The following is a 72,089-nucleotide window of genomic DNA, read 5'->3' as shown; positions in this document are numbered from 1 at the left end:
AGGAGACGCTTTCTGTCTCCTAGAGATGAACGGACATTGGTGCGAAAAACTCAATCCCAGAACAACAGCAAAGGACCCTGTGAAGATGCTGGAGGAAGCAGGTACAAAGGTATCTATATCCACAGTAAAACGAGTCCTATATCGACGTAACCTGAAAGGCCGCTCAGCAAGGAAGAAGCCACTGCTCCAAAACCGCCATATAAAGCAAGACTACAGTTTGCAACTGCACATGGGGACAAAGATAGTACTTTTTGTAGAAATGTCCTCTGGTCTGATGAAATAAAAATAGAACTGTTTGGCCAAAATGACCACCGTTATGTTTGGAGGAAAAAGGCGAGGCTTGCAAGCCGAAGAATACCATCCCAATCATGAAGCACGGGGGTGGCAGCATCATGTTGTGGGGGTGCTTTGCTGCAGGAGGGACTGGTGCACTTCACAAAATAGATGGGAAAATTATGTGGATATATTGAAGCAACATCAAGACATCAGTCAGGAAGTTAAAGCTTTTGGCAGAGTATAAAGACTCCGGGAGTCTGCGAGTTTCAATACAATGTTTAAACATCCTCAACATAAGAGAAGTAACATTTTCTGAACATGCTTTGTAAAAGTATACCAAATCCATTAGGGCCAGTCGCTTTTCCGTTAGGGAAGGAACGCACTGCAAAGACAACTTCTTCTAAAGTTACACTATATATACACTTGGTGGTTCCAAACTTCTTCCATTTAATAATTAAGGAGGCCACTGTGTTCTTGGGGACCTTCAACGTTGCAGAAATGTTTTGGTACCCTTCCCCAGATCTGTGCCTCAACATAATCCTGTCTTGGAGCTCTACGAACAATTCCTTCAACCTCATGGCTTGTTTTTTTTTCTCTGACATGCACTGTCAACTTTCAGTACTTATATAGACAGGTGTGTGCCTTTCCAACCATGTCCAATCAATTGAATTTACCAAGTTGAAGAAACATGTCAAGGATGATAGAAACAGGATGCATCTGAGCTCAATTTCGAGTCTCATACCAAAGGGTCTGAATACTTATGTAAATAAGGTATATCGTTTTTAAAAATGTAATACATTTGCAAAAATGTCTAAAAACCTGTTTTCGCTTTTGTCATTATGGGGTAGTGTGTGTAGATTGATGAGGATTATTTATTTATTTAATCCATTTTAGGATAAGGCTGTAACATACCAACATTTCGAAAAAAGGGAAGGGCTCTCAATATTTTCCGAATGGTGAACTGTAAGTGCTGTTATTGTGAAGTGGAAACGTCTAGGAGCAACAACAACGGCTCAAGTAGTAGTAGCCCACACAAGCTCACAGAAAGGGACCGCCGAGTGTTGAAGCGCATAGCACGTTAAAATCGTCCAACTCCATGTTAATGCCCATGATTTTGGAATGAGATTTTCGACAAGCATGTGTCCACATACATTTGTATATACAGTATGTACAAATATCTAGGAATGCAGTGACAAGGCAGCAGGATAGATAATGAACATTAGCAGCAGCGTAGTGATGAGTCAAACAATGTTTGTGCAAAAAGGATCAATGAAGATAGTAGCTATTTGGTTAACTATTGAACTAACTATTTAGTAGTCTTATAGTTTGGGGGTAGAAGCTGTGGTAACAGAGAGAACAGTCTACGACTTGCGGTCGGATGCCAAAGCAGTTGCCATACCAAGCGGTGATGCACCCAGTCAAGATGCTCTCAAATGGTGCAGCTGTAGAACTTTTGCATCTTTTGAGGATCTGAGGATGTCATGGCCGCTAGCATTTCTTAATGACCAAGCTTCAAAACGAGGCCATATCAGGAAGTTCAGTCCCCCTTTAAAGTCTCCAGGCTAACAGCTGGGACTGCCCTGATTTTCTGGAATCTGTCTCCACTTTCCCCCTCCTATTGCCTCTGTGACATCGCTTGTGTAGAATCTCAAGTTGTGTTTTCTATATACAGTGCCTTGCGAAAGTATTCGGCCCCCTTGAACTTTGCGACCTTTTGCCACATTTCAGGCTTCAAACATAAAGATATAAAACTGTATTTTTTTGTGAAGAATCAACAACAAGTGGGACACAATCATGAAGTGGAACAACCTTTATTGGATATTTCAAACTTTTTTAACAAATCAAAAACTGAAAAATTGGGCGTGCAAAATTATTCAGCCCCTTTACTTTCAGTGCAGCAAACTCTCTCCAGAAGTTCAGTGAGGATCTCTGAATGATCCAATGTTGACCTAAATGACTAATGATGATAAATACAATCCACCTGTGTGTAATCAAGTCTCCGTATAAATGCACCTGCACTGTGATAGTCTCAGAGGTCCGTTAAAAGCGCAGAGAGCATCATGAAGAACAAGGAACACACCAGGCAGGTCCGAGATACTGTTGTGAAGAAGTTTAAAGCCGGATTTGGATACAAAAAGATTTCCCAAGCTTTAAACATCCCAAGGAGCACTGTGCAAGCGATAATATTGAAATGGAAGGAGTATCAGACCACTGCAAATCTACCAAGACCTGGCCGTCCCTCTAAACTTTCAGCTCATACAAGGAGAAGACTGATCAGAGATGCAGCCAAGAGGCACATGATCACTCTGGATGAACTGCAGAGATCTACAGCTGAGGTGGGAGACTCTGTCCATAGGACAACAATCAGTCGTATATTGCACAAATCTGGCCTTTATGGAAGAGTGGCAAGAAGAAAGCCATTTCTTAAAGTTATCCATAAAAAGTGTCGTTTAAAGTTTGCCACAAGCCACCTGGGAGACACACCAAACATGTGGAAGAAGGTGCTCTGGTCAGATGAAACCAAAATTGAACTTTTTGGCAACAATGCAAAACGTTATGTTTGGCGTAAAAGCAACACAGCTCATCACCCTGAACACACCATCCCCACTGTCAAACATGGTGGTGGCAGCATCATGGTTTGGGCCTGCTTTTCTTCAGCAGGGACAGGGAAGATGGTTAAAATTGATGGGAAGATGGATGGAGCCAAATACAGGACCATTCTGGAAGAAAACCTGATGGAGTCTGCAAAAGACCTGAGACTGGGACGGAGATTTGTCTTCCAACAAGACAATGATCCAAAACATAAAGCAAAATCTACAATGGAATGGTTCAAAAATAAACATATCCAGGTGTTAGAATGGCCAAGTCAAAGTCCAGACCTGAATCCAATCGAGAATCTGTGGAAAGAACTGAAAACTGCTGTTCACAAATGCTCTCGATCCAACCTCACTGAGCTCAAGCTGTTTTGCAAGGAGGAATGGGAAAAAATCTCAGTCTCTCGATGTGCAAAACTGATAGAGACATATCCCAAGCGACTTACAGCTGTAATCGCAGCAAAGTATTAACTTAAGGGAGATGAATCATTTTGCACGCCCAATTTTTCAGTTTTTAATTTGTTAAAAAAGTTTGAAATATCCAATAAATGTCGTTCCACTTCATGATTGTGTCCCACTTGTTGATTCTTCACAAAAAAATACAGTTTTATATCTTTGTTTGAAGCCTGAAATGTGGCAAAAGGTCGCAAAGTTCAAGGGGGCCGAATACTTTCGCAAGGCACTGTAGTTTGTCAACCGAATGCATTTTAGAATAAAGTTCAGTTTCTGAAGTTGAATGGTACACAACGCAGCATCAAGATGTATCAGAAGTTAAAATATGTCATCAAGTAGAAGCATATGATGTGTTTGCTGCTATTCAAAGTCACAGGCAAAGTACAATAATAGACATTTTAGTGGATTGTGTCCTTAATAGCACAAACAGTACACACACGCCACACGCACGCACGCGCACACACACACACACACAAATCTCTTTCAGGGAAATGTTTGTGGGCTGTATATGCATCCGAGGACATATGGCTGTGTTTCCAGCGGCGGTGAAGGTCCCCACAGACAGCCATCTGCTCCTCAGCCTCACCCAAGGCAATTCTCATTTACCAACAATTAGAGCTGACCCAGACGCCTCCCAACCAAAAATAAGGCCATTATGAAACGACAGACAGAACTTCAACATCTATACTGACACTTATGCATCCTCAATGGGATTGTGATGGGTCATCTAGACCCAGGCACGTGGACAGACAGAGCCCGGATGCTGGAGCACCTGCCCTTTTGATTGTTGGTGTTTTTTTAAACAAATGACTTTTTCTTGTTTTGTCTCTTTTCTCTCTTGTAACTTTAAATGCAACTAATTGCCTATCAAACTAGATAATTTCTCATAAATTTATGAATCTTGAAAAAAGTCCCCTTTCCCGCTTTTCGCCTGCACAACCTACCCATCGGCGCAAGGCCCGGGTGGAGAGTTTGAAATTAATATCGCCAGTTGGTTACTTTGGAGTTGCTAGCACGTGTTGTCTCACAGTCAGGAACAGGGAATGAGGCAACTGCAGTTCAACTGTCAGTAGCATAATAAATTAAAATCAAGTAAAGACTAGTTAGCTTGTTTTGACAGAATGGCCTCGCTAACTAGCTGATTAATTTAGCCTATATTAGCAATGACAATAGCCCACCCTAGAAGTGGTTTAAGTAAAGATATCCAACTCCCCTTCAACCCCCTTCACGCCTATGTTTAAAAAAAGTAGGGATAATATGGCTACAGGAACAGTAGAAAAGTATGAATGGAATTGTGGTTGATTTTTTTTTCTCTTATTTTGAGCACCTGTCCCACCAAAGGGCTGTACATGGCCCATGGCTCTGACTAGATCCGGGATCCAGGTCACCTAGATTACAAGATAATTTTCTACTGAATATTTACCTGTCAATCGGAGCTCTTTCTTTACCCTTATTTTACCAGGTAAGTGACTGAGAACATATTCTCTTTTTGAGCAACTCTCACAAACTCCAAAAAGTTAAACTAACCATGGGTGAAAAAAGTACTAAATCGTCATACTTGAGTAAAAGTAAAGATATCTTAATAGAAAATGACTCAAGTAAAAATGAAAGTCACCCAGTAAAATACTACTTGAGTAAAAGTCCAGAAGTATCTGGTTGTAAGTGAACTTAAGTGAAGTAGTGCAAAAATAACTAAATTGGTATACTAAAAACTTAAATGTAAATGCTATACATCAAATCCCTTATATTAAGCAAACCAGAAGGTGCAATCGTTTTATTGTTTTTTACAGACAACCAGGGGCATCATTTACAAAATGCAGTTTGTGTGTTTAGTGAGTTCGCCAGATACGAGTCAGTAGGGATGACAATGCGCTATATGGATAGGTGTGTGAATTGGATTATATTGCTGTCTTGCCTGAGCATTCAAAATGTAATGAGTACTTTTGGGTGTCAGGGACAACGTATGGGAGTAAAAAGTACATATTTTATTTAGGAATGTAGTACTTCAAATGTCCTTCAAAGTATTTTTACAAGTTACTTTACACTACTGCAACTAACACCAACAAAAAGTTCAGTAAAGGTGCAAGATTAAGCCAAGTCTGCAACAATGTGTGATATAAAACTCATTTCCGAAATGCAATGAAATAGATGGTAGACATGAATAAGATACTTTCTTCCTCATAAAAGGAACCGATGGCGACATTTGCTGTGCTACAAGCAGCACAGAGCTCTTTGGAAAGGTTAAGCCACTGCGGATGTCAGAGCTGCATTCCCATGAGAAAGGCTGTGCGATTGACATTTTATACCAAATGAACAGTTTAACACCGAAGGATCCATTCCAGCATGATCATTAAAGGTTACAATAAATGAACAGTTTAACACCAATGCTCCAGTCCAGTGTGCTCATAAAGGTTACTTCAGCTTCTACGGGATGTTGGCATGTTATCAGTATGTCAAGGCATGTAGAGTTATATGTGATTACAAATAAGTAATTAGCATACATATAGGCCATGTACAATGCCTTCAAAAAGTATTCACACCCCTTGACCTTCCACATTTTGTTGTGTTACAGCCAGTTCAAAATGGATTAAATTGAGTTTTGTTTGTCATTGGCCTACACACAATACCCCATAATGTCAAAGTGGAATAATGTTTTTAGACATTTTTACTAATGAATTAAAAGTTCAAAGTTGAAATGTCTTGAGTCAATAAGTACTCGACCCCTTTGTTATGGAAAGCCCAAAGGAGTAAATATATGCTTAACAAGTCACATAATAAGTTGCATGGACTCTGTGCGCATTAATAGTGTTTAAAAATGTTTTATGACCACAGCATTTCTGTACCCCACACATACAGATAATTGTAAGGTCCCTCAGTCGAGCAGTGCATTTCAAACACAGATTCAACCACAAAGACCAGGGAAGTTTTCCATGTTATGGGTATGCTTGTAATCGTTAAGGACTGGGGAGTTTTTCAGGATAAGAATAAACGGATTGGAGCTGAGCACAGGTAAAATCCTAAGAAAAACCTGGTTCAGTCTTCTTTCCACCAAACAATGGGAGATGAATTCACCTTTCAGCAGGACAATAACCTAAAAACCAAGACCAAATCTACGCTGGAGTGGCCGAGATACAGTTTTGACTTAAATCTACTTGAAGAAACCTGAAAATGGTTGTCTAGCAATGATCAACAACCAATTTTGAAAATAATAAATGGGAAAATACTGCACAATCCATGTGTGGAAAGCTCTTAGAGACTTACCCAAAAAGCTGTAATCGCTGCCAAAGGGTATTCTAATGTTTTGACGTAGGGCTGTGAAAGTTATGTAAATGAGACATTTCTGTATTTCTCATTTAAAATACATTTGCACAAATTTATAAAATCATGTTTTCACTTTGTCATTATAAGGTATTGTGTGTAGATGAGAGAGGAAAAAGCATAAATCTAATACATTTTGAATTCAGGCTGTAACAACAAAATGTGGAATACGTAAAGGGGTATGAATTCTTTCTGAAGACACTGTATAGGATGAAATAGCATTCAGATGAGTTCCACTGAAACACAATCTTTACTAGATAGTGTGAAGACAGACCTATGCTTATTTCTGGCCAGGGTGACTCATGGGGTGTGTCACAATTATCTCTTATTTTTCCTGAATTGTGCACTTGTTCACTTCCATTCATTGACTTAAAAGAAAATGACTAGTACTGTATATTGAAACTTCCTTTAGCACATGCCAACACAAATCCAAATGTTTAAAAATTTGAGGAGAGAAGTGAACGAGTGCACACTTCAGAAGAAAAGAGAGATTATTGGGACGCACCCAAGAAAGCATCTAATTATCATCCATTTTGTCCAAGATCGCTCATTTGAAAATAATCGGATATGTTAGGGAGCATGATAAGATACATAGGAATAAATAGGAAGTAATGGCAGGGATTTTTTTTCTCCTACTTTCCTGCTTTTGTGACTTTTCCGATTATATTCATAAAATAGTTTACAACGTAAAAATGAAAGGGTAATGGTGCACTCTTGTAGTCTATAGTAATGGTACCATCAGAGGGTTTTGTTACTATCCTATTACCACCCAGGTCCTGATTCTGCTTCCTTCTCTGGCACTACCATTAAACAAATGCCAGTCCATTTCCCTTCCTGTGCTTCCTTGAAAGATGTTGCTGATGATTATCTCTATCTCATGATGGGGGGGTGTAAGTCTGGGCAGACAACTAATGTGGCAGATAACAGAAATGCAAATAAGCTGAACAAGCATCTGCTGCCCAGAGAAAGGGAGATGTTTAATGCCAACTAGAGATTGGCATAAAAAGGTTCTGGGATGAGTATCAACCAAACTACTAACACAAACCTTATCCTCCAATGCCACCCACACACGGGTGCACACACACCAGTGGCGGCTGGTGAGAGGAGCTATAGGAGGACGGGTTCATTGTAATGGCTGGAATGGTATCATACATATGGAAACCACGTTTGACTCGGTTCCATTGATTCCATTCCAGGCATTACAATGAGTGTGTCCTCTTATAGCTCCTCTCACCAGCCTCCATTGACACAAACACACACACACACACACGTGAGGGAACGCACATGCACACACACACACCCACAGCCTCCCCCAGGCGGTTTGATTTTCAAAGGTCCACAGAGCAGGAGAAAATTTGCTAGGGTTAGAGGTGGAGGGAGGACGTTGATGTTCTGTCATAGGTCATCTCTCTGTTACACACCTGAAGGATGGAATTCAACAGGCATTTATTCAAAAAGGAAAGTTAGACTGCTTTGCCTCAGCACAAACTCAATTCCAAATCCAATTTTACTAATGCACCAAGCATAAACAGAGAGACACTATTTCAGTTTATTAAACAACATGTAAGAAGAAAGTCTAAATTGACGTCAACTCTATCTGGGTTAAAGGCCCATTGAGATGACTGCAGTCGGTATGATGAGAAACAAAGAGATGCACACAAAAGGAGCCCACACACACGCGCACGCACCTACGCAGGCAGACATGCACGCCAGACTCACACACACTTTTCATGTTCAAAAATTCCCACGGCTACATTTATTATCGTGTCAGCAACCCCTGAGCCCCAGATATGAAATGAAGATGCTGTCAGGATGTACAACTCTATTTAATTTATTGGGCCAAGACAAACTCGTGTGGCTCAGTTGGTAGAGTACTGCGCTTACAATGCCAGGGTTGTGGTGGGTTTGATTACCATGGGGGACCAGTATGAAAATATATGCACTCACTACTGTAAGTTGCTCTTGATAAGAGCATCTGCTAAATGACAACAGAAACTAAACAAATGAATACCGATGTGAGAATTCCAGGATACTCCATTCTACGCTTGATCAGTTTTCTTCATGTTCTGTGCACTTTTTGTCCATTATTCTTTTCCAGTGCTGTATCCATGTTATTGGTGACTTGCCATGTATTTAATGTAAATTATGTTGTAGTTTCCTCTTACCACAGATGGGTGCTGAATAGGCCATACATCACCACCATTGTTGTCAGCAGCATAACACCCTCCATCCCATTGCTGGCTTGCCTCTGAAGCTAAGCAGGGTTGGTCCTTGGATGTGATTGCCCTGTGTAGATTGCGGTCTTTCATATGGGACATTAAACGGGTGTCCTGACTCTCTGTGGTCGCTAAAGATCCCTTGGCACTCATAGGGGTGGGGGTGTTAACCCCGTTGTCCTTGCTAAATTCCTAATCTGGCCCTCATACCATCATGGCCACCTAGTCATCCCCAGCTTCCAATTGGCTGATTAATTCCCCCTCCAACTATTCCCCAAGTCGTTGCTGTAAATGAGAATGTATTCTCGGTCAACTTATCTGGTAAAATAAGGATTGAATAAAAATAGATCAAATGTGTGTCTGTCTGTACAGGAGACTCCACTTTTTGGTCATGGGACGAGGCTGGTTTCAGGCTGGCTTTTTTGGCCTATTTTCTTTTAAATCAGTGCTCTTGTCTTTTTGCCATGAACCTACAGACTTGTATTGCTTCAATAATACCAACAGGCATCAGATATCTGTTTAAAGTGCAGACGCACAACAAAACATTTGTAAATTACTACTGACAAATTGTTTTGTTGGAGAAAAATAGACCCGAAGGCATCAGATCCAAGTATCTATCTAACCATGACACGTTCCTTTTCTAGCAGCTTAGATATTTCTGAATGAGTAAATTAATTTGCAGTTTCATGTACATAAAATGGCCATGTTGTCTAGCACAATTTTACTCACAGAAATCTTTAAGATGAAGAATTTGCTAGTTATGTTATTCTGTGACGATGCTGCAGCCTCATAAGACAGATTCAAGTAACAGCTGCTGATGGACCAATGGATCCTCACGTACAGAACATGAATGAATAAGTAAAAAAACAAACCTCAAAATCTATTATGACAGTACTCTGTAATAACAATAATTCTGACTGACCTCTTTTCCATCACTTGGGTGTTTACTGAATCATAATGTTGTTGTTGCAAATGTCCTTTCAGTTAGATATGTTTTCCCAAGGATCCCATCTAATAATAGCGCAATCCTGGGGAAATTATGGAACCTTGCCCCTCTTTCCAAAAAAACTAAGAAATCACCCTTTGGACTCAATCACTATGCTGTGTAAAGAAATTAGGTAGTGCTGGAAGACTTTGTTGAAGGGTACTTGCCAGTAATAAACATTTTGCTATGCCTCAGGGTGTAATACATTTCCCATCCGAGTCCCCCTGGGCCTCTCCTCTCCCACCCTATTCAACGGCAGCCTGCCCTCCTGTCATTACTCAACACTCACCACTGTTTCTCGTGGAACGGTGCAAACCAGGGAAAAGGTTGACAGGGGCATTTCAGTCTGTGGTGCTGTGCCTGGTGAGAAATATTGATCAACTTGTTTGATTCCAGCATAAATGAATCAACATGACATCTGTCCGACAGGTGTGTCCCCGAGGGAGTAAGAAGATGACAGTGGAAGATCTGGTGGTGGGGGAAGGGAGGAGGCAGTCTGTAATGACTACTAGGTATTCTAATTGGTGCCTCTTTTTTGGTTTGTTTGTTTATTGGACAGAGAAAGTCGAAGAGACAGGAAAGTAAGGAAGAGCGATGGTGTGCTTGAAGGGTGTAGGCCAGATTCAAACCCACGCCTGTACTGGCATACATGTGTGCTCAGAAGGCAGCGGCAGTAACCACTGTAACCTCGATACCAAACACCCGTTTCTTTTCAGAAACATATACTAAGTCGTGAGCAACCTGAAATGGAGTCAGGATGGGTAGGAATATCATAGTGTTTGGATTCAAATACAATCTCCAACAGTGTCTCCAAGGGGGTATTAAGGTCTTTAAATTGTTGCACATAACACCATCACCACCTCTTGACCATCTTTTCCTTATCTGAACAGGTCTCAAAATCACAAGCCAGTGTAATTGCATGGTTGTCATGCCAGTAAAACAATCTCAATGTAATTGTCACAGTGAGAGAGGAAATCAGTGAGTAAGTGTGCGTGTGTGAGGATTTGTGTCCGTCTGTCTACGTGTGTGTCTGCTCCTGCGTGTGTGTGGTGTAGGAGGGTAAGGTTTGACTTGTTTTGATGACACTCCTCCCAGGACCTTTTTTTATGCCCGCCTCTGGCATAAAAAAAACATCTCCCTCTCCCTGATGCTTGTTCAACTCGTTGGCATTTCTGATAGTGGTCATGTATATAGTATATAGTGGTCACAAATATAACTAGGAGACCAAACCTATCAAATACCTCAGAGGCTTCAGTACTTCAGTGTGTTATCATATACACTATATCTACAAAAGTATGTGGACACCCCTTCAAATTAGTGGATTCTGCTTTTTCAGCCACATCCATTGCTGACAGGTGTATAAAATTGAGCACACAGCCACGCAATCTCCATAGACAAGCATTGGCAATAGGATGGCCTTAATGAAGAGGTCAGTGACTTTCAACGTGGCACCGTCATAGGATGCCACCTTTCCAACAAGTCAGTTCTTCAAATTTCGGTCCACTGGAAATGCTGTTATTGTGAAGTGGAAACGTCTAGGAGCAACAACGGATCAGCGGCGAAATGGTAGGCCATACAAGCTCACAGAACGGGACCGTTGAGTGCTGAAGTGAGTAGTGTGTAAGAATCGTCTGGTGTAAAGCTCGCCTCTGTTGGACTCAGAAGCAGTGGAAACGCGTTCTCTGGAGTGATGAATCACGCTTCACTATCTGGCAGTTCGACGGACGAATCTGGGTTTGGCGGATGCAAGGAGAACGCTACCTGCCCCAATGCATAGTGTCAACTGTTTGGTGGAGAAATAATTGTCTGGGGCTGTTCTTCATGGTTCGGGCTTGGCCCCTTAGTTCTTAACACTACAGCATACAATGATAACCTAGACCATTCTGTGCCTCCAACTTTGTGGCTACAGTTTGGGGAAGGCCCTTTCCTGTTTGAGCATGACAATACCCCGTGCACAAAGCAGTGAGTAAGTGTGCGTGTGTGAGGATTTGTGTGCGTCTGTCTACGTGTGTTTCTGCTCCTGCGTGTGTGTGGTGTAGGAGGATAAGGTTTGACTTGTTTTGATGACACTCCTCCCAGGACCTTACAGAAATACAGAAAGGGTTTGTCGAGATCGGTGTGGAAGAACTTGACTGGGGTGCACAGAGCCCTGACCTCAACCCCAATGAACAATTTTGGGATGAAATGGAACGCCCACTGCGTGCCAGGCCTAATTGCCCAACATCAGTGCCGGACCTCACTAATGCTTGTGGCTGAATGGAAGCAAGTCCCTGTAGCACTGTTCCAACATCTAGTGGAAAGCCTTCCCAGAAGAGTGGAGGCTGTTATAGCAGCAAAGGGGGGACTATTAATGCCCATGATTTTGGAATGAGATGTTCGACAAGAAGGTGTCCACATACTTTTGGTCATGTAGTGTATATCTACAGTTTGAATTTTTATTAATGCCTAACAATGCATGGCATATGAAGATGGCACTGCAGTGGATAGCAGCCGTCTTACGGGCTACTGACCAATTATTTTGTGTGTTTTATGTGGATCGTAACTTTTTTTTACATAATGTCTCTGCCATCATTTCCCATGAACGAAAAATGACCGAAAACAGCTTCTGAACATTAGAACAGCGATCACTAACCTCAATTTGGACAAAAATGTGTACTTCATTTAGTCGGCAGCTCTGGACTTTCCGGTTACTCTGGACCAGGCCATAATGCCCGGGACTTGAAAGAGGAAACAGAGGAGAAATAGTGGCAGGCGAGCCGGAACCCTGACAAGACTACGTCGGCGAGCAAATAGACCGCCATTGCCCTTTGTTCTATTGTCGAACATGCAATCAATGGAGAACAAACTTAATGAGCATCGTCAAGACTAGATGGCAGACTTGGGTAAGACGAAGGGAGGAGGCATGTTTCTCTTTGTTAATAAGAGCTGGTGCGCAATCTCTAACGTTAAGGAAGTCTTAAGTTTCAGCTCGCCTGAGTTATGATAAGCTGCAGACCAGAGTATTTACCAAGAGCGTTTATCTATACTTTTCATAGCTGTTTATTTACAGTGCAATCAGAAAGTATTCAGACCCCTTTGAATTTGTAACATTACAGCCTTATTCTAAAATAAAATAAAATAAAATCATTTTCCCCCTCATCAATCTACACACAATACCCCATAATGACAAAGTGAAAACATAAATACCTTATTTACAGAAGCATTCAGACCCTTTGCTATGAGACTCGAAATTGAGCTCAGGTCCATTCTGTTTCCATTGATCATCCTTGAGATGTTTCTACAACTTGGAGTCCACCTGTCATAAATTCAATTGATTGGACATGATTTGGAAAGGCTCACATCTGTCTATATAAGGTCCCACAGTTAACAGTGCATGTCAGAGCAAGAACCAAGCCATGTGGTTGAAGGAATTGTCTGTAGATCTCCGAGACAGGATTGTGTCGAGGAACAGATCTGGGGAAGGGTACCAAAACATTTCTGCAGCATTGAAGGTCCCCAAGAATATGGTGGCCTCCATCATTATTTAATGGAAGGAGTTTGGAACCACCAAGACTCTTCCTAGAGATGGCCGGCCGGCGAAACTGAGTAATCGGGGAGAAGGGCCTTGGTCATTCCTTTAACAATGTGAATGTGGCTAGCTGAGCTAGATAGCACAATGTTATCCACGGAAAGCTAGCGCTTTATTAGTCTTGGGAATAAACACAAACATGGCTCTCGACCGATAAGCAGTGAAGCTAGGACGGTTCATCTGGTCAACGTGGCGCAGTAGTGGGTTGAGCTAAACAAGAGCGTGAGCTAGAATTTCTACACTTCTAGGTAGAAAAGCTAGTCAGTAGGATAGCTAGCCTTGCAGCGAGCTAGCCAGGTTCGCTAAGCCTTACAGCTAAGCTAGCAAAGTCTCAGTAGCTAGCCATGTGACACTAGCTACCACAGTAGTCAAAGGGAAGAAAAAGCTCATTCTTACCCGCAGCTCACCTCATTCGACACTCATTCTGTCTCTGACAGACGTGTGTGATAGGTTCTTCGGGCTTCTGAGATTCCAGTGATATCGAAACGAATAACAACTCCGTTGACCTCAATGGTATGATTACAAAATATTGACAGCAGGTTCCGACAACAGTAGCCTACTTTAATAAGTAATATTTCTGACAAAATCCTATATGAATAATTCAAACCATGCCATCACCGCTTACAGGTTAAGTTTAGTGAAAGGGTTAGCTAAAATGCTACAGTTATACCCGACGCGACTCAAACAAACAACCTTTGGATTGCTAGACGGTCATGGTATACACTCACCTATACTCCCTGACCAACCTCCTGACTTTAGTTTATGTCTTAAGTCACCAGAACACTATTCCATTTGTAACATAACATCAAACTAAATGAAGGGACCCAAATTTATACAACATATTCTACGTCTGTTTAATGTTGTCAGGCTAGTTAAGAAAGTAATTATGCCAAACAATGATACAATCATTAAATCTATAGAAAATCTATTTAGACTTAAAAAATGACCTCACAATGCGTCTGTATGCATTACCACAGGAAAAAAATAAAATAAATTGGACTACTGTAAAAGAACACAAATAGTTTGGGTTAGGCTATTAAAGGTAGACTCAGCGATATGACTTAGATGTAAAATGTAAACAGCATAGTACAGTGGTCACCAACCGATCGATCAACAAACATTTCTGTAGAAAAGCCAACGATAAAGGCTTGCACTCTTTTTTTTCATATTGTGCGGTAGGTGCACTTGATTCTAAAGCCCTGCGCACCGGGTAGGCAAAGTGTTCCCATCTTTAACCATTTTATTTGTCTGAAAAGACAACTCCGCCTACCGGGCAGACTGGTAGATCTGTGGCTAAATCAAGTGTGTGTACTATGCTGGCCAATCGGATAGCTCAAATCACTGTGCCTACAACTTCCACAACCCTGACCACAGCAAGGTTTGATATTAGCCTATGTGAGATTTCATAACTTTTCAAAACATTACCAGACAGACTCAAAGAATACAGTAAATAGATTGTTTTTATGAGTGAGTTCATGTCAACATTTTTTTTCAATTTAACACTATTACAAAACATAAAATGGCTTGTCCCTACTTCCACTCATGCTGCAATAAATTAGCAGTAGCAGATCGTCATCTCTATTTTAATACCAAGGAATATTTCACTTTCTCTGGTCATAGGAACAAAATGAATTTGGGCATGAGGCAGATGCTGTGCGACTCGAGTTTCGCCATCAGGTGGAAGAAGGTGTCCACTCTCCCTGATCAGGCTCACCGGAGGAAAGAAAAGAGAGAGCAGGGACCATGACACGTGGACCCTCTACCACAGGTTGCCATGGCGCCGACAGAGATGGCCGCCTCGCTTCGTGTTCCTAGGAAACTATGCAGTTTTTTGTTTTTTTTACGTGTTATTTCTTACATTAGTACCCCAGGTCATCTTAGGTTTCATTACATACAGTCGAGAAGAACTACTGAATATAAGATCAGCGTCAACTCACCATCAGTACAACCAAGAATATGATTTTCGCGAAGCGGATCCTGTGTTCTGCCTTTCAACCAGGACAACGGAATGGATCCCAGCCGGCGACCCCAAAAAATGACTCCATAAAAGAGGGAAACGAGGCGGTCTTCTGGTCAGACTCCGGAGACGGGCACATCGTGCACCACTCCCTAGCATTCTTCTCGCCAATGTCCAGTCTCTTGACAACAAGGTTGATGAAATCCGAGCAAGGGAAGCATTCCAGAGGGACATCAGAGACTGTAACGTTCTTTGCTTCACGGAAACATGGCTCACTGGAGAGACGCTATCGGAGGCGGTGCACCCAGCGGGTTTCTCCACGCATCGCGCCGACAGAAACAAACATCTTTCTGGTAAGAAGAGGGGCGGGGGCGTATGCCTTATGGCTAACGAGACGTGGTGTGATCACAGAAACATACAGGAACTCAAATCCTTCTGTTCACCTGATTTAGGATTCCTCACAATCAAATGTCGACCGCATTATCTACCAAGAGAATTCTCTTTGATTATAATTACAGCCGTATATATTACCCCCCAAGCAGACACATCGATGGCTCTGAACGAACTTAATTTGACTCTTTGCAAACTGGAATCCATACATCCTGAGGCTGCATTCATTGTAGCTAGGGATTTTAACAAGGCTAATCTGAAAACAAGACTCCCTAAATTGTATCAGCATATCGATTGCGCAACCAGGGCTGGAAAAACCTTGGATCATTGTTATTCTAACTTCCGCGATGCATATAAGGCCCTGCCCCGCCCCCCTTTCGGAAAAGCTGACCACGACTCCATTTTGCTGATCCCTGCCTACAGACAGAAACTAAAACAAGAAGCTCCCACGCTGAGGTCTGTCCAACGCTGGTCCGACCAAGCTGATTCCACACTCCAAGACTGCTTCCATCACGTGGACTGGGATATGTTTCGTATTGCGTCAGATAACAACATTGACGAATACGCTGATTCGGTGTGCGAGTTCATTAGAACGTGCGTTGAAGATGTCGTTCCCATAGCAACGATTAAAACATTCCCTAACCAGAAACCGTGGATTGATGGCAGCATTCGCGTGAAACTGAAAGCGCGAACCACTGCTTTTAATCAGGGCAAGGTGACTGGTAACATGACCGAATACAAACAGTGCAGCTATTCCCTCCGCAAGGCTATCAAACAAGCTAAGCGTCAGTATAGAGACAAAGTAGAATCTCAATTCAACGGCTCAGACACAAGAGGTATGTGGCAGGGTCTACAGTCAATCACGGACTACAAGAAGAAAACCAGCCCAGTCACGGACCAGGATGTCTTGCTCCCAGGCAGACTAAATAACTTTTTTGCCCGCTTTGAGGACAATACAGTGCCACTGACACGGCCTGCAACGAAAGCATGCGTACTCTCCTTCACTGCAGCCGAGGTGAGTAAAACATTTAAACGTGTTAATCCTCGCAAGGCTGCAGGCCCAGACGGCATCCCCAGCCGCGCCCTCAGAGCATGCGCAGACCAGCTGGCCGGTGTGTTTACGGACATATTCAATCAATCCCTATACCAGTCTGCTGTTCCCACATGCTTCAAGAGGGCCACCATTGTTCCTGTTCCCAAGAAAGCTAAGGTAACTGAGCTAAACGACTACCGCCCCGTAGCACTCACTTCCGTCATCATGAAGTGCTTTGAGAGACTAGTCAAGGACCATATCACCTCCACCCTACCTGACACCCTAGACCCACTCCAATTTGCTTACCGCCCAAATAGGTCCACAGACGATGCAATCTCAACCACACTGCACACTGCCCTAACCCATCTGGACAAGAGGAATACCTATGTGAGAATGCTGTTCATCGACTACAGCTCGGCATTCAACACCATAGTACCCTCCAAGCTCGTCATCAAGCTCGAGACCCTGGGTCTCGACCCCGCCCTCTGCAACTGGGTACTGGACTTCCTGACGGGCCGCCCCCAGGTGGTGAGGGTAGGCAACAACATCTCCACCCCGCTGATCCTCAACACTGGGGCCCCACAAGGGTGCGTTCTGAGCCCTCTCCTGTACTCCCTGTTCACCCACGACTGTGTGGCCACGCACGCCTCCAACTCAATCATCAAGTTTGCGGACGACACAACAGTGGTAGGCTTGGTTACCAACAACGACGAGACGGCCTACAGGGAGGAGGTGAGGGCCCTCGGAGTGTGGTGTCAGGAAAATAACCTCACACTCAACGTCAACAAAACAAAGGAGATGATTGTGGACTTCAGGAAACAGCAGAGGGAACACCCCCCTATCCACATCGATGGAACAGTAGTGGTGAGGGTAGTAAGTTTTAAGTTCCTCGGCATACACATCACAGACAAACTGAATTGGTCCACTCACACAGACAGCATCGTGAAGAAGGCGCAGCAGCGCCTCTTCAACCTCAGGAGGCTGAAGAAATTCGGCTTGTCACCAAAAGCACTCACAAACTTCTACAGATGCACAATCGAGAGCATCCTGGCGGGCTGTATCACCGCCTGGTACGACAACTGCTCCGCCCACAACCGTAAGGCTTTCCAGAGGGTAGTGAGGTCTGTACAACGCATCACCGGGGGCAAACTACCTGCCCTCCAGGACACCTACACCACCCGATGTTACAGGAAGGCCATAAAGATCATCAAGGACAACAACCACCCGAGCCATTGCCTGTTCACCCCGCTATCATCCAGAAGGCGAGGTCAGTACACGTGCATCAAAGCTGGGACCGAGAGACTGAAAAACAGCTTCTATCTCAAGGCCATCAGACTGTTAAACAGCCACCACTAACATTGAGAGGCTGCTGCCAACACACTGACTCAACTCCAGCCACTTTAATAATGGGAATTGATGGGAAATGATGTAAAATATATCACTAGCCACTTTAAACAATGCTACCTAATATAATGTTTACTAACCCTACATTATTCATCTCATATGTATACGTATATACTGTACTCTATATCATCTACTGCATCCTTATGTAATACATGTATCACTGGCCACTAACTATGCCACTTTGTTTACATACTCATCTCATATGTATATACACTGTACTCGATACCATCTACTGTATCTTGCCTATGCTGCTCTGTACCATCACTCATCCATATATCTTTATGTAGATATTCTTTATCCCCTTACACTGTGTATAAGACAGTAGTTTTGGAATTGTTAGTTAGATTACTTGTTGGTTATTACTGCATTGTCGGAACTAGAAGCACAAGCATTTCGCTACACTCGCATTAACATCTGCTAACCATGTGTATGTGACAAATACAATTTTATTTTATTTGACTCGTTCCCTCCCTCTAATGAGACTAATACCTTGTTCAAAACAACTGGAAGCTCTGAAATGTCGGACTACTGACGTCAGTGAGTACAAGACAACTGGGAACTTGGGGAAAAAAATGAGATCCGACTGTGAAAAATCTTTTGAACGGTCATCCAACTCGGGATTCCAAGTCGTAAACTAGGGCATCTTTCCAGCGCTACAATTTTCTGACCTGAAGATCACTGACGTCATGATTTTTTTTATTTATTCCCAGTTGTTTTAAAAGCACCATAACCATCAGATGCAGGTTTCATCCGTCCAGTAAAATAAAAAGGCAAATTATTAGCAGATTATTTAAATGCATGCTCAGCTGTGCTGCCTGGCAAGTGATACACCAAATTATCTATTTTGTTATCAAAGCTTTTTAAAGTCTTTTTTAAAAAGATCTCGGCTTGCTTTTTGACTACGAAAGTGATCTTGACTCGGAAAAGGTTGGTGACCACTAGCATAAGGGGTCAATTTGAGGGTCAACTTCTGCTGTTTTGGTGCCCTGGCTACCATACTGTTAACAGCAAACCCGTGCACATGTGCAGACACTGTTTGTGACTGTGTGAGAGCCTTGCATGTTGCTCATCTCAATGCACGTATTCAAGAGGATCAAAACTGTAATGTATCATAGGTAAATTGATCTACAAATACCGAGTTGTTATTTATGATGCAAGGTTTTTTGCAGATCAGTCAGTTGGCAGTCGCCTGCACCATCGGCTGCAATGTTGAACGAGACCAATATCTGTGGTGCTGCCTGTGGCAACGTAATTTCACTGAGTCTACCTTTAAGCATTCAACAATTGCCAAAGGTTTGAACTCCTCATGCAATAGACCTACTAATATAAAACGTTATATAGCTTATCCTAATAATGTTAGCCTAGAGTTTTAAAAGTCCGATATGAAACGCTGCATAGGCTAACTGCATATTGATAAATAATCAACACATGTAGCCTTCACTGAGAGGCTTTGATTAATGTTATATCATCATATATTTATATATACACTGAACAAAAATAGACGCAACAATTTCAAAGATTTTACTGAGTTGCAGTTCATATAAGGAAATCAATCAATTGAAATACAGTTGAAGTCAGAAGTTTACATACACTTAGGTTGGAGTCATTAAAACTCGTTTTTCAACCACTCCACAAATTTCTTGTTAACAAACTATAGTTTTGGCAAGATGGTTAGGACATCTACTTTGTGCATGACACAAGTAATTTTTCCAACAATTGTTTACAGACAGATTATTTCACTTATAATTCACTGTATGAAAAATCCAGTGGGTCAGAAGTTTACATACACTAAGTTGACTGTGCCTTTAAACAGCTTGGAAAATTCCAGAAAATTATGTCATGACTTTAGAAGCTTCTGATAGGCTAATTGACATACTTTGAGTCAATTGGAGGTGTACTTTTGGATGTATTTCAAGGCCTACCTTCAAACTCAGTGCCTCTTTGCTTGACATCATGGGAAAATCAAAAGAAATCAGCCAAGGCCCCAGAAAAAAAATGTGGACCTCCACAAGTCTGGTACATCATTGGGAGCAATTTCCAAATGCCTAAAGGTACCACATTCATCTGTACAAACAATAGTACGCAAGTATAAGCACCATGGGACCACACAGCCGTCATACCGCTCAGGAAGGAGACGCATTCTGTCTCCTAGAGATGAAAGTGCAAATCAATCCCAGAACAACAGCAAAGGACCTTGTGAAGTTGCTGGAGGAAACCGGTACTAAAGTATCTATATCCACAGTAAAACGAGTCCTATATCGACATAACCTGAAAGGCCGCTCAGCAATGAAGAAGCCACCGCTCCAAAACCACCATAAAAAAGCCAGACTATGGTTTGCAACTGCACATGGGGACAAAGATGGTACTTTTTGGAGAAATGTCCTCTGGTCTGATGAAACAAAAATAGAACTGTTTGGCCATAATGACCATCGTTATGTTTGGAGGAAAAAGGGGGAGGCTTGCAAGCCGAAGAACACAATCCCAACCGTGAAGCACGGGGGTGGCAGCATCATGTTGTGGGGGTGCTTTGCTGCAGGAGGGACTGGTGCACTTCACAAAATAGATGGCATCATGAGGCAGGAAAATTATGTGGATATATTGAAGCAACATCTCAAGACATCAGTCAGGAAGTTAAAGCTTGGTCACAAATGGGTCTTCCAAATGGACAATGACCCCAAGTATACTTCCAAAGTTGTGGCAAAATGGCTTAAGGACAACAAAGTCAAGGTATTGGAGTTGCCATCACAAAGCCCTGACCTCAATCCTATAGAAAATGTGTGGGCAGAACTGAAAAAGCGTGTGCGAGCAAGGAGGCTTACAAACCTGGCTCAGTTACACCAGCTCTGGAAGAATGGGCCAAAATTCACCCAACTTATTGTGGGAAGCTTGTGGAAGGCTACCCGAAACATTTGACCCTAGTTAAACAATTTAAAGGCAATGCTACCAAATACTAATTGAGTGTATGTAAACGTCTGACCCACTGGGAATGTGATGAAAGATATAAAAGCTGAAATAAATCATTCTCTCTACTATTATTCTGACATTTCACATTCTTAAAATAAAGTGGTGATCCTAACTGACCTAAAACAGGGAATTTTTACTAGGATTAAATGTCAGGAATTGTGAAAAACTGAGATTAAATGTATTGGGCTAAGGTGTATGTAAACTTGCGACTTCAACTGTAAATTAATTTTGCTCTAATCTATGAATTTCACATGAATGGGCAGGGGTGCAGCCACAGTTGGGCCTGGGAGAGCAAAGGCCCACCCATTTGGCAGCCAGGCCCAGCAAATCAGAATGAGTCTTTCCCCACCAAAGGGCTTTATTACAGAGAGAAATTACTCCCCCCTCTGACGATCCCGCGGGTGAAGAAGCAGGATGGAGAGGCCCTGGGCTAGCGTGGTTACACGTAGTCTGTGGTTGTGAGGCCGGTTGGATGTACTGCCAAATTCTCTAAAACGGCATTGGAGGCAGTGTATACTAGAGAAAATAACATTAAATTATCTGGCAACAGCTCTGGTGGACATTCCTGTAGTCAGCATGCCAATTTCACACTCCCTCAAAACTTGAGACATCTGTGGGTTTGTGCTGTGTAAGACAAATGCACATTTTAAAGTGGCCTTTTTTGTCCCGAGCACCTGTGTATTAATCATGCTGTTTAATCAGCTTCCTGATATGCCAAACCTGTTAGGTGGATGGATTAACTTGGCATAGGAGAAGTGATCAGTAAAAGGGATATAAACAAATTTGTGCACAACATTTAAGAGACAAAAACTTTTTGTGAGTATGGAACATTTCTACTAACGAAACATGGGACCAACACTTTACATATTGGGTTTATATTTTAGTTCAGTGTATATATTAAATATTGCCCTATTCAAAATATGAAAGTGAAAGGCAGTGTATTTGTCGTGCTTCACGAATGATGCATATACTGTAGACTATGGCTGATCAAACCGACAGCATCATTGTGTACCATTTGCATCGCTACACAACTATACTGAACACATGTATCTACCATCTACCATACTATTCGATGCATATGTTGGATTTATACAATGTACTGTACAATATGTACCACACAGAACGCACTGCAACTGCCTCTGCAATGCAATGCTGCAAGGCAAATGCAGAGTTCCACTGGAAATCAATGTAGCCCTACTTCAGGTGTATCAAAACGCAATGCCACTGTTGGTCTGATAGGATGTCCCAAGGGGAAAATTGACTTAGACACATAGTCATGCTGTATACAAAGTAAACACTGTACAGTACACACTCAACATAATACACACATTGCACGTAACCCTTATCATCATACACTTCTCATATAGCCAGATCAGTGGAGGCTGGTGCCGTTTAAGATGAGGGAGGACAATGATTTTTTGATGAGCATGGCCATTTCTTTTACAGCATATTGGATGACTGTCATTAATATTCCATTAACCGAGCTCAAAGTAACATCGATAGGTTTAGGCTACTACATGATACTCAAATTTTCCCTATACCCATCACGAGGTTGCTACAACCTAGCCTATGAATGAAAGTTTACAACGTAGGTGCACAGGTAGAAATATTTTTTTTGTAATCAAGGTGACACACAGTGTCAATACCGCCTTGCACTCTTGCCTGCATCTAACTGATCTAGGGTGTAATAATTAGTCCAACAGTTGCAAAATATAGTTTCTATTGGACAAATTCAGGTATGTTTATCTCCGTTTCGTTTGCTTCCGTTTAAGAAACGTTTTTCAACATAATCAGTAGAATGAATACACCCCTGATTACAAGCGAACACAGTTCACTTTCATAGCAGCCACATACAAACAGCATGATCACTTTGCTTGTTGTAATTCCTAACCGGCACAGACAGCCTACATCGATGTCACAATATTAGCTAGCTAACATCATAGTGAGCATAGCTAATAGAACTAAAATATTAGTAAACTAACACATTAGCAGTACAGTGTACAGTCAGCAATCAGTTTAGCAGTTACACTGGCGGGCCCCGGTGGCAATAAATTAATAAAACCAAACGCTTACATTGACTTGGAAAAGTTCCATTGTTGGATAGCCATAGCCAGCTAGCTAACATAACGTCCCTCTCTGTTTGAGCCGGGTGTTTAAAGCAGGCTAAACTAGCCAATTGCATTCGCTAGCTACCGTCTCTTATGACCGATATAACTTCTGGACATCAGGACTGCGATTACTCACCACCTCCTGGCAGACGCAAACAATATACTGCTTTCTCGGGAACAGGAAGAGATCCCTGTGATTTACGTGAAGAGGAGGCGGCAAAAAAGGAGGATGGGCTGCCTTCTGAGAATTCGTAGGCGATCGAATGAACCCCCACTTACTTCCATTCTGCTAGCAAATGTGCAATATTTGGAGAACAAAATAGATGACCTACGCAGAAGATTAAACTACCAACGGGACATTCAAAACTATAATATCTTATGCTCAAGGAGTCGTGGCTGAACGATGACACTATCAACACACAGCGGGCTGGTTATACGCTGTACCTGCAGGATAGAACAGCGCCGTCTGGTAAGACAAGGGGCGGTGGAGTATGTATTTCTGTAAATAACAGCTGGTACACGATAACTAAGGAAGTCTCAAGCTATTGCTCGCCTGAGGTAGAGTATCTCATAATAAGCTATGGACCACACTATCAACCTAGAGAGTTTTCATCTGTATTTTTTTGTGGCTGTTTTACATACCACCCCTGTCAGAGGCTGGCACTAAGACAACATTGAATGAGCTGTATTCCGCCATAAGCAAACAAGAAAACGCTCACCCAGAGGTGGTGCTCCGGGGACTTTAAGGAAGGGAAACTTAAATCCATTTGACCAAATTTCTATCAGCATGTTAAATGTGCAACCAGAGGAGAAAAAAAAAACTCTGGACCACCTTTACTCCACACACAAAGACGCATACAAAGCTCTCCCCCGCCCTCCATTTGGCAAATCTGACCATAATTATATCCTCCTGATCCCTGCTTACAAGCAAAAATCAAAGCAGGGCGCACCAGTGACTAGATCAATAAAAAGTGGTCAGATGAAGCAGATGCTAAGCTACAGGACTGTTTGCTAGCACAGACTGGAATATGTTCCTGGATTCCTCCAATTTCATTGAGGAGTACACCACATCAGTCATTGGCTTCATCAATAAGTGCATCGATGATGTCGTCCCCACAGTGACCGTACGTACATACCCCAACCAGAAGCCATGGATTACAGGCAACATCCTCACTGAGTTAAAGGCCAGAGCTGCGCTTTCAAAGATCAGGACTCTAACCCGGAAGCTTATAAGAAATCCCGCTATGCCCTCCGATGAACCATCAAACAGGCAAAGCGTCAATACAGGACTAAGATTGAATCGTACTACACCGGCTCTGACGCTCGTCGGATGTGGCAGAGCTTGCAAACCATTACAGACCTCAAAGGGAAGCACAGCCGAGAGCTGCCCAGTGACACAAGCCTACCAGACGGGCTAAACTACTTCCATGCTCGCTTTGAGGCAAATAACACTGAAACGTCTATGAGAGCAACAGCTGTTCTAGAAGACTTTGTGATCACGCTCTCCGCAGCCGATGTGAGGAAGACCTTAAAACAAGTCAACATTCACAAGGCCGCAGGGTCAGATGGATTACCAGGATGTGTACTGCGAGCATGCGCTGACCAACTGGCAAGTGTCTTCACTGACATTTTCAACCTCTCCCTGTCCGAGTCTGTAATACCAACATGTTTCAAGCAGACCAACATAGTGCCTGTGCCCAAGAACACTAAGGTAACCTGCCAAAATGACTACTGACCCATAGCACTCACATCTGTAGCCATGAAGTGCTTTGAAAAGGCTGGTCATGGCTCACATCAACACCATTATCCCAGAAACCCTAGACTCACTCCCATTTGCATACCACCCCAACAGCTCCACAGATGATGCAATCTCTATTGCACTCCACACTGCCCTTTTCCACCTGGACACAATGAACACTTATGTGAGAATGCTATTCATTGACTACAGCTCAGTATTCAACACCATAGTGCCCTCGAAGCTCATCAATAAGCTAAGGACCCTGGGACTAAACACCTCCCTCTGCAACTGGATCCTGGACTTCCTGACAGGCTGCCCCCATCCGCCACGCTGATCCTCAACACAGGGGCCCCTCAGGGGTGCGTGCTCAGTCCCCTCCTGTACTCCCTCTTCACTCATGACTGCACGGCCAGGCACAATTCCAACAACATCATTAGGATTGCCGATGACACAACAGTGGTAGGCCTGATCACCGACAACGACGGGACAGCCTATAGGGAGGTCAGAGACCTGGTCGTGTGGTGCCAGGACAATAACCTCTCCCTCAACATGATCAAGACAAAGGAGATGATTGTGGACTACAGGAAAAAGAGGACTGAGCATGCACCCATTCTCATCGACGGGCTGCAGTAGAGAAGGTTGAGAGCTTCTAGTTCCTTGGTGTCCAAATCACTAACAAACTAAATCAAATCAAATCAAATGTATTTATATAGCCCTTCGTACATCAGCTGATATCTCAAAGTGCTGTACAGAAACCCAGCCTAAAACCCCAAACAGCAAGCAATGCAGGTGTAGAAACTAACATGGTCCAAGCACAACTAGACAGTTGTGAAGAGGGCACGACAAAACCTATTCCCCTTCAGGAGACTGAAAAGATTTGGCCTGGGTCCTCAGATCCTCAAACGGTTCTGCAGCTGCACAATCGAGAGTATCCTGACTGGTTGCATCACTGCCTGGTATGGCAACTGCTCGGCCTCCGACCGCAAGGCACTACAGAGGATAGTGTGAATAGCCCAGTACATCACTGGGGCCAAGCTTCCTGCCATTCAGGACCTATTTACCATGCGGTGTCAGAGGAAGGCCCTAAAAATTGTCAAAGACTCCAGCCACTCTAGTCATAGACTGTTCTCTCTGCTACCGCATATTAAGCGGTACTGGAGCGCCAAGTCTAGGTCCAAGAGGCTAATAAACAGCTTCTACCCCCAAGCCATAAGACTCCTGAATACCTAGACCATTTGCATTGCCCCCCACCCTCTTTTACACTGCTGGTACTCTCAAAAATGTGTTTTGAAGTAAGTGAAAGTGAACAAAAATATAATGAAATATAGCATTAGCATATAGCATATAGCTTAGCATTTAGCCACTCTAGCATGGTGATGGATAGTGGTGTTTCAAAAACAAAGTAGGCATATTTTCATAGTTTTTTCGCCTTCTCTCCATTAAATAGAGTTGAGGAAATCGACACCTATGCAGGCCGAATGGAGAATGTTGTAGGTACGAATCGGTCCACGAGGGATACAAGTGTATTGCAGGCTGCATACAATGCATTTGGATGGTAAGATGACACGACTCAACATCGCCATCTATTGGCCTTTGGGGCTACATTTCCTCCAGGTCAGGAGTGACGCTCGAATTGTTAGGAGCGAGTCGACTTCAGGCAACATAAGTCACCTACCAATTCAGTTGCTGGTAAGCCTTCTCAAGGCTCAGATTCGGTCCGTACATATTCATTAAGAAAGTGTTTGTTTATTTTCAGCAGTGCTTTTGCGGTTTTGTTTACCGTTGCTGTTTTTTTTTTAAAGATACAGACTCACTCTTTAAACAGCCTTGAATTCTGAATAACTGTGGATTCGTCGCTTTGGTCTAAAAGATGTGCTTTCATGCAAAATGCGGATATCAAGATCTTAAGTACAGCCTACTCAAAGAAAAGTATGCAAAAAAAATCAAGGAATGGCTGTTGATCCAGTAATTCTTTCAAACGAATGCTCTTTACGCGCGACTCTGGGCATGCTGCAGTTTCGAGGAGGAGAGTACAAATTAAGTTGTGAAAATGAGTAATGGACCACAACATCTCTGACCCTTTACATAACCCACGAGTGCAATAGAAATTTTACTCTATAGTCAAGTGCAATTATTTTGACATGGACAATGGATAATATAAGAATTGCAGTAAATGGTGTTTCTTTTAACGAGACAGCCGAGATCTACAAACCACACGCTGATCCGTTCACTGGTCCAATAACACATCTTGCACCTTGGAATTTCGCAGTTTTGGCTACGTTGATGTTTGTTGTAACGTCTCTGTCTCTCTTTGAAAATTTTACTGTTATGTTGGCCACTTACAAGTTCAAACAGCTGAGACAGCCCTTAAATTATATAATTGTTAATTTATCTGTCGCTGATTTCCTTGTGTCACTCACCGGTGGAACAATAAGTTTTCTAACAAATGCCAAAGGGTATTTTTTTCTTGGAAATTGGGCTTGCATATTGGAAGGTTTTGCTGTCACCTATTTCGGTAAGTTCAGCATGGATCAATGTTTTTGAATAAGTAACCTGGGTTGCTGGTGTAACCGCACAGTTGCTGCAGGTGTCAGTGTTGGAGCTGTTTAGATTCTGAAATGTAGCAAAATACAAGCGTTTGAAAGTCAGACTGATTGATTGTTTGATTCATTTGGTTTCTCGGACAGTTTTTTAAAGACAGATAATACATTGCAGAAAGGAATCCATCCATCTTTTGTAGTGAATTTGGCAGTTTTGTGGTGCAATTTGTGGTGCTGAAAAATGGACATAAAACTGATGGCAAAATTACACAGACAAATAGATATGATTGTCATTTTTTTAAATTATAATAACTGATCTAATTTAGGAAACAAATGTTTTTTTTTGCACACAAGGGTGTCGACATTTCTACAAATTAATAAAAAAATGAAAAGCTGAAATGGCCTTAAGTTCAGGAATAAAAATGTGCTTAACAAGTCACAAGTTGCAGGGACTCACTGTGTGCAATAATGACTACCTTACTTCTGTACCCCACACATACAGTTATCTGTAAGGTCCCTCAGTCAAGCACTGGATTTCAAACACAGATTAAACCGCAAAAACCATGGAAGTTTTCAACGCCTTGCGAAGAAGGGCACCTATTGTTAGATGGTTAAATTAAAAAGCAGACATTGATTATCCCTTTGAGCATGGTGAGGTTATTAATTACATTTTGGATGGTGTATCAACACACCATGTCACTACAAAGATACAGGCTTCCTTCCTAACTGGGTTGCGGTATATTTCACCATATGATCAATGGTGACTTTAAAACAGTTACAGAATTGAATGACTGTGATAGGAGAGAACTGAGGACGGATCAACATTGTAATTACCCCACAATACTAACCTAATTGACAGAGTGAAAAGAAGGAAGCCTGTCCAAAACATGCATCATGTTTGCAACAAGGCAATAAAGTAATACTGCAAAAAATGTGGCAAAGCGATTTAACTTGTTGTTCTGAAAACAAAATGTTTGGGGAAAATGCAATACAACACATTACTGAGTACCACTCCATATTTTCAAGCATAGTGGTGGCTGCATCATGTTATGAGTATCTTGTAATTGTTTAAGGACTGGGGAGTTCTTTAGGATAAAATATAAACTGAATGGAGCTAAGCACAGCCAAAATCCTAAAGGAAAACCTGGTTCAGTCTGCTTTCCTCCAGACACTGAGAGATTAATTCACCTTTCAGCAGGACAATATCCTAAAACAGTGGCAGAGTTACAGTTTTGACTTAAACCTACTTAAAAATATATGGCAAGACCTGAAAATGGTTGTCTAGCAATGATCAACAACCAATTTGACAGAGCGTGAAGAATTTTGAAAAGAATAATGGGCACGTTGCACAATCCAGATGGGGAAAGCTCTTGCAGACTTATCCAAAGACTTACAGGTGTAATCGCTGCCAAAGGTTGAATTCTTATCTAATCAACATATTCGTTTTTATTTTTTACTAATGTCCGAATTTTTTCCCTGCTTTGACAGAGTATTTTTTTTGTTTTACAATTTAATAAATTGTAATCCCACTAACAGTACAAAATGTGGAAAAAGTCAAGTGGTGTGACTACTTTCTGTACATACTCTTAGAAAAAAAGGTCTACCTAGAACAAAGTGTTCTTCCGCTGTCCCTGTAGTAAAACCAAACCCTTTTTGGTTGCAGGTATAACCTTTTCACCAAAGGGTACTTTGAGTCTTCTACCTGGAACCTGACAGGGACAGACAAATATCATTTTATGGTTGTGAAATATGTTGGTTACAAAATCGAAGGACCATTAAAATAGAACTCAGGTGCTGATTTCCAGGCTGGTAGTAGCCACTACAGCAATGTCCATCCAGAACAACGAGACAGTATTTCTAGTTAAGGGGTTTTTAATGGACAGAAAGGATCCACACAGACACACTCACGCCACCCTTGAAACGGACAGATTCTGGTTCTGTAAGGGAGGTAATATACATGTAGGCATATTTTCCTTCTGCAGGGCTAGTTTCTACTAAACAGGCTAGTGGACCTGTACATCAACAACAGCAATACAGGACAGTCTACATAATACCAACACCAGAGCATGAGCGATTTACATATACAAAGGAAATAGCCTATCACCTCAAATGACAAATGCTAACAAACGGCTAAAGCTACTAGGCATGCTAACATACACTACTAATGCATTCTTTGTGTAAATGCTAGCGGCAGCGCGAGCTAGCCAGCAAACTCAACATATATGGAAAAATACAACAACAGACAATACTTAGCAACAAAACCAACGGGACATAAAACATCTTAAAACACTTATGTTTTAGACGCACGCACAGTAAAATGTCAGACACCAAGGATATTGTACACAAGAGGAAAAGGGTAGTTCGTCAGGATGGAAAGCAATGTTATCTGATTTCTGCGCTGGCAGGGGTCCTACACGAATGAACCTGAAGTCTCAGGAATATAGGCTGCTGATTGGCTAATATAAGAACGTCTGGCGTGACCTTGGCCAATAAGGACACTAAATGTGGTTTATGGTCTGAAGAATAGGAGACTAAAACACCGTTTCCACTGGGATTTAAAATTAGGGGGCAAATTTCAGCTAGTCAACCTAGTCCAGCCTAGGTTGACTTCAAAGTCAAGGTAAACCATTTTAGGTAGAGTGAAGTGTAGAATAGTAGTGTTTAGCATATTTTATGAAACGGGTTGTTTCGATCATAGATGCTGATTGGACGAGCAGCATTCCAAGCCGTGCTGTATTCACCAACAGGCACACCTATGCCTGCTAACAGGTCCATCTGAGTTATTTGTCACCCTCCATAAGAATATAATCATATTCAGGTTGCTGTCCGAATCATCTCTTGCATTTATCTGAATTTACACACTATTTCCCCTTGCTTCTAGCTTTGCATTTAGTTTGGTAAAGCGGGGTTAATATAAGCGTGACTGAGTTAGCTGAAGTTGTCTAGCTAGCTAGTGACAACAACTATAGTCTGCCTGCATAGCAACCATTTTTGTTAACGGACGAGCAGACATTTTACGTAGCAACTATGCAAACATGATTTACGTCTGGTGCGTGTCTGTGGAAACATGACCAAAATAACTAACACAGATTTTTTTGTCCGGATTATATATTCTGGTGGAAGAATGAAATTGTATGAATTTACTTATCAATATCATGTTTTTAATGAATATAGTCACAGCCAAATGGGTAGACATGTTTCTTCTGGGCCCTACAGACTGTCTGTGCCTCCTCTTAGGGATTGTGGCTCTGTGGTCCCTGGCAGTCCTGTCCTTCGAGCGTTTCTTTGTGATCTGCCGGCCTCTGGGGAATGTTCGTCTTAGGGGGAAGCATGCGGCAATGGGCCTGCTGTTTGTCTGGACCTTCTCCTTCATCTGGACGATCCCTCCTGTGTTCGGCTGGTGCAGCTACACGGTCAGCAAGATCGGCACCACCTGCGAGCCAAACTGGTGAGAGGCAGCAACTTCGACCTCCTGTTTGTATCATAAACGCACAAACGGGTCATTTTTGAATTGCAGTGGCATTTGGGCATGGCATTTTGTATTTATTTAAATGCCTTTGGGTAAGTCTGCCCATTCTTAATCAACTAATATGGCAGTTTAATGACTTTAAATCATTTTTTACTATAATGATAACATTGTAATTTACCAACAGTAGCGGTAGGAACCCCAATGACACATTTTAGGTAATTTTGGATTTTCTTAAATGGAATTCATCAACTCATAAAAAATAATTGACAGACGTATTATCATAATCATTTTGCTCACATTGTAATTTCCCTTCATTTAAATCAAGTAACACCAATACCATTTAAAAAAAAATGTATACACACAATTATCAATGGAATCCTCAAATTCATGACGTACTGAAAGGGTGTGATTAGCAAATTATTTTCTTTAATACAGACCCCTCCCCTATAAGAGTTTGTCACTGGAGGAAATGCTCACGGTCCATGTATTTCTTTGTAAGAAGTGAAGGGATACACATTATTGTTTTGTATGGTGTTAATTCTATACAAGAGCAAGGTAATGTTGCTTAGAAAGCATTTACTTCAGCATCACTCTGTAGCATTCATACAGCACCGTTCAGTGCATAGGAAGTAATGCCAAACTTGGCTCTAGCACCAGTGTCAGCGCACTCTCAAATGTTGTTTTTTGCCATCATTGAAAGCCTGCCACACACACACACACTATACGATACATTTATTAAACATAAGAATGAGTGTGAGTTTGTCACAACCCAGCTCCTGGGAAGTGACAAAGAGCTTTTATAGGACCAGGGCACAAATAATAATATAATAATAATAAACAATTTTGCTCTTTATTGAACCATCTTACATATAAAACCTTTATTTGTTAATCGAAAATTGTGAATAACTCACCACAGGTTAATTAGAAATGTGTGCTTGAAAGGATGCACATAACTCTGCAATGTTGGGTTGTATTGGAGAGAGTTTCAGTCTTAAATAATTTTCCACACACAGTCTGTGCCTGTATTTCGTTTTTATGCTAGTGAGGGCTGAGAATCCACTCTCACATAGGTACGTGGTTGCAAAGGGAATCAGTGTCTTAACAGCGCGATTTGCCAAGGCAGGATGCTCTGAGCGCACCCCCAATCCAGAAATCTGGCAGTGGCTTCTGATTAAATTACATTTTCACAGAACCGCTTGTTGCAATTTCGAGGAAGCTCTCTTGTTCAGACATTGTTAAGTGGATTGGAGGCAGGGCATGAAAGGGATAACGAATCCAGTTGTTTGTGTCATCCGTTTCAGAAAGGTACCTGCTTAATTGCACACTCAACTCACTCAGGTGCTTCGCTATATCACATTTGACATTGTCCGTAAGCTTGAGTTCATTTGCACACACAAAAAATAAATCTTTAACAAAGTTAACTATTTTCACCGTAGTGTCCAAAACGTCTTTCAAGCTCTCAGGCGTTCCCTTGGCAAGAGCCTCTCGGTGGATGCTGCAGTGTACTCGAGTGGCGTCGGGAGCAACTGCTTGCACCCGCGTTACCACTCCACTATGTCTCCCTGTCATGGCTTTTGCGCCACCAGTACAGATACCAACATGAGCTGCAGCTACGTTTGGCTACATAGTGAAATTCCCGCGAGAGAGTAACGGTTAATGTGATTGGATGTTAGTTATTTGACTAGGCTACCTGTATTTGACATTGTGTTGTTATTTCGCTGAACACTAGATGGTTTAATTGTATTTTTGGCAGTGAAATGAGGCCAACCAGGCGAGAATGAAACCTCACCCGAATGCATAGCCCTGTTGGAAAATATAAATGGACTGTTTGAAAATGTGAAGATAATAAAACATTTTTTTTTTTAAATAATAATATATATATATAAATATATATTTAAAAAAAAATGTGAATCACATTTTTATTTGGCGTACCCCCGACAGCATTGCGCGTGCACCCCAGTTTGGGAATACCCGCTCTATACAATATATTACATACTTATTACATATATTAGTACTTTGAACAATGCCTTCAGGTAAAGTTTTGCAGTATGAAGGAGTTGCAATACTGTTTAAAATAAAATATGAATGATGTGTAACTATTTGTCATTTTAAAGTGTTTTTCATGGTTGCAAAGCCAAGGGATGCAAATGCCACCACAATTCAAGTATGACTGTAATCCTCGCAAGGTGAGGTATTGAAAACAGGGGTGTCAATCATTTTGATCCCTACCTTTTTGAGAATTAAGTCGTTTTTTCAGTGCAATGGTATTAGTATAAAATAACATACTTTTCAAATGTTTTGGAGCATACAATAATGCTCAATATTTAAAATTATTTATTTAATTGATTCATTTTCAGGTTTTGGACCCCACTGTATAGCATTTTGCAAATTAAAAGATTGTCTCTCTGAAATGAAACCATCAAGTGATATATTTTAAACAAACACGTCTGTCATCGACAACCCCATGCCCTGATTAGACAGTGAAAAAACAGACCAACCTCTTTCATCATTTCTTTAAACAATAAAAGCTAATTTACCAACATTTCTGAAAGTGGATATATAGCATTTTGGAATTAAACTCTTCATATAGCTTAAGGTTAAGACTAATCCTTGTGTATGTAACTTAGTTGATTGCACCTTGCAAAATGATCTCACCTTTACAATGGAAAAACACTTTCAAGTCAAGGAGCCAAGGTAATTTGGCCCTATGGGGTACCCTCCTAGAGATCATGGTAATGATGTTAAGCATTGCTAATCAAAGGGAGGCAGGTAGGGGGGCTGATGAGCACTGCCTCTGGTCCATTGAGAGAGCCAACGCTAAGGCAGTGAAATACAGTCAACAATGCAATTATTAGCCACATTCAAGGATATACATAATATATCCGTGTCCTAACTTGTCCCTCTGCGAATACACAGCTTGTGTTCTGTCAGAAAACATTTGGGTCATGTTGACTTCCCAGCAGGGACTGAGGAAACAGATCTAGGGGTCCACATGCATCCATGCATTTATTTATTCAACCCAACACTATTCACATGATTCAGAATATTAAAAAGAGGTACACTTTTCAATTCTAGGCATTGTGAAAGTTATGAATTTTATGAAAAATTATGCTGATTAGAGTGTATGTTATGTTGACCCGTGATAGAATTGCTTTCAGTGTTCCACCTTACAACGCAGTATTGCGTTGACTTCCATTCAAATCCCCTCAAATCCTTAAAACCTATGGGCTGTGACAGGCCGATAAGGCATGTGTTAGGCTGGGAATCTAAACTAGTAGGGCGCCTGGAGGACTGTGGGTGGGGACATTTTAGTTAGGTGCACCTCCCTAAACTCTGATTTAGACTTTGTCTCTGGTTCTGTGTGAATGAATCCCCAGCTTGTCACCTTTGGTATCGGTAACAGGTATTTATAATGGAAATTACACAATTAGTCTTCCATCAACTGGCCCCTGGGACCCCAATTTTGTCCCATAGATTTGCTTCAGCTGTAGAATTCCCACTTTAATTTAATCTCAAATGAGGTACAAAGCAGAATAAGCCTATCTGAACGGTCCAATACGACCCTCCGCCTCTGTCAACATTATGTCACGCACCTTTACGGTGTCCTTAAAGGCTGAATCTAAGGTTGAAACAATAATAAAGAGACACCCCGCCTATGTTTTGGTAAAAGGCTGAGGCATTGGCCTGGATAAATGTAGCCACTCTCAGATTAATACACAGAGCTATGGATGCAAGGACTGACCGTCCATGATATCAAAAATGATTGTTTTAACCATGTTTTGAGGCTAAACAGGGGTTGTTTACATTTACAATGTTTACAAACATTGGAGAAAAACAAGCTTATATGTTGGGTTCTCATGGGGTGTGACAGTTGAACTAAGCTCATGAGGCATTTATAAGTTAATAATGGGTATACACTGAGTGTACAAAACATTAAGGACTCTTTCCAGGACATAGACTGACCAGGTGCATCCAGGTGAAAGCTATGATCCCTTATTGATGTCAGGAAGGTGTCCTTAATGTTTTGTACACTCAGTTCAAAAATGGATGCAACAACTACAGATTGCCCTTTCTTAAAGTAGCAGTTAACTTGAAAAAAAAAAGTAGTAGTTTAGTTTGTTTTTGACATTCCTGGGGTGTTTTTACAAACCATTTTATAAATGTCTTGTCTTGCTCAAAAAATGCTAGATATTGGACATTGCTATATAAAAACAGTTTGAAAATCAACTTGAGCTTAATAAGAGTGAACTATCACTTTAAATACAGACTCAGCCATAAGACCAGGCCATGTAGCAAATGCTGGAAATGTCATTCAAATGTTTATGTTCTACTTTCCTCAGGTACTCCAACAACATTTCAAATCACACCTACATAATCACCTTCTTTGTGACCTGCTTCATAATGCCCCTGGGGGTGATCATTTACTGCTATGGGAAGCTCCTACAGAAGCTGAGAAAGGTCAGTTCCCATTTATAAAATACTGGAACTATTGGGAGTGGATGCAACGGAACCAAAGTAGTAATTGGCCAATCCTTGGCTTGTAATGTCTAGTCTTTACGTCATGGTGTATTCAAGCCTTTCAGTTAAGTTCTTATAAGACTTTAAATAAACTTACACGGCAGACTTTCTAGCTCAATAACCAAAGGTGTTTGTTTTCACGTAACCCTCAGGTGTCCCATGGCAGGCTGGGTAACGCCAAGAAACCGGAGCGTCAGGTGACACGCATGGTGGTGGTGATGATTGTGGCTTTCATGGTGGGCTGGACGCCCTACGCAGCCTTCTCCATCATTGTCACAGCCTGTCCCACCATCTACCTGGACCCCAGACTTGCTGCTGCACCCGCTTTCTTCTCCAAGACGGCCGCAGTCTACAACCCAGTCATCTACGTCTTCATGAACAAACAGGTATCTCACTCTTTTCCTCCTGAACACATTGCTACTGATGATATTCTCTGGTTTATTCATTTCACTGGAAAATAAACAGATTATGGATAGGCTATATTTCTGCTATTGTTGTCCAATGGTTTAGACAGCCATTCCCAGGTGTACTGGGAATAAGGCCAGGAAACAATCAGATCAGCAGTAACACGGGTTAGCCGACAAACACATAGTTTGTCATTGCTTTTGTTTGGCCAGTGTCGGAGGTGTAACTGTGTTAGAGCTGTCAAATCCACAAGCGGTTCCTGGCGTTACCTATCGTGGACATGCCATTGGATGCACTTAATTGAAGCCACGTTACAATGGAGCCATGTTACAAGTTCGAATACTGGAATGTGTGATGTAATCTACACCTTGATTAGGCTGATATAAATCCCTATTATTTAGTTTATTGAAATTGCATTTGAGTTTCATTATTTCGATATAGCCTACACTTTCTTGTTTGGAACTTCTACGGGTCAGATTTAAGGAAGGGTGTGGTTTCATTACAACTATCACAAGAACAGCCGCTTACTGATTGGACAGCTTTAACGCAATTACACGGCTTACACCGCCCAAACAAAAGCAATGATAAGCTATGCGTTTGTCGGCAAAGACTAAATACAATTTGGCACTGTTCAGCAGGAAAAATGCCCACCAGTTCTCTGACAAGTTGTGAGGAGTCTCACTCAACTGACACATTGCTTAGAGGCATCACGAAATCACATTTTATTTGTCACATCCGCCGAATACAACAGGTGTAGCCTTTAATGTCAAATGCTTGCTTATGAGCCCTTCCCAATGATGCAGAGTTAAAAAAAAAGGGGTACTGGATATTTGAGGTAGAAATGTACATAAAAGCAGGGTAAAGTGATTAGGCATTAGGATATATAATAATATGAGTAAAACAAAGAACAGAGTAGCAGCAGCATATGATGAGTGTGAAAGTGTGTGTGTGTAGCATCGGTACGCATGTAAGTGTTATGTACATTGGGGCAAAAAAGTATTTAGTCAGCCACCAATTGTGCAAGTTCTCCCACTTAAAAAGATGCGAGAGGCCTGTAATTTTCATCATAGGTACACTTCAAGTATGACAGACAAAATGAGAAGGAAAAAAATCCAGACAATCACATTGTAGGATTTTTAATGAATTTATTTGCTAATTATGGTGGAAAATAAGTATTTGGTCACCTACAAACAAGCAAGATTTCTGGCTCTCACAGACCTGTAACTTCTTCTTTAAGAGGCTCCTCTGTCCTCCACTCGTTACCTGTATTAATGGCACCTGTTTGAACTTGTTATCAGTATAAAAGACACCGGTCCACAACCTCAAACAGTCACACTCCAAACTCCACTATGGCCAAGACCAAAGAGCTGTCAAAGGACACTAGAAACAAAATTGTAGACCTGCACCAGGCTGGGAAGACTGAATCTGCAATAGATAAGCAGCTTGGTTTGAAGAAATCAACTGTGGGAGCAATTATTAGGAAATGGAAGACATACAAGACCACTGATAATCTCCCTCGATCTGGGGCTCCACGCAAAATCTCACCCTGTGGGGTCAAAATGATCACAAGAACGGTGAGCAAAAAATCCCAGAACCACACGGGGGAACCTAGTGAATGACCTGCAGAGAGCTGGGACCAAAGTAACAAAGCCTACCATCAGTAACACACTACGCCGCCAGGGACTCAAATCCTGCAGTGCCAGACGTGTCCCCCTGCTTAAGCCAGTACATGTCCAGGCCCGTCTGAAGTTTGCTAGAGAGCATTTGGATGATCCAGAAGAATATTGGGAGAATGTCATATGGTCAGATGAAACCAAAATATAACTTTTTGGTAAAAACTCAACTCGTCGTGTTTGGAGGACAAAGAATCCTGAGTTGCATCCAAAGAACACCATACCTACTGTGAAGCATGGGGATAGAAACATCATGCTTTGGGGCTGTTTTTCTGCAAAGGGACCAGGACGACTGATCCGTGTAAAGGAAAGAATGAATGGGGCCATGTATCGTGAGATTTTGAGTGAAAACCTCCTTCCATCAGCAAGGGCATTGAAGATGAAACGTGGCTGGGTCTTTCAGCATGACAATGATCCCAAACACACCGCCCGGGCAACGAAGGAGTGGCTTCGTAAGAAGCATTTCAAGGTCCTGGAGTGGCCTAGCCAGTCTCCAGATCTCAATCCCATAGAAAATCTTTGGAGGGAGGTGAAAGTCTGTGTTGCCTAGCGACAGCCCCAAAACATCACTGCTCTAGAGGAGATCTGCATGGAGGAATGGGCCAAAATAGCAGCAACAGTGTGTGAAAACCTTGTGAAGAAAACGTTTGACCTCTGTCATTGCCAACAAAGGGTATATAACAAAGTATTGAGATAAACTTTTGTTATTGACAAAATACTTATTTTACACCATAATTTGCAAATAAAATCCTACAATGTGATTTTCTTTTTTTCATCTTTTTAAGTGGGAGAACTAAATACTTTTTTGCCCCACTGTATGTATGTAGTAGTTTTGAGGCTACATGTGAATGTGTCTGGGTTTGTGTGAGAGTGTAATTGTAGTGTGAATGTATATATAGTGTAAATATAGTCTTGTAAGGGTGCATAGAGTCATTGCAAGATAGTGTCAATGCAGATAGCTAATTAAATGGTTACCCAGACTATTTAGCAGTCTTATGGCTTGAGGGAGAAGCTGTTCTGGAGCCTTTTGGTTTGAGAACCGATGCTTTGGTACCATTTGCCGGACGGTAGCAGAGTGAATAGTCTATGGCTCCGGTGGCTGAAGTCTTTGGTAATTTTTCAGGCCTTCTTCCTCTGACAACGCCTGATATAGAGGACCTCGATGGCTGGGAGCTCAGCCTCAGTGATGTACTTGGCCGTCCACACCAACCTCTGTAGCGTTTTGTGGTCAATGGCGGTGCATTTACCATACCAAGCGGTGATGCAGTCAGTCAAGATGCGCTAGATGGTGCAGCGGTATAACTTTTTGAGGATCCAAGGGCCCATGCCCAAATCCTTTCAGCCTCCTGAGGGGGATGAGGCACTTTTATTCCCTCTTCACAACTGTGCGGGTGTGTGGACCATGTTAAGTCCTTAGGGATGTGGACACCAAGGAACTTTTAGCTCTCGAACCGCTCCACTACAGCCCCGTCGATTTGGATGGGGTTGTGCTTTCCCCCCTTTTTCCTGTAGTACACGATCAGTTCCTTGGTCCTTGGCACCACACTGCTAGGTCTCTGACCTCCTCCCTGTAGGCTGTCTCATCACTGTCTGTGATCAGGCCTACTACCGTTGTCTTCAGCACACTTGATGATGGTTTTGGAGTTGTGTGTGGCCACGCAGTCGTGGGTGAACAGGGATTACAGGAGGGGACTAAGCACACATCTCCGAGGGGCCCCGTGTTGAGGGTCTGCGTTGCGGAGGTGTTGTTGCCTACCCTCACCACCTGGGGCCAGCCCGTCAGGAAGACCAGGATCCAGTTGCAGAGGGTGTTCAGTCCCAGGGACCTGAGCTTGTTGATGAGCTTGGAGGGGACTATGCCTGTCCTTATACACTGCTCAAAAAAATTAAGGGAACACTAAAATAACACATCCTAGATCTGAATGAATTAAATATTCTTATTAAAAACTTTTTTCTTTACACAGTTGAATGTGCTGACAACAAAATCACACACAAATGATCAATGGAAATCAAATGTATCAACCCATGGAGGTCTGGATTTGGAGTCACACTCAAAATTAAAGTGGAAAACCACACTACAGGCTGATCCAACTTTGATTTAATGTCCTTAAAACAAGTCAAAATTAGGCTCAGTAGTGTGTGTGTGGCCTCCATGTGCCTGTATGACCTCCCTACAACGCCTGGGCATGCTCCTGATGAGGTGGCAGATGGTCTCCTGAGGGATCTCTTCCCAGACCTGGACTAAAGCATCCGCCAACTCCTGGACAGTCTGTGGTGCAACGTGGCATTGGTGGATGGAGCGAGACATGATGTCCCAGATGTGCTCAATTGGATTCAGGTCTGGGGAACGGGCGGGCTAGTCCATGGCATCAATGCCTTCCTCTTGCAGGAACTGCTGACACACTCCAGCCACATGAGGTCTAGCATTGTCTTGCATTAGGAGGAACCCAGGACCAACCGCACCAGCATATGGTCTCACAAGGGGTCTGAGGATCTCATCTTGGTACCTAATGGCAGTCAGGCTACCTCTGGCGAGCACATGGAGGGCTGTGCGGCCTCCCAAAGAAATGCAACCCCACACCATGACTGACCCACCGCCAAACCAGTCATTCTGAAGGATGTTGCAGGCAGCAGAACGTTCTCCACGGCGTCTCCAGATTCTGTCACGTCTGTCACATGTGCTCAGTGTGAACCTGCTTTCATCTGTGAAGAGCACAGGGCGCCAGTGGCGAATTTGCCAATCTTGGTGTTCTCTGGCAAATGCCAAACTTCCTGCACGGTGTTGGGCTGTAAGCACAACCCCCACCTGTGGACGTCGGGCCCTCATACCACCCTCATGGAGTCTGTTTCTGACCGTTTGAGCAGACACATGCACATTTGTGGCCTGCTGGAGGTCATTTTGCAGGGTTCTGGCAGTGCTCCTCCTGCTCCTCCTTGCACAAAGGCGGAGGTAGCAGTCCTGCTGCTGGGTTGTTGCCCTCCTACGGCCTCCTCCACGTCTCCTGATGTACTGGCCTGTCTCCTGGTAGCGCCCCCATGCTCTGGACACTACGCTGACAGACACAGCAAACCTTCTTGCCACAGCTCACATTGATGTGCCATCCTGGATGAGCTTCACTACCTGAGCCACTTGTGTGGGTTGTAGACTCCGTCTCATGCTACCACTAGAGTGAAAGCACCGCCAGCATTCAAAAGTGACCAAAACATCAGGCAGGAAGCATAGGAACTGAGAAGTGGTCTGTGGTCACCACCTGCAGAACCACTCCTTTATTGGGGGTGTCTTGCTAATTGCCTATAATTTCCACCTGTTGTCTCTTCCATTTGCAATCAGTGTTGCTTCCTAAGTGGACAGTTTGATTTCGCAGAAGTGTGATTGTCTTGAAGTTACATTGCGTTGTTTAAGTGTTCCCTTTATTTTTTTGAGCAGTGTATATTGTATGGTGTATGAATAAATGGCTGCTTTAAAAATGCATTAGCTCCTTGATGCGCAGGCATGTACCAGTTCGTTTTGCAATTATAAAAAGGTATCCTGCGCATTGATTGTGGGTAATGCTCTCTACAATTTAATGAATTATTATCACAGCGGTTCTTGATTTCTCTGGCTCATCTGCTCATTGAAAGATATAAATGTAGTTTTACACCGGGGATCATTGTCAAAGCTTGTCAAGTCAGTAAAACAGACGTGAGTGAAGAAAACTGTGATTTATATGTGTAGCTTTAAAGTGTTCAATCAAATACTTTACTCATCCATTCTAATTGACTCCAGACAAAATCTCAGGGCTTTAATCAATCAAAACCACTTACAGTTTGAGCGATATGTTTAAAACAGCGTTAACATGCTGTTTATTTTGGTTTCACACTGTAAGCGTTGGTTTGTCAACCATTAACATTAGTATTTTCTTTTAGCAAAATAATCATGTTTGAGTTATTCTGTAAATTTGAATATGGCCCTCAGTTAAAGATAGGACTGGAAAAAACCTCTTGATAGCTGTTAACTCACTGAATGAGAGTGAGAATATGAAGTGTAAGATTTCTGCCAAACTAGAGGATGTAATCAAGGTCAATTTACCCAGCTACAGTCAGTCACAGAAGACCAGAGCCTACTTTTTAAGTTTGAAAATTATATAGAAAAATATACTAGAGATGAATAATCACCTTAAAAGTCAGTGAGCCAGCCTTGAAGAAACACTGAAAGCAGAGGTAAACATGCAACAGATACAAGTATTATTACAGTTTGTCACTAAACTGTGTGATGAGGAAAATAACAAATTCACTTTTGGTGCATGCTAAAGTAGAAAAACAATCAGGCACCCAAGTTGCCAAGAGTAGCTAAGAATGGGAAACCAGATGCTTTTAGTGAAAATATCATTTCAAATAACACTCACAGATTTAAAAAATGAAAAAAGAAAATACCAATTCCAAGGTCTATGCACTTTCTCACTTGGCTTTTGCAAACAAGGCTATCAGTCGAACTAACCCTGGTATGCATTTCTGTAGGCATATTGATTAAATTAGGTTTCTCCTTGAAAGCACCAACTTGTGTATGAAGGCAGTTACAAATCCACCATTAATACATTTACACTGGTCATATTCAGCGGGTGTTGCGCGTTCGTAAATTCATCCATTATTATATTATGTGCTCTGGCACACTCAGATGAGAGTACTCTGAAATCGTAGCAGATAGCCAGAGGGAATTTACAAATGCAAGAGATATGCTAAGTGAATAACAGTCGTTCAAGTTCAGCATAGCTAACTAGCTAGCTAGCTAGCTAGCTAGCAAAGCGATTAGATATTTCTTTACACCTGCATCTAGCTGTAGCCACTGAAAAAACGATATGAGGGGAAAAAGTCAGTTACTCACCCATTCTTCTAATCACATGACATCTTCCCAGCAGCTAGCTAGCTAACATTAGGCTCCAGGTTTTTAGGTTGCTAAATAAAGAGCTACATAAAAAGATGCGCTAGCCTATTAGCCACGTTATGACTGACTTGTGGTCATTGCCCTTGCTAGTTTGATTGTATTGACATTTGCAGCCTACGTCCGTTTTTGTCCAAAATGTTGAGTCATCGAAACTGAAACAGTGCATCCCGAATGAGTGGAGACAGCAAACAATGTACGAGGCCAGCTGTGATTGACAACCTCATAGCAACATTTCTTGGACTACCAAGAAATGTATTGGTGAATTATATTGATCATGCATTGATCTGCATCCATCTATTCTGCCAACAATGCCTTACTGTACGTCATGGAATTTTGAGTCAAGTATAACCTATTTTTAAAATCCCTTTTATGAAGTTGGTTTTCTAGCATAAAATGGGAATTTGTTATTTATGATTGTCTGTTTCATATCTGTCAGTTCCACTTTAAAAAAAAATATTGTTAGGGTCGCGTCAATTCGAATCTGGTATCAGAACAAGTTATAACACTGAGTCACTGATTGTACTCTGTATTTTTATTAGCTAAGCAATAAATGGCAAATGCAACTTTCGTATATACGGGCTCACTGTAATACCACGCAGGGCAGAACAGGGAACTGACAGGATGTAAGAAAACAGCTGTTCATATACTGTGATAAGCCAACAGAAGGGTTGGAACTATGTCTATCAGAGTAGAGGCGGAGCGTGGTTTATACTTGCTCAGCCTATCTCAGGCGCTCAGGCTGGTCCCCGCCTCTTGGCGCTTCTTGGAGTCCACCCTCTGTCGATGTATAGATTCTCACTGTTCTGGTATCACCCCCTAGTTATAACAGTTGCTCAGTTCCTGCTATTGTGTTGTTCAGTATTTTTCCATCTCAGTTAAACCCCTCCCGATTAACCACAACTTTGTAAGATACAGCAAGTCACACCATGTGCTCAATATTGTCACATACAAACACAAGGACAAAGTATCTGCTGGGCTGTTATCTACAGTTTTGCAACATGCAGCAGTCTCAGCATGTTGCTCAGTTCTTGTCACACACAAACAGGCAAGTAGATGTAGCAAGCAGTTGTTTAATCTCATGATGATGCTCAAGTGCACAAATGCAGATACTTCACACAGCCAACATTTAATCATATATATGGTAATGGATATAATGTAAAACACAGAATCCCACAATATGCACCAATTTATGCACCAATTTTCAATAAGAATAAAGTTGGTTGAAGTGTCAATTCTGCATTTTAACATGTCCCTCCATGCACCCTCTGTGACTTATATGAAGATTAACCCACAAAAATACTCCATTATTATAAAGCACTAGTTATTTTATTGTTTTGACAGTTATTTCTGAACATTATTATTTATTGCATGTGATTAGTATTTCATTTTCTCTTACAAATGAAATACTAGCGTAATGAAATAATAGCGTAAAAGCAGGTGTTTTGTGGTGTAAAACTGAGTGGGACAAGCATAACGTCAACCCTGTTATCCATAGATAGACAGGATAGAAATGTCAACAATAAAATAAAAAAGAAGATGAATCTTGCATTAAATTGCCCCCCATGGCTGATTTTAAAGACACACTCCTGTACTTTGGTGATTAATATTTTTTTTAACTCTCTCTTTAGGCTGGATGTGTCAATGTGTAGTTCATACATAATCTATGAGCGGAATTACCTTAATTAGCCACAAAATCCCTAGTTTGAAAGCGACTGTTGCTGTGAGTGTTACGGTTTTCTTCCGTCGAAGGAGAGGCGGACCAAAATGCAGCGTGGTTATTTTTGATTCAGCTTTAATAAAAGAACCACAAACAAGACACGTGAAAACCCAAACAGCCTGGTGCAAACAGAGACAGGAACAATCACCCACGAAACACTCAAAGAATATGGCTGCCTAAATATGGTTCCCAATCAGAGACAACGATAAACACCTGCCTCTGATTTGAGAACAACTCCAGGCAACCATAGACTTTTCTAGACAACCCTACTAACCACAATCCCATAACCTACAACAAACCCCTAGACAAAACACACCACATAAATAACCCATGTCACACCCTGGCCTGACCAAAATAATAAAGAAAACACAAAATACTAAGACCAGGGCGTGACAGTGAGGTTCCATTTTCCCTATTTACTCCCCAGGTAGCAATTCGAGTTTCAGCCAATGAGCTTCAGCCCCTCAACATTTGAGTGACAGCTAGGAAGACGCACTATGGGGGGAATTCCAACCCGAGTTAAGTGCACCTAAATGGAATGTAATTCACTTTTAATGCTATTTTCATCATTTTTATGCTCTTTTCTCATTGACCTTGAACTTAAGCATGAGAATAGCATGCTATTCACCCGCTATTCGTTCGGGATGGTGATCTAAGAAAACAAGGTGTGGTGGAGGTGTGTCTACAGATACACCGTATTCTGACCTTGACTTAATTCTCTCATAATTACACCACCTTTACGTGTGAGGAAACCATGAATAATGTTGATCGAACTTGCCGGTTCCAAGTGGAAAAATAATCTACTTTCTCTTTTCTAATAGAACTAACAGCATTCGCCATGCACTGTAATGTATAAGTTGATAAGATCTATTGATAAGAGGGAGGTATATGAGTAGAGCTGTGACAGTCACAAAATTTTGTCAGCCGGTGATTGTCAAACAAATAACTGTCGGTCTCACTGTAATTAACCGTTAATTAACATAAACACATTTAGCATCTCCTGGCTTCCACGCATAGACTACAAGCCACTGATGCAGACCTTAACCTTCACAATAAATCCATGATTTATTTTAGATATTAAGACCGATGCTGTCACTAAGACCGCACTCAATGAGCTGTATTCCTCCCTAAGCAAACAGGAAAATGCTCATCCAGAGGCGGCTCTCTTAATGGCCGGGGACTTTAAAGCAGAGAAACTTAAATCCGTTTTACCAAATTTCTATCAACATGTTAAACGTGCAATTGGAGGGGAAAAAACTCTAGACCACCTTTACTCCACACACAGAGAGTCGTACAACGCTCTCCCTCACCCTCCATTTGGCAAATCTGACCATAATTCTATCCTCCTGATTCCTGTTTACAAGCAAAAATGTAAAGCAGGAAGCACCAGCAGATGCTAAGATACTGGACTGTTTTGCTAGCACAGACTGAAATATGTTCTTCCGATTTCATTGAAGAGTACACCACATCGGTCATTGGCTTCATCAATAAGTGCATCGATGACGCCGTCCCTACAGTTACCGTACGTATAGAAGCCATGGATTACAGGCAACATCCGCACTGAGCTAAAGGCTAGAGCTTCCACTTTCAAGGAGCAGGACTCTAACCCGGAAACTTATAAGAAATCTCGCTATGCTCTCCGACGAACCATAAAACAAGCAAAGCGTCAGTACAAGACGAAGATTGAATCGTACTACACCGGCTCCAACGCTCGTCGGATGTGGCAGGGCTTGCAAACCATTACAGACCACAAAGGGAAGCACAGCCGAGAGCTGCCCAGTGACGTGAGCCTACCAGATGAGCTAACGGACTTCTATGCTCGCTTCGATGCAAATAACACTGAAACCTGCATGAGAGCACCAGCTGTTCCTGACGACTGTGTGATCACGCTCTCCGCAGGCGATTTGAGTAGGCCTATGAACAGGTCAACATTCACAAGGCCGCAGGGCCAGACGAATTACCAGGATGTGTACTGCAAGCATGCACTGACCAACTGGCAAGTGTCTTCACTGACATTTTCAACCTCTCCATGTCCGAGTCTGTAATACCAACATGTTTTAAATAGACCACCATATTCCCTGTGCCCAAGAGCACTAAGGTAACCTGCCTAAATGACTACCGACCCGTAGCACTCACGTCTGTAGCCATGAAGTGCTTTGAAAGGCTGGTCATGGCTCACATCAACACCATTATCCCAGAAACCCTAGACCCACTCCAATTTGCATACCGCCCTAACAGATCCACAGATGATGCAATCTCTATTGCACTCCACACTGCCCTTTCACACATGGACAAAAGGAACACCTATGTGAGAATGCTATTCATTGACTACAGCTCAGCGTTCAACACCATAGTGCCCTCAAAGCTAATCAATAAGCTAAGGACCCTGGGACTAAACACCTCCCTCTGCAACTGGATCCTGGACTTCCTGACGGGCCGCCCCTACGTGGTAAGGGTAGGTAACAACATCTGCCACTCTGATCCTCAACACAGGGGCCCCTCAGGGGTGCGTGCTCAGTCCCCTCCTGTACTCCCTGCTTACTCATGATTGCACGGCCAGGCACGACTCCAACACCATCACTAAGTTTGGCCGATGACACAACAGTGGTAGGCCTGATCACCGACAACGACGAGACAGCCTATAGGGAGGAGGTCAGAGACCTGGTCGTGTGGTGCCAGTACAACAACCTCTCTCTCAACGTGATCAACACAACGTAGATGATTGTGGACTACAGGAAAAGGAGGACTGAGCACGCCCCCATTCTCATCGACGGGGCTGTAGTGGAGCAGGTTGAGAGCTTCATGTTCCTTGGTGTCCACATCACCAACAAACTAACGTGGTCCAAGCACACCAAGACAGTTGTGAAGAGGGCACGACAACACCTATTCCCCCTCAGGGGACTGAAAAGTTTTGGCATGGATCCTCAGATCCTCAAAAGGTTCCACAGCTGCACCATCGAGAGCATCCTGACTGGTTGCATCACAGCCTGGTATGGCAACTGCTCGGTCTCCGACTGCAAGGCACTACAGAGGGGTGTGCGTACAGCCCAGTACATCACTGGGGCCAAGCTTCCTGCCATCCAGGACCTCTATACCCTAGTCATAGACTGTTCTCTCTGCTACCGCACGGCAAGCGGTACCGGAGCGCCAAGTCTAGGTCCAAGAGGTTTCTAAACAGCTTTTATCACCAATCCATTAAAAAATATATAAAAAATATTTAACCTTTATTTAACCAGGTAGGCAAGTTGAGAACATGTTCTCATTTACAATTGCGACCTAGCCAAGATAAAGCAAAGCAGTTCGACACATATAACAACACAGAGTTACACATGGAGTAAAACAAACATACAGTCAATAATACAGTAGAAAAATAAGTCTATATACAATTTGAGCAAATGAGGTGAGATAAGGGAGGTAAAGGCAAAAAAAAGGCCATGGTGGCGATGTAAATACAATATAGCAAGTAAATCACTGGAATGGAAGATTTGCAGTCGAAGAATGTGCAAAGTAGAGATAGAAATAATGGGGTGCAAAGGAGCAAAATAAATAAATAAATACAGTATGGGGAGAGGTAGTTGTTTGGGCTAAATTATAGATGGGCTATGTACAGGCGCAGTAATCTGTGAGCTGCTCTGACAGCTGGTTCTTAAAGCTAGTGAGGGAGATAAGTGTTTCCAGTTTCAGAGATTTTTGTAATTCGTTCCAGTCATTGGCAGCAGAGAACTGGAAGGAGAGGCGGTCAAAGGAAGATTTGGTTTTGGGGGTGACCAGAGAGATATACCTGCTGGAGCGCGTGCTACAGGTGGGTGCTGCTATGGTGACCAGCGAGCTGAGATAAGGGGGGACTTTACCTAGCAGAGTCTCGTAGATGACCTGGAGCCAGTGGGTTTGGTGACGAGTATGAAGCGAGGCCAGCCAATGAGAGCGTACAGGTCGCAGCGGTGGGTAGTATATGGGGCTTTGGTGACAAAACAGATTGCACTGTGATAGACTGCATCCTATTTTTTTATTTTTTATAATATGTTTATTATTTTACAATAAAAAATCTAATAAAACAGACAGCAATACTAACAATGACATTCATTGTACTGTTGAATGGGATGGCCAATTTAGAGGACAAAACAGAACTTAACTCACACATACACAAAATAAAACAAAATCCTATTAGGTGGTACATGTATAGGAAGACAGCATATAGTCATTACAAGCAGTGTAGTTAAGCCAAAAATAAATATTGAGTGGAGTACAGCACAGAGTAGCAGCAGATCGTCAACCCAGTTATGAAGCGGGACTAGACCATTTATCCAGTATCGGCTGCCATATTTTGTAAAACATTGGACTTCTATTGGAGGTATTGTATCGAATCTTTTCCATATGTATTACATTCCCTAAATCCCGTAACCACATTTCAAAGGTAGGTACAGTCTCCAATTTCCAAAATTGCAATATGAGCCTTTTGGCTAATAGAGTACAAAGAGAGACAGCTTTCCCTTCGTGATTATTCCCATCAACTGTGCCAAACAGAGCGGTCAATGGGTCTGGGGCTAGAACTCTATCAAAGGCTCTAGATAAATATTCAAAAATGAGAGACCAGTAAACATGTAACTTAGGACATGTCCAGAATAAGTGGGTCAACGTCCCCTCATCCTGCTTGCACCTCTCACACAGTGGTGAGGTGTCCGGGAATATTTTATGCAGTTTTACTTTTGAGTAATGTAACCTGTGTATCACCTTAAACTGCACAAGGTTGTGTCTGGCATTCACTGAACTGTGGTTTATATTCCTGAGAGCTTCTACCCAGTCCTCATCTGAGATTTCTGAGCCAAGTTTTGTTCCCAAGCCTTGTTCCCAAGCCCTTTTAATGGTGTCTGTGGATACCTCTATGTGGGCTTGTAGCACATCATACAGTCTAGAGACCGACCCTTTTGAATGGGGTTTGACAAGGATCAAGCTATCTAATGTAGGACTATTTGGCTTCATGCCATACTGTGGGATATGTGTCCTTACGAAATTCCTGATTTGGAGGTATCTGAAAAAATGTGTTGTTGGCATGTTGAACTTTCCCTGTAATTGTTGAAATGAAGCTAACTGACCATCTATGTATAGATTACCAATTGTTGTGAGCCCCTTCTCCCTCCACTGTGAAAACACCACATCATCCAATGCGGGGTAGAAAGCATGATTCAGGCAAATCGGGCTGTCAATGTATACAGTGGGTATGTTAAGAAAATACCTAATCTAATCTGTTTCCAGATCCTAAGCGTATGACAAATGACTGGGTTAGAGTCATAAGTGGATTTTTTCACATATGATGGGCTATTAACAAGTGCAGGAAGTGAGGAACGTTGACAGGAAGCCTGCTCAATCAAAAGCCATGCAGGCATATCCTTCTGTCTCATCGCAGGCAAGCTTTCCCTCCAGAAAGACACAATGTTCAGATTAGCAGCCCAATAATACAGTTTAAAGTGAGGAAGGCCAAAGCCCCCCTCTATTTTGTACTTGCATAAATGCTTCTTTGAAATTCTGGCTGCCTTGTTATCCCATAAAAATGGAGTTACTATTGAATCCAGTTTCTTAAAATAGCTTTGTGGTATGAAATTGGGTAGACATTGGAAGAGGTAGAGAAACCTGGGTAAGACAACCATTTTAATAGCGTTTATACGACCAACCAAGGAGATAGGCAGAGTTTTCCAAAAATCTATATTTTGTTTAAGCTGATATATTTTCATGTCCCAATTCACTTTCATTAGCTGATCAAGGTATCCTGTCACTACAATGCCAAGGCTTGTGAACTTGTCCATCACTGTTCTAAACGGGGTAGATTGCAGAAATTGCAAATCCACAGGCCGTGATATTGGCATCAACTCACTTTTTTGCCAGTTTATCTTGTAGCCAGAGAAGGAGCCAAATGTGTTTATCAAGTTAAGTAAGGGTGGAATAGAAGTTTTAGGCTTGGACAAAAACAAAAGAACATCGTCTGCATATAGGGACATTTTGTGCTGTGTGTCCTTTATTTTAACAGAAGCTATATCGGCACATGCCCGAATGCGAGTAGCAAGGGGTTCCATGGCTATAGCAAAGAGAGCAGGCGAAATAGGGCACCCCTGTCGGCACCCCTTGAACAAGCGGAATGACTGCGACATTTCTTGATTGGTTACCACGGACGCCTTTGGGTGTGCATAAATAATTCTTATCCAATTAATAAATTCCTTTCCGAATCCGAAGTGCTCCAGAACCGACATCATATATTTCCACTCAATCCGGTCAAACGCCTTCTCTGCATCAAGAGCTATTACCACTGCCTCAGCCTTATGATCGTGATACATTACGTTGAAAAGACATCTCAAATTGTAGTGTATATGTCGGCCCGGGATAAAACCTGTCTGGTCAGGGTGTATGATGTCGGAAATATATGTTTTCAATCGGTTTGCCAATATCTTTGTCAACACCTTGTTTTCTATGGGGAGTAACGACACGGGGCGACATCTCCATGGAATACCTATCTTTTTTCAAGATCAGTGCTGTTGTAGCCTCATACAGTGTTTGCGGGAGTTTGGCATTGTCTTTGGATTGTTTAAGTGGCGCTAGACTGGCGCAGTACTTCTTATAGAATTATATTACATATCCATCGGGCCCAGGGGCCTTGCTGTTTGGACATTGTGCTATCGCTGTGTTCATTTCCTCCAAAGTTATCCCTGCATCAAGTGCAGAAGCTGCCCCCCTATCTAGTTTAGGAAGTTCACATTCAGCGAGAAAGCGTTCCATAGTTTGTGGATCAGAAGCATCGCATTTTGATTGGTATAGCTCTGAGTAAAACTGCGCAAAGCATTTATTAATATCCTGCGGATCTGTTACTATTTTACCCTTCTTGTCTTTTATTTTGTGAATAGCTCTAGATGCCTGTACATGCCTTAGCTGTCTTGCTAATAATTTATGTGGTTTGTCACCCAGTTCAAAATAACTTTGTTGTGTTCTAGCAAGTAAAGAGCCCACCCGTTTGGAAAGGATGGTATTGTATTCATATTTTAACTTTGTGATCTTCTCAAGGACTGTATACGAGGAATTCGTCCTAAAAACGTTCTCCTGTTCCCCTAACTCTCTTTCAATTTCTCTTAGCCTAGTATTGGCGCGTTTCTTCCTCTCTGATGTATAAGAAATAATGTAGCCTCTAATCACAACCTTTAGAGATTCCCAAAGGGTGGAGTCGTCAACCCCCGTGTCGTTAGTTCCGAGGAAAAAGGCAATCTGCTCCTTCAAATACTGACAAAAAGCCTCATCTTTCAGCAGATATGCGTCTAAGCGCCACGGTCGCCGACATGTCGACATATTGTCGAGTTTCAGCACCATGGACACAGGAGAGTGGTCCGTAATTAGAATAGGGTGATAGGTAACCGACTCAGCCGCTGAGATTAGTTTGGAGTCCAACAAAAAAATAGTCAATTCTGGAATATGATTTATGAACTGATGAAAAGAAAGAGTATTGGGTCTCCAAATATCGACAATGTTAAGGTTTGTCATCAATGTATTTAGACAGACACTGGCATTTGATTGTTGAAGTGACCTTGATAGCTGTTTATCTAAAAGAGGATCTAACGTACAGTTAAAGTCCCCTCCAACAATAACACTTGTATCCGAGATATTTGGTATGTCCTTAAATACCCTTGATCCTGAAAAATGGATCATCAAAGTTGGGTCCATATAAATTGACCAAGGTTACTGGTTTCGAATTCAGTGTACCAGCCACAATAATATACCGACCATTAGGATCTGAAATCGAGGATGAGTAAACAAACGGAATGTTTTTCCTTATCAGGATTGCTACCCCTCTCGCTTTTGCATCAAAGTTAGACTGGTATATCTGACCGATCCAGCCGACTCGTAGCTTGGCCTGAGCGGAGCGTTTAATATGAGTTTCTTGAAGAAACACTATGTCAGCACCCAGTGATTTAAGATGAGAGAAAACCTTAGCTCGTTTCACCACATGCCCTAAGCCGTTACAGTTCCAGCTGACTATCTTTATTCCACCTGGTCTACTCTGTGCTCTGTCACTATGTGGCATTTCTTATTTTAGAGCAAATTGTTGCTGTCATACAAAACTCAGAAGAAAAACATCCCGCCGTGCGGGAGCTTGTCATGCCACCTGTACTAATAATAAACGTGAACATAACACATACCCCATCCCCCCTCCCGTCCCTTTACTGAGTGACTTCCCCAAACGAAGCACTCCTTGGCTAACACACAAACTTTAGGGTGTCTAGACATACAGCTTCAACTAACTCGTCGTCTATAGATGCTCCGCATATACGCTAATATTAAATAACACTTAACACTTAACTCTCACGTTAGGGGGTGAGTGGCGCTAAAACATGATGTGCCAAACAATGCTATATTAGCCACAACATCTCACCAATCATAAGTCCCAAATTCTGATCTTCTAATCGAAAAGACATAGTCCGGAAGTCCAAACACATTCCTGGCCTGTATTTGGTCATTTAGCCGGCTGACACAGCCGTTCTGTATCCTCAGCCAGGGAGCTTGCTTGTCAAGAACAGATCGGCCTCTTTTGGGTTGTCAAACGTACGTGTTGATCCTTCGACTGTCACCTTAAACCGGGCTGGGAAGAGGAATCCATATCGGATGTTGGCCGCCCTGCATTTGTTGCGTACCTCATCAAACTCTTTCCGTTGGTTCCTCACCTCCAAGGTAAGATCTGGGTAGAAAGACACCCTGGCTCCGTTGAAGTTAAGGGGGAACTTTTGACTAGCCAGCTTGAGGATAAGATCCCTGGTCTGGGGATAGTGCAGCCGTACAATGAATGGCCTTGGTGGCCCGCCCTTGGCCGGCTTCGTTGCCTGAGATCTGTGTGCGCGGTCGATCAGGATGGCCGTTTTGAAGTGTTCGCTCCCCAGCAGGGCCGGTATCAGCTCCGAGACAAATTCAGTGGGTTTCCCTTTCTCAGTGTCCTCCTGGATGCCCCATATTCATCCCTAAAGCCAACACCTCATTTGGCCGCCTTTCGTTCCAGTTCTCTGCTGCCTGTGACTGGAACGAATTGCAAAAATCGCTGAAGTTGGAGACTTTTATCTCCCTCACCAACTTCAAACATCTGCTATCTGAGCAGCTAACCGATCGCTGCAGCTGTACATAGTCTATTGGTAAATAGCCCACCCATTTTCACCTACCTCATCCCCATACTGTTTTTATTTATTTATTTTTCTGCTCTTTTGCACACCTGTACATAACCATCCGATCATTTATCACTCCAGTGTTAATCTGCATAATTGTAATTATTCGCCTACCTTCTCATGCCTTTTTCACACAATGTATATAGACTCCCCTTTTTTCTACTGTGTTATTGACTTGTTAATTGTTTACTCCATGTGTTGTCTGTTCACACTGCTATGCCTTATCTTGGCCAGGTCGCAGTTGCAAATGAGAACTTGTTCTCAACTAGCCTACCTGGTTAAATAAAGGTGAAATAAAAAAATAAAAAAATAAAAACATTCGGATGTTCTGGCGTCTTGAATGCGACTCAAGCATTTCCAGTCGGGCTTTCAGGATTTTGTTGTCATTTTTGAACGTTGCGCACTGTTTCTCTATGTCCTGTAGCCTGGCCTCGTGATCGACTGTCGTCTGCTCAACCTCATGCACCCTTCTCTGAGTTGCCTTCACAGTTTCGGCCAAAGTCCCAATACTCTTTGAGATATCAGCCAACCTTGTGTCCACCTTCTTGCTTAGTGAGTTTATGGCAGCCAGTATGTCACTTTGCGTAGGCTCTGTGGGGGACTCTTGGAAGCTAGCCTCTTCAGCTAACTCCTCGTGGGTTGGCGACGTTGAAATTGGTTCGTCGTCTATCTCATTCAAATTATCTTGTTTAGCGCACCCTTTTCTGGTGCCTTTTCCCTTTGTCATATTTGTTTTAAGTTATAGGTTGTGAGAGGTTAAGATAAATACTAATTTGTTTCAAAATGGAGCGGAGCTCTAGCAAAGCACGTCTACTCCATAGCACGCTCTGGAATGACTGGAACGAACTACAAAAATCTCTGAAACTGGAAACACTTATCTCCCTCACTAGCTTTAAGCACCAACTGTCAGAGCAGCTCACAGATTACTGCACCTGTACATAGCCCACCTATAATTTAGCCCAAACAACTACCTCTTCCCCTACTGTATTTATTTTATTTATTTATTTTGCTCCTTTGCACCCCATTATTTTATATCTACTTTGCACATTCTTCCACTGCAAATCTACCATTCCAGTGTTTTACTTGCTATATTTGATTTACTTTGCCACCATGGCCTTTTTTTGCCTTTACCTCCCTTATCTCACCTCATTTGCTCACATCGTATATAGACTTGTTTATACTGTATTATTGACTGTATGTTTGTTTTACTCCATGTGTAACTCTGTGTCGTTGTATGTGTCGAACTGCTTTGCTTTATCTTGGCCAGGGCGCAATTGTAAATGAGAACTTGCTCTCAACTTGCCTGTAACTCTGTGTCGTTGTATGTGTCGAACTGCTTTGCTTTATCTTGGCCAGGTCGCAATTGTAAATAAATAAATAAATAAAACTGCATTGTTGGTTAGGGGCTTGTAAATAAGCATTTCACTGTAAAGTCTACACTTATTGTATTCGGCGCATGTGACTAATACAATTTGATGTGATTTGAATTACCAGTTGGTGGGCCATTTAAATACATTTTTCCCAGATGATGTAAATTCCTGCTTCCCACTTGGTTACTAAACACACCGCTAACCACCACTGTAGAGCTGTATAATTGGAGGCACAAGACCGAGACCTACACTTTAACATATAGTTGAGCGTTGTACAATGTATAGTTTGTGTTTAAATCGATAAAAACGCAAATAATAAATAATACAAAAATAAGGGTACGGTTAGGGTACAGTATTGTTCCCTGGGTACAAAAAGATTAAGGGCTCTATTCAATCAGATCTGCTTTAGTCGACATCCGCATAGTGGTTGTTTTGGCGGTGTCAGAGGTGAAACTGCATTAGAGCTGTCAAATCCACAAGTGCTGCTGGCATTATGTTGTCCCAGTTAAAGTGGTCTATGGTAGAGGTACATTTTTGTCACTTACTAAGAACATTATGTTGTTTTTGTGGTTCCCTATAAGGGCACATTGTACCTCCTTTAAGAACAAATCTAAGTCTGTAGTGTAGTGTACTTCCCGATCTTTTAGCAAAGATGCAAATGTATCTACATGTATTTGGAATAGATTTTATGTGACGTTAAATATATTGAATATATACAGTACCAGTCAAACGTTTGGACACCTACATTCTCATTCAAGGATTCTACGTTGTAGAATAATAGTGAAGACATCAAAACTCTGAAATAACACATATGGAATAATGTATTAACATTTTTTTCTCCAAAAAAGTGTTAAACAAATCAAAATATATTTTAGCCTTGAGATTCTTCAAAGTAGCCACCCTTTGCCTTGATGACAGCTTTGCACACTCTTGGCATTCTCTCAACCAGCTTCATGAGGTAGTCACCTGGAATTCATTTTAATTAACAGGTGCGCCTTTCCTTAATGTGTTTGAGCCAATCACTTGTGTTGTGACAAGGATTTTTAAAATTTAATTGAACTTTTATTTAACTAGACAAGTCAGTTCCGAACAATTGTTTTTCTAATGACGGCCTACCCCGGCCAAACCCGGATGACACTGGGCCAATTGTGCGCCACCCTATGGGACTCCCAATCATGGTCGGATGTCATGCAGCCTGGATTCGATCGGGGACTGTAGTGATGCCTATTGCACTAAGATGCAGTGCCTTAGACCGCTGTACCACTCAGGAGCCCAAGTTAGGGGTGGTATACAGAAGAAAGCCCTATTTGGTAAAAGACCAAGTCGATATTATGTCATGAACAGCTCAAATAAGCAAAGAGAAATGACAGTCCATCAGTACTTTAAGACATGAAGGTAGTCAATCTGGAACATTTCAAGAACTTTAAAAGTTTCTTCAAGTGCAGTCGTAAAAGCCATCAAGCGCTATGATGAAACTGGCTCTCATGAGGACCGCCACAGGAAAGGAAGACCCAGAGTTTCCTCTGCTGCAGAGGATAAGTTCATTAGAGTTAACTGCACCTCAGATTGCAGCCCAAATAAATGCTGCACAGAGTTCAAGTAACAGACACATCTCAACATCAACTGTTCAGAGACTGCATGAATCAGGCCTTCGTGGTTGAATTGATGCAAAGAAACTACTACTAAAGGACACCAATAATAAGAAGAGACTTGCTTGGACCATGATACACGAGTAATGGACATTAGAATGGTGGAAATCTGTCCTTGGGTCTGATGAGTTCAAATTTGAGATTTTTGCTTCCAACCGCTGTGTCTTTGTGAGACGCAGAGTAGGTGAACGGATGATCTCCACATGTGTGGTTCCCAGGTGTGATGGTGTGCGGGTGCTTTGCTGGTGACACGTCGGTGATTTGTATATGTAATTCAAGGCACACTTAACCAGTATGGCTACCACAGCATTCTGCAGCGATATGCCATCCCATCTGGTTTGCGCTTAGTGGGACTATCGTTTTAAGATGGTTTGTGATGAGTTGGACTGCAGAGTGAAGGAAAAGCAGCCAACAAGTGCTCAGCATATGTGGAAACTGTTGGAAAACCATTCCAGGTGAAGCTGGTTCAGATAATGCTAAGAGTGTGCAAAGCTGTCAAGGCAAAGTGTGGCTGCTTTGAAGAAACTCAAAAATCTAATATATTTTGATTTGTTTTAACTTTTTTTGTGTATTTTTTAAAATTTTGAATACATGATTCCATATGTGTTATTTCATAGTTAATGTCTTCACTATTATTCCACAATGTAGAAAATAGTAAATAAAGAAATAAAGAAAAACCCTTGAATGAGTAGGTTTGTCCAAACCTTTCACTAACTGGTACTGTGTATGTATAAAAAATTGTATGGGAACAAATAATCATTCAGAGTTTTTTGTTTTTTTTTGACAAAATTAGCTATGAAGCTTGTGTTATTTTATCTAGGACCGCATTGACATTTTTGTCCTTCAGTCGTGGGATGGTGGTCAGTACTTAAACCTTTATGCCTTTTAAACAAATAGCAAAAATCAAATCAAATTAAATTAAATTCTATTAGTACAACAGGTGTATTCACCTTACAGTGAAATGCTTACTTACAAGCCCTTAACCAACAATGCTTTAAGAAGTTTTATGACAAAAATAAAGTAAAAAATAGAAAATAAAAGTTACAAATAATTAAACAGCAGTAAAATAACAAGCGAGGCTATATACAGGGGGTACCGGTATAGAGTCAATGTGCGGGGGAACCGGTTAGTCGAGGTAATTGAGGTAATATGTACATGTAGGTACAGTTACGGTGACTATGCATAGATTATAAACAGAGAGTAACAGCAGCGTAAAAGAGGGGTCTGGGTAGCCCTTTGATTAGCTGTTCAGGGGTCTTATGGCTTGGAGGTAGAAGCTGTTAAACCTTTTGGACCTGGACTTGGCGCTCCGGTACCGCTTGCCGTGCGGTAGCAGAGAGAACAGTCTATGACTAAGGTGGCTGGAGTCTTTGACCATTTTTAGGGACTTCCTCTGACACCGCCTGGTATAGAGGTCCTGGATGGCAGGAAGCTTGGCCCCAATAATATACTGGGTCGTACGCACTACTCTTTATAGTGCCTTGCGGTCGGAGGTTGAGCAGTTGCCATACCAGGCAGTGATGCAACCAGTCCGGATGCTCTAGGTGGTGCAACATTCTCCTGAGTGGAGCTATGGCAGTGTTGCAGTTATGTGCTGGGCATCTCTTGATAAGTATGATAAATATCTCCTACCTGCACAGCCAGGTAACAATGTCTGCCGCACATCTGCTTCTTTTTAAGAGGAGCTAAAGTATCCTGACAGTTCAGATATCCACATTGCCTGGCAGTGTGATATCACCTGGGTCCTGTTCAAACGGCACCAAACAGAAGACTACACATTAAGAAACAAATAATGTGCTTTTTGAACTTGTCCAAAATAACGTTTATTTCATTGCCAATGCCTTCACTGCCTGTCTTGTATTTTCTTTTTCGGTTGGCTGTTCTAATACCCTTTGACCTTTTTCCAGTTCAGGAAGTGCCTGATTCAGCTCTTTACCGGCAAGCCTGTGCCAGAGAACATGAATGCAACGTCGGAGCGACTGGGAATGACGGGGGAGAGCTGCACGGGGGGCGAGATGTCAGCCATAGCAGCACGCATCACGGTCTGCGGCAACACCCAGCCTAAGAATGAGGAGGCATCCCCCAGCAAGTGCAGCTCCTTCGTCCAGCTGCCAATCCCAGAGAACAAAGTCTGCCCCATGTAGACCAACAGAAGACTATCCCACCCCTGAACTCTCCTCCAGTCCTCACTGCCTTTTCATCCTCCCCTTCCATTGCTATGCAGATGCATCTTCTCTTACCCACCAACTTCTTGTGGTATGTGTTAGTTTAAAGATGCCAGGTGTAACCACAAGAGTTCCCTGGTTGACTTGTTATGTATTAGTAGACATGGAGGGAAACCGTAGCACAAAAGAGGGACATAATGCTTTCATGTATGTCAAGCAGCCAGATCACCCTGACTGCATCTATCTGCTGAAAGTCATCTGAGGCTAAGCAGGGTCAGGCCTGGTTGATCTCTAGGGTAGGAGACCAGATGCTGTTGGAAATTGTGTTAGTGCCAGTAGGGGGCATTCTTCCCTCCTCAATACCTTAGTCCATTTTTTCTGTGGACTCTGCTCCACAAAGGATTCCCTTATCCCTCATACCACCAATATATTTCACAGACATGGATGACCAACTGGGGTAATTTTGGCCCCAAGAAGAAACTATTGGAAAAAGCAACAATCATAGCAAATTATCTAATTAATTATTATCAAAACATCATTAGATATGTAAATAAAATAAATACTTTTCACAAAATTACAGGTAATTTGCATATTCTAGAAAACAAGAATATACATGTCACTTAAATAATGTGCAGCTCTTTTCCAAAATACAATCCACAAGTACTATTAAGCCAATTTACCATCATTTGATTGTGTTGTCATTTCGTTTTTAGAATGTTGATGTAAATATACATTTAGTCTTATTTGGTAAAAATGACTGGCATTTTAAAGGGGCAGATAAATTTGCAAATAAATTCATTAAAAATCCTACAATGTGATTTTCTGGATTTTTTTCTAATTTTGTCTGTCATAGTTGAAGTGTACCTATGATGAAAATTACAGGCCGCAAATGAGACTGTGTTCAGAAAATTACAGCCAGCAAGTGGGACTGTGTTCAGAGGTTGAATTAAATGTATTCAGCATGCGGAAGGGAACCACGCCTGCAAAGTCCATTACGCACCTGCATAAAGTAAGTCTGAAAACGAACTCCTGAGAAGTGCGTAGGAAAGGCGTACATTTGACAAAGTCATGAAACATTTGAAAAACTGAATAAACCACATCCGGACTATGATCAAAAATATGCCTCTGGGGTTCAAAAGGACCCCAGTCGGTAGGATGAGGGTTAAACCAAGGTCCTGATTCTGTAATCCCTAGATTCCATGGCCTCTCATACAATTATGGCCCCCTAATCCTCCCTTGTTAGCCCCTTCCCAATACAATACAAGATTATTTCAGCACTTCGAAAAGTGCTATACTTTAAAGGTTCAATGCAGCAGTTTTGATCTCAATATCAAATAATTTCTGAAGAAAAAAAACCAAATAGCTTCTTTGCAAAGAGCAATTTCTCAAGCAATAATTTTTATAGGACTGTTTGGGAGTGGTCTGAGTGGGGATTGGAAAACTAAAAAATACCTGTTATTGAAATCCCTCTTTCTTATTGGTCTATCGACTAATTTACCGCCTGGAGATGTCACCAGGCAAGCCAAAACTCCATCGCACCAAAACAGGCTGAAATTTCAGGCTATCTTTTCAAACAGCTCTAGTACTAAAAGTAAATGATCATAATTTTCTACATTTCACAGTATTAATCCAACCTTAGTGTGGAAATAAGTATTAAACACAGAAAAATCACACTTTTGACTCCACCGGGGCTTTAACCCCCCTCCATCATTACTTATCATTATGACAAGGACATTTAAATGTTTGTTGACAGTGATTAAATAGGAGCAATTCAATAAGCTAGAAATTACGGTTGTAAATAGACAATTTACTTGTCTGATTCCATCCCCCTTTACTTGAGTTGTGAGTTGTTTGTGTTCTGGTAGGCCTATTGTCATTAACTACCTAACAGTTTTAACTACCTAACAGTCCCGTATACACTCAGCTTGTACAACTGATGTACTCTCGGTTGTGCCAAATGCATTGTACATCAGTTGTACAACTTGAGTGTGTACTGGGCCTGTGACTCCACCACCTGCATCATCAAGGTTGTCGGAGGGGGCGGGGCGTCTGTTGAATCTCGCTCTAATCCAGACGAGCCAGACTCATCTTTAGCTCTTTTCCCCTTTGAAGCCCCTGCGATGGCAACTGCTGAGAGATTATTGTTTTTCCATGCTGTTTCACTACCTTTTTTTTGTTCTCTTATTGAGCAGACTCGATGGGAAAGCTTTCATTCCAAACAAAGACAATGAGACTGGTACAGTTGACCCCATGCTGGCTCTGCTGGGAAATAGAGGGACTGTATATTTATCATGATTCCACAAAGAATACTTTCTTCACTCTATTGCCAAGAAATACTGTATATGGGCACTGTGACTGGGTCCAGTAAATCCAAGTTTCTCGGCTTATCATTAGCGTAGATAACTGCTGTAGCAATGTGCACAAAACCATTGTACAATGAGGATCACATCACAAAGCATGGGCCTACAGTCAGCAATAGTGTATTTCAGATGTATTTGAACTTGTGTTCATTTCTCTTTAACTAAATCCTGTACACATATGACAGCGTCTCTTGTTTACCATTCTGTGCTGCACCATCCTTGAATGTAACAATGAAATGATAATGCCTGACAAGCCAGAGTTTGGAGGATGTATTGGCGACAAACCGTGCCAATATATCCTCAACACCGGCTTCGAGCACATTATCACTTTAATACAACAGGTTACCAACATATTCCAAAAATTATTGACGTATTTTCATTAACATTATTTTGATTAATTTATTCATACTATTTCATCCTTCCGCAAGATATAGTCCCAGCATAAATCTAGGTCTCCTACCCAAGCCGGCTGGTCATTCGCTCTATCGGTTCTGTTGCCAGAGACATGACCCAGTCGTTCAGTCTTTTTGTTCTGTAAATATGGACGTTCGTTCTATATGTTCATTCGTTCTAAATGTTCCATTGCCATAATGGCTGTTAACGAAAAAAGTAGATGCATTTTTGTAAGCCGTTTTCTAGTGACATTTATTTGGCTACATCCAAAACAATGAGCTAATGAGGCGCAATTTTGCCTCGCATAGAAGATGTGCTCACTTGTCAGGACCCTGAAGCCTCACAAGTCCTCAACTGGCATCCTGGAGTCACCTCTTCACTGCTGACGTTGAGACTGGTGTTTTGCGGGTACTATTTAATTAAGCTGCCAGTTGAGGACTTGTGAGTCGTCTGTTTCTCAAACTAGACACTCTAATGTACTTGTCCTCTTGCTCAGTTGTGCACCTGGGCCTCCCACTCCTCTTTATATTCTGGTTAGAGCCAGTTTGCTCTGTTCTGTGAAGGGAGTAGTACACAGCGTTATAGGAGATCTTCAGTTTCTTGGCAATTTCTCGCATGGAATAGCCTTCCTGTCTCAGAACAAGAATAGACTGACGAGTTTCAGAAGAAAGGTCTTTGTTTCTGGCCATTTTGAGCCTGTAATCGAACCCACAAATGCCGACGCTCCAGATACTCAACTAGTCTAAAGAAGGCCAGTTTTATTGCTTCTTTATCCCGAACAAGAGTTTTCAGCTGTGTTAACATAATTGCAAAGGGGTTTTCTAATGACCAATTAGCCTTTTAAAATTATAAACTTGGATTAACTAACACAACGTGCCATTAGAACACAGGGGCGATGGTTGCTGATAATGGGCCTCTGTTTACCTATGTAGATATTCCATAAAGAATCTGACGTTTCTAGCTACAATAGTCATTTACAACATTAACAATGTCTACACTGTATTTCTGATCAATTTTATGTTTTTTTAATGGTGAAAAAAAAGTGACCCCAAACTATTGAACAGTAGTGTATGTTGCCCATAAGATGCTTAAAGGCACAATCTGTAAGATTTCCTGCTGTTCATACTCATTGATTATTGAGATATATAACTTATGCACTGTCAAATCTTATGTAATACTACATTGTTCATGTTTTTGTTGTCATTGAGTCTTTGTACACAAACAGTGTATAGCTTCAAAATATGTTTACAACTACCACATCAATCTCATGGACTACAGCATTTGCATCTACAGCTCCATCTCAGTGGAGGCTGCTGAGGAGAACGGCTCATAATAATTGCCGGAACCGAGCAAATGGAATGGCATCACAAACACCTGGAAACCATGTGTTTTGATACTGTATATTTGATACCATTCCACGTATTCTGCCCCAGTCATTACCACGAGCCCATTCTCCCCAATTAGAATTATGTCACTCTTGCCCTGACTATCATGCTCCTGCAACAGTGTGTGTTGTATTATACTTACCATGGCATGTTGAGAGTTGTTCTGCTGTTTTTAATGCAACTATTTTGTCTTCAGTTATTTACAAGAGTTCAAGGTCATGAACACTAGTTATTAGAAAAAAAATGTCTGTATTGGATTAAAATATATTTTTTAAAAGCAATGATTGGTTGTGTTGCTGTCTAGATTTATGAATCATGAATCAAGAACAGAAACAACTCAGCAAGCACCATCCTTTGTAAGATAACATATACCATAGTACATACACAGACAATAACAAGGAAAACATTTACAATTGTGCTTATGGTGTACAACATTTCTACCAAAGTCTAGAGTCTTCCATCTTAAACTTGTTTGGGATAGGGGGCAGCATTTTCACTTTTGGATGAATAGCGTGCCCACAGTGAACTGCCTCCTACTCAGTCCCAGATGCTAATATGTGCATATTATTAGTAGTATTGGATAGAAAACACGCTGAAGTTTCTAAAACTGTTTGAATGATGTCTGTGAGTATAACAGAACTCACATGGCAGGCAAAACTGGAAAAAATCCAAACAGGAAGTGGAAAATCTGAGGTTTGTAGTTTTTGAACTCACCCCTATCGAATTTCACAGTGGGATATGGATTATTTTTCACTTCCTAAGGCTTCCAGTAGATGTCAACCGTCTTTAGAACGTGGTTTCAGGCTGCACATGTGAAGGGGGACCGGATGGGAGATGTTTTACTAAGGGGTCTGCCTACAGCCTCGTTCTCAGTCACGCGCTTTCACTTGAGAGGTTGCTCTCGTTCTGGTGCAATTCTACAGACAATGGAAATTATTGAACTTTTATGATAAAAACATCCTAAAGATTGATTCTATACTTAGTTTGACAAGTTTCTTCGACCTGTAATATAACTTTTTGAACGTTTAGTCCGAATGGACCAGATCGCGCTTTTGGATTGTTCACCAACCTCCCTAACAAAATAAGCTATTGGACATAAATAGACATTATTGAACAAAACAAGCATTTATTGTGGAACTGCGATTCCTGGGAGTGCATTCTGATGATCATCAAAGGTAAGTGAATATTTATAATGCTTTTTATGAATAATGTTAACTACCCAACATGGCAGATATTTCTCTGGCTGGTTTGGCCTCTGAGCGCGGTTCTCAGATAATGCTTTTTCCGTAAAGTTTTTTTGAAATCTGACACAGCGGTTGCATTAAGGAGAAGTGTATCTAAAGTTTCATTTATAATAGCTGTATTTTCCATCAACATTTATTATGAGTATTTCTGTGAATTCATGTGGCTCTCTGCATGTTTTGGAACTACTGAATCTAACACGCCAATGTAAAATAAGATTTTTTTTATATAAATATGAACTTTACGGAACAAAACATACATGTGTTGTGTAACATGAAGTCCTATGAGTGTCATCTGATGAAGATCATCAAAGGTTAGTGATTATTTTTATCTCTATTTGTGCTTTTTGTGACTCCTCTCTTTGGCTGGAAAAATGGCTGAGTTTTTCTTTGAGTTGGTGGTGACCTAACATAATTGTTTGTGGAGCTTTCGCTGTAAAGCATTTTTGAAATCAGACACTGTGGCTGGATTAACGAGAATTGTATCTTTAAAATGGTGCCTAATACTTGTATGTTTGAGAAATTAGATTTATGAGATTTCTGTTGATTTGTATTTGGCGCCCTGCAATTCTATTGGCTGTTGGCGAGGGGTTCCGCTAGCGGAACGGGGTTCCGCTCAGTCCTAGACAGGTTAATCCTGTCTCTATTCTTTCTTATTGCATACACTTTCAAAAGAAAATGTCCTTTGTTGTGCGTGTTGATATGTGTGAGTACATTTCTCCATGCATGTCGTCTCTGTGAGCCAATCCCATCTCCATTAACCCGGGTTACATTGAACTAGCTATTATGGACAATATGGGATCACGCATGGTCCCATTATCTCCTTCATTATGACGATATTACAGAGCGTGTCCCCTATGCCATATTGCATTTATGCTTTAACTTGACACTTTGGACAAATTGCTGTGGATTAAAGTGGCCTGAATAGACATCAGGGACACCTGGGTCACACTAGACCTTGATTAATTAGATTCACTGAAAGGGTAGAGAGAGAGAGGGAGACAGCGAGAGAGACAACCCTCCCCTCTCCCCCCCTCCACTCCTGCAACATATCTCCCTCCCTCTTTCCCTCTCGGCTCTCACTTCTCTCAAATTACTGTGAACCAGAAGGGAGGGGAGCCAGACTGCCATGGTCAACGTCACTTTCAATCTCTGCACCAGTTCAATGGAACATGGTCTTGATCAGCTCTCCACTGCTGTTCACCAGAGACACAGCAACAAGTGTGAGATCAAGTGGAGTGTAAACTCCCCACGAAATACTGCAAACAGTATAACAACAACGAGTCCCCAGGCTATTGATTTAGATTGAGACTGAATGCTAGCCTTGTTTAGTAGTGACTCATTCAAGACAACTGCTTGGACAAATGTTGCTTTCAGGAAGACATTTTAACATTAGGTCACTGTTCTGGGTCACATGATAGAAGCTGTGTAGTGGGAGGAGGTGACATACACTGATACAGTAGATCAATAAGGGATGTTAGGGAACAATACCAACATTAATACACGCTAAGAAATAATACACACCATTACATTAGACACAGACTTTATTCTGTTCTTACTTCTATAGTCCTTTACACCTTGCGCTGAGACAAATGGGGCTTGCAATAGCTACAACATGATCCAAACAGACAGAAGCGGGTTTGACAACAATGCTGATTATATCTACAGTACCAGTCAAAAGTTAGGACACGCCTACTCATTCCAGGGTTTTTCTTTATTTGTACTATTTTCTACATTGTAGAATAATAGTGAAGACATCAAAACTATGAAATAACACATATGGAATCATGTAGTAAACAGAAAAGTGTTAAACACATCAAAATATATTTTATTTTTGAGATTCTTCAAAGTAACCACCCTTTGCCTTGATGACATCTTTGCAAACTCTTCTCATTATCTCAACCAGCTTCATGAGGTAGTCACCTGGAATGCATTTCAATTAACAGGTGTGCCTTGTTAAGTTAAATAGTGGACTTTCATTCCTTAATGCATTTAAGCCAATCAGTTGTGTTGTGACAAGGTAAGGGTGGTATACAGAATATAGCCCTATTTGGTAAAAGACCAAGTCCATATTATTGCAAGAACAGCTCAAATAAGCAAAGAGAAATGACAGTCCATCATTACTTTAAGACATGAAGGTCAGTCAATACGCAAAAACCATCAAGCGCTACGATGAAACTGGCTCTCATGAGTACTGCCACAGGAAAGGAAAACCCAGAGTTCATTAGATTAACTGCATCTCAGAAATTGCAGCCCAAATAAATGCTTCACAGAGTTCAAGGAACAGACGCATCTCAACATTAACTGTTCAGAGGAGACTGCGTGAATCAGGCCTTCATGGTCTAATTTATTTTTATTTAACCTTTATTTAACTCGGCAAGTCAGTTAATGTAAAGCGTCTGTGTGTAGCTGGTGTAAAGGAGTCAGACGCAGGACAGCAGATATGAGTAATGTACTCAATTTTACTCAACAATAAACACAATACATGTCAAATGAATACAAGGCCACAATAACAGACCGCAATACAATAAACAATCACTCACAAACAAACATGGGGGAACAGAGGGTTAAATAATGAACAAGTAATTGGGGGATTGAAACCAGGTGTGTAAGACAAGGACAAAACAAATGGAAAATGAAAAGTGGATCGCGATGGCTAGAAGGCTGATGACGTCGAACGCCGCCCGAACAAGGAGAGGAAGTCGTGACAGTTAAGAACAAATTCTTATTTACAATGACGGCCTACCAAAAGGCAAAAGGTATTCTGTGGAGACGGGGGCCTGGGATAAAAATAAATAAACAATACAATATAAATATAGGACAAAACACACATCACAACAAGAGAGACAACACAACACTACATAAAGAGAGACCTAAGACAACAAATAGCAAGGCAGCAACACATTGTTGCAAAGAAACCATTATTAAAGGACACCGATAAGAATAAGAGACTTGCTTGGGCCAAGAAACACAAGCAATGGACATTAGACCGGTCTGATGAGTCCAAATTTGAGATTTTTGGTTCCAACCACTGTGTATTTGTGAGACGCAGAGTAGATGAACGGATGATCTCCGCATGTGTGGCTCCCACCCGTGAAGCATGGAGGAGGAAGTGTGATGGTGTGTGGGTGCTTTGCTGTTGACACTGATTCATTTAGAATTCAAGGCACACTTAACCAGCATGGCTACCACAGCATTCTGCAGCAATACGCCATCCCATCTGGTTTGCGCTTAGTGGGACTTTCATTTGTTTTCAATAGGACAATGACCCAACACACCTCCAGACTGTGTAAGAGCTATTTGACCAAGAAGGAGAGTGATTGAGTGCTGCATCAGATGACCTGGCCTCCACAATCACCAAACCCAATTGAGATGGTTTGGGATGAGTTGGACCCAGAGTGAAGGAAAGCAGCAAACAAGTGCTCAGCATACGTGGGAGCTCCTTCAAGACTGTTGGAAAAGCATTCCAAGTGAATATGGTTGAGAGAATGCCAGAGTGTGCAAAGCTGTCATCAAGGCAAAGGTTGGCTACTTTGAAGAATCTCAAATATATTTTGATTTGTTTAACACTTTTTTTGTTACTACATGATTCCATATGTATTATTTCATAGTTATGATGTCTTCACTATTATTCTACAATGTAGAAAAGAAAAACCCTTGAATGAGTAGGTGTGTTAAAACATTTGACTGGTACTGTATGTGTGTTTCTTTTGTCAGCCCTGTACATACGGTCAATGATGCAGCAAAACAAAACAGCCCCCCCGTTCGACTCCCATTTAATAATTAACTGAGGGATCTTTATTGACCTTCCATAAATCATCAGAGGGGTCCGTACTCTTATTTAGTCCAAACACTGACAGGTACTCTCCATCACCCGTTCTGTTTATTGTGTCCAGGTGCGGTAAGGCTGAGGGTGAGGGACAAACAACACAGATTCAGATGAACCGGGTGAATCTCAGTGTGGATTTGGGCATCAGTCATCTTTAGAAAATAAGGCTGATCACACAAACACAATGTTCACACGACACAGAGAATAGAGAATACAGGTCACCTTCTCCCAATCATGACCTGACCTCATCCTTTTGAGAATATTACAGTTGCAATATCTATATAGGGTGAGTGGAGAATAGACTCGCTAACAAGCGAGAAGCCGGTGTTTGGAGGGTATATTGGCATTGGATTTGCAAACCGTGTCAATATGTCCTACAAACACCGGCTTCGAGGGCATTATCACTTGAGTAAATCCTTCATGACCATGCATTATACATTACATAAGGCCTTTAGTTATGGCCTTGTTATCCTCAACATTGTGGTCTGAAAATCTTTTTTTACAATTTATACAACATATTGAAAAATTATTTACATATTTCATTACAAACATTATTTAAACTATTCCCTCAAGGTTGCTCTGGTGTCCAAAAGATTTCAAATCAAAATGTTGTGATATGTCAAAGGGTAACTTGCGTGTATTTGAAATGACTTTTTAATTCTGTCATGGAAATAAATGTATTTCCTGTTACCAAGTCATTTACGGTTTCTATGCCTTTAGTTTTCCACGTGGACCAATTTATCTGTGAATTCTGAAAAGCTATCCAAGGATTGTTCCATAGGGTTGAGTTTTAAGGAAGAGATATTGGTTCTTGTAAAATACGTTTCATTATCTTCCATATTGTTATCGTGTTCTTAACTATGAAGTTATTCATGTTCTTAGCTTTATTCTTTGAAAACAGACACGTAAAAAATATTCTGGGGATGAGCATGCACATCTTAAATATGTACATATTGTTCCTCTTTAGTGCATTTAACTATATGTCGGAAGTACTGTCAAAGTTAAAACCAACCTTCAACCATCCTTCAACAAAGGAAGATGTAAAACGTTCCTTTGTATTCTATGAATTGTATTTGCCCATATAAAGTCAGTTATGACAGAGTATACTTTTTTAAAGAATTAACTTTAGCAGCCATGTCAGTCTAAATAGGTTTATTCTACCTGTAAGATTTATGGTATTGATTTTACCATTTAATTAGATCTGTTTACATGTTGTTGAGTATTGGAATAAAGTTATATTTATACATTTTTTTGTTTGTTGTCATTTATTAAGCATCCTAAGTATTTAATATTTTTTTGTGGTCCACTTAAAGGATTTCTGTAGATCGTGTGATATTTTTCTATTTCGTATTTTCCGCGTTACTTTTGAGCATTCTGAAAATATTTTTAGCAAAGGGGCATTGAGTTTTCAATATTGGTCAGGGATATCAGGAGATAATTTGCAAATAAGTTTATTTACTATTAATGTTACCAATACTAATACCCGTTACACTTTGGGTCCTGTCTAATTATTTGTGCAAGCGATTCAATCGGCAGTGCAAACAGGAGGAGGAAGAGGAGACATCCCTGTCTTGTGCCCCTTTCTTTCATCAGATCATGTATTATTTGTGTATATTTTTGTTGTAGGACATTAATACAACATTTTTATAAAATGTATTATTTCAGCTGGATAGTTGAAGGCTTCCAACGTTTTGAATAGAACAGGTCATTTAAGATGGTTGAAAGCCTTTTTGGCATCGACAGCAATTATTGATGAATGTATATCTTGTTTTTTGTATATTGTATTAAACTAAAACATGTTCTTGTATTTGTTTGTGTCTATTTTTAATAAACAGTGTTTGATTGATATGTATCAAACCTGATAAGACTTTTACCATTCTATTGCTTTTAAGCGTTGTTATTATATTATATTACATTGTACACACAGTGTACATACATTTGATGAAAGACTGCCACTGTGGTTGATTTGTATTAACTTATTAATTACATTAGGGTATAGTGGCAGTCTTATAGTCAAAAACCTCCAGCCAATCGCAAAAGTGAAAAGCGCAACAACAGTCACAACAATGCAAATGTTTAACAATTAAACATACTTTGGGTTAAACACGGAACCCGGGGAAAAACCAGCCTGGTGCGTCACAAAAAACACATAACTAAACAATTCCACACAAAGACATGGCGGGGAACAGAGGGAATATATATACTGTATATGTAGTGTGATTAGGGAATGTAAACCAGGTGTGCGGGGAAACAAGACAAAACAAATGGAACAATGAAAAGTGGAGCGGCGATGGCTAGAAGAACGGTGACGTCGACCCCCGAACGCCGCCCGAACAAGGAGAGGAGCCGACTTTGGCGGACGTTGTGACACTCAGAGAAGTGTCTGATGCCCTCCCAGTCACCCCATCCAAATCCCTTAGATATACTGTAGTCCCTATCCATTCTCACCAATAACCCCCATTAAATCATAAACTCAGCAAAAAAGAAATGTCCCTTTTTCAGGACCCTGTCTTTCAAAGATAGTTCGTAAAAATCCAAATAACTTCACAGATCTTCATTGGAAAGGGTTTAAACATTGTTTCCCATGCTTGTTCAATGAACCATAAACAATTCATGAACATGCACCTGTGGAACGGTCATTAAGACACTAACAGCTTACAGACGGTAGGCAATTAAGGTCACAGTTATGAAAACGTAGGACACTAAATAGGCCTTTCTACTGACTCTGAAAAACACCAAAAGAAAGATGCCCAGGGTCCCTGCTCATCTGTGTGAACGTGCCTAAGGCATGCTGTAAGGAGGCATGAGGACTGCAGATGTGGCCAGGGCAATAAATTGCAATGTCCGTACTGTGTGACGCCTAAGACAGCGCTACAGGGAGACAGGACGGACAGCTGATCATCCTCGCAGTGGCAGACCACGTGTAACAACACCTGCACAGGATTGGTACATCCGAACATCACACCTGCGCGGGACAGGTACAGGATGGCAACAACTGCCCGAGGTACACCAGGAACGCACAATCCCTCCATCAGTGCTCAGACTGTCCACAATAGGCTGAGAGAGGCTGGACTGAGGGCTTGTAGGCCTGTTGTAAGGCGGGTCCTCACCAGACATCACTGGCAACAATGTTGCATATGGGCACAAACCCACCATCGCTGGACCAGACAGGACTGGCAAAAAGTGATCTTCACTTACGAGTGGCAGTTTTGTCTCACCAGGGGTGATGGTCGGATTTACGTTTATCGTCGAAGGAATGAGCGTTACACCGAGGCCTGTACTCTGGAGCGGGATCAACTTGGAGGTGGAGGGTCCATCATGGTCTGGGGTGTTGTGTCACAGCATCATCAGACTGAGCTTGTTGTCACTGCAGGCAATCTCAACGCTGGGCGTTACAGGGAAAACATCCTCCTCCCTCATGTGGTACCCTTCCTGCAGGCTCATCCTGGCATGACCCTCCAGCATGACAATGCCAACAGCCATACTGCTTGTTCTGTGTGTGATTTCCTGCAAGACAGGAATGTCAGTATTCTGCCATGGCCAGCGAAGAGCCCGGATCTCAATCCCATTGAGCACGTCTGGGACCTGTTGGATCGGAGGGTGAGCAATGGTAAACAATGGTAAACAAGGAATGATAACGATTCAACATCCTTTCCTAATCTGTCTAGAACTCTTACTCATTATACAATGGGGCAAGTCATAAAAAATTAAATGCAATTGCATTGTAGTATAATTAAGTCCTTCCTTATTTCTCTCCACCACCCTGTTCTCCACCCTTTACAATGCCCAAGGCAAGCTTATTCCCACCTCCCATCTTTACCCCCCCCCCCCCCCCCCCAAACCAAGCTTATCAAAACCTCCCTCCTTGCTCTCCCTTACTCATCCAGGCCAAGTTCCTCCCAACCTTTGTCTTTCCCCCCTCCCTTTCTCTCAAACACATTTACACCCCTCTAAGCATCTACTTACTCATCCATTCTCCTTCATTCACACTCAACTTATACCCTAAGCCTCCGTAAACCCATTCACTCCTGCCTTCCTACATATATTCATAATCACTCTCCTGTTCATATGTACAGACACATACCCACACATAGACCCACTCACACCCTCTCGCCCACACACACATCCATATGACAATTATTGACTTTTATATTGTCTTTTCAGTGTCCATGTATCTCTTTGGCATTGGCTAATTATATCGCTACTTCCTAGTGAAGGACAGTTACTTGGGGGACAATAGAGTCTAGATTGTATTGGGGGTAGAG

At 41.8% G+C, this 72,089-nt stretch overlaps 1 protein-coding gene across 1 annotated transcript; it reads left to right on the top strand.

Annotated features, from left to right (window-relative positions):
- Positions 1-27,152: 27,152 nt before the first annotated feature.
- Positions 27,153-58,690, top strand: LOC139381522 (vertebrate ancient long opsin a). Its single transcript, XM_071125138.1, has 5 exons — positions 27,153-27,519; positions 30,782-30,992; positions 35,354-35,471; positions 35,684-35,917; positions 58,359-58,690. The coding sequence occupies exons 1-5, from the start codon at positions 27,153-27,155 to the stop codon at positions 58,593-58,595; spliced, it is 1,167 nt and encodes a 388-aa protein (XP_070981239.1). The 3' UTR covers positions 58,596-58,690.
- Positions 58,691-72,089: the final 13,399 nt, after the last annotated feature.

Source organism: Oncorhynchus clarkii, chromosome 23 (assembly GCF_045791955.1).
Source record: "Oncorhynchus clarkii lewisi isolate Uvic-CL-2024 chromosome 23, UVic_Ocla_1.0, whole genome shotgun sequence".
In the NCBI taxonomy this organism is placed as follows: domain Eukaryota; kingdom Metazoa; phylum Chordata; class Actinopteri; order Salmoniformes; family Salmonidae; genus Oncorhynchus; species Oncorhynchus clarkii.
Note: the sequence above shows the minus strand (reverse complement) of the source record. Positions and strands in the feature narration are given on the sequence as shown.

Coding starts and splice junctions, on each gene's coding strand:
- LOC139381522 (XM_071125138.1), top strand. CDS start 27,153: ATGGATAATATAAGAATTGCAGTAAATGGTGTTTCTTTTAACGAGACA. Junction 27,520..30,781: donor TTTTGCTGTCACCTATTTCG/GTAAGTTCAGCA, acceptor GCCTCCTCTTAG/GGATTGTGGCTCTGTGGTCC. Junction 35,472..35,683: donor TCCTACAGAAGCTGAGAAAG/GTCAGTTCCCAT, acceptor CGTAACCCTCAG/GTGTCCCATGGCAGGCTGGG.